We start from the raw sequence: 72,089 nt of genomic DNA, 5'->3' as shown, positions 1-72,089 counted from the left end.
CCTATGGTGGGCAATGTCCATGATCAACTGTACAAATACTAGAAATCGCTTCCATGAACCAGAACAAATGTATGACAATACAATTAGAAGTTAATAATAGAGGGGCATATAGGGAAGAACTATATACCTATTACAAACTATATACTACAGTTAGTAGTATTTCAACATTTTTTAATAAACAGTGACAAATATACTATATCAATACTATGAGTCAACAATTGAGGGGGGTTGGTTAGGAATAGGGGAGGATTAGAATTTCCTTTTCTTTTTTTCTTTTTTCATCTTTCACTTTATTTCTTGTCTGGAGTAATGAAAAGTTTCTAAAAATTGAACAAAAATTAAGTGTGATGGATGCACAGCTGTATGAGGGTACCCAGGGGCAAGTGATTGTACACTTTGGATCTTTGGATAATTGTATGGTATCTGAACAATCTCAATAAAAATGAAAAAAAAAAAAAGAGATTCTGGAAGCTTCCAGGGAAAGGGTTAGGTTAAAAACAAACAAACAAAAAACTTGGAACATATGAGGAATCTGATTTCTCATCTGCTAATAAAAATATCAATCATCTGTGAAAGCTAACTAGATATAAATATTTTCAGTATCTAAGGACTCAGATATTTTACATTTTAGTGCCATAGCCTAGGAAGATCTTTCAGGGTGGGCTTCAGAAACAAACAAAACAAAAACAAGAGCAAAACAAAATGACAAAAAAAAAAACTTGTATGCAAATTAAGCAAAATGAGGCTATAGTAAAATTGAAGAAAATGGAGGAAACCTCTGAATGGGAAATGAAATTCTAGTGCAAACCATTACAGGGATTAATTGAGAAAAACAGAAAGTAGAACAGAATGATAAGCATGAATTAAAATTTGAAAAACTTGAGGGTAAAATCAGTGCAAGTAATTATAAACATGGTCAATACAAACTCCAGGAATGACAGAAACTGAGTGTTTTTTTTTCTCAAATGTGATAAAAAGGAAAATGATTTTTACCAATTGAGGAAATCCCCTTAGCCTAACATTCTCCCTCAAGTGACATTTGGATTGTGACTTTGGAAACCAACCATAGCAGGTGGAATTTCCATTTGTCTCTCATTATACAATATTTATACGATCATGATAATGCAAATGTTGGTCACTAATTTACAATTTTGAGTCAATCAATAGGCCAGTGAAAGAAGACACTGTACATAAAAGATGAATAAAAATCTAAAATCTGTGAAAATGTGATAGTGTGGCTGATAGGAAGTAGAATGAAGAGAAAATTTGGCATAGGAGAAAGGTCATTAATATTTATATTTTAAGTATGGAAACCAAATAAAATGCTAAAAATTAAGTTGAGGTTTAATTGCATTGTTTATGTTAAAGATAACTGATAGAAAAAGCAAAATAATAAATCAATTTTCAGATAAGACATGGAAGGGGATGTGTATGTGCTAAATATATATATTTCATACAGAAGGATCAATAAATGTTACATAAAATTGAAAAATACAAAATGAATTTAAATGATATTATACATTGTCATGGAGGGAAAAAACTAACAAATAAAACATGTGAAAAAAAAATTTCTCCGAAGAGTAGACCTGGAATAGGTAGTGGTATAAAGCTGCTCATTTTCCTTTTAAGTTCTTCTTTATTATGTATTTTTTTATCATGTACATATATTATTGATTAAAACAATATTGAAAAAATTACAATCCTGTCTACTTACAATTCCCAGTGATTTGTAATCTAAAGATGCTTTAACATGAAATACTATGAAAACATTAAGATGAAGCAATTTATCAAACTGGAACCATACATTTAAACTTTTCAAGAAATTTTTGTGGGTAAAATATATTATTTTTCCTTGCTTTATATTGCTGAGTTTACAAATGTTTCTCTCCCAAAGGTCTTTGTTTCCATCTAGAAACTGGGCTAGCAGCTGCATCTATTTGCAAGCTTGCATCATGTGAATTATAAGTATATAAAATAATTGGCCTTCAATTAGACTAATTTCCAACCAAGTAGATTGTTGTGCCTTGATCATGCATTCATAGTCTCAATAACCATACTCCCAAATAAAATTTGCTCTTAATTTAATTAACTATATCTTTTACTTAGAAAAACTTTGTTTTGTTTAAAAAGATGGCTTTACTAAAGTACCATAAAAATACAAATTACATTTCATTGGGAATGCACAATTTACAGTAAGATTTAAATAATTTTATCATCAAAGTATAGTAATGTTCATTTCTAGTAGTTAAAGTTAAGAATCTCAAAGCTTTCTGTACTTACTTCTTCAATAAAAAGTCATCACCAAGTATTAAACATTTATGTTTGTGGAATAAATCACCCAATTACCCTAATTCAATGTTGAAATTCCCAGATCTCCTGGTAGTAGCATTCATTAGAGTCACAATGTCTTTGCAGCTAGTGGAGAATGGCTGGTACCTCCAACTGTATTCTGGAAACACCAGTTATCTTCTGAAATAATTATCTAGGTATTTTTAAATTCACTTCATGGGTCTAACATATATGTGTGATGTCATTTATTTCCACAGCGAGCTACCATATGACAGACCTTTCAATATGCATTTATTACAAATTAAATGTTGTAATTTTCCTTCTGTACATTTGACTAGTTTTCCATAATTTCTTTTTGCCCAATAAGAAGTACAACTACAAATCAATCATTGATCATTTGTTTTAATTTAAGTTAGTAGTAATCGTCATTACCAGAACAGGTATGAAGAAAAACATGGCCAAAAAATCAAAACAATAAAGGACTTAAATGATCGTACTTTCTAAATTGAGATATTTATCATACAACAGAATATAATTCTTAATAAAATATTTAAAATTGCATAGCAATTTCTTCAAATAGTCAATGATATTTTTCAATGAGGGTCATGAAATCTTAAAATATTTGGGTGGGTGACTATATACTTGATTTTCCAAAAGCATATTACTGGGGAAGTCATGGCATAGCAAGAGGCCATCTCCCAGCTTTTGTCTCCACCTTCCTTTTCTATTGTGTGCAGCTGTTTTAATATGTTTCCATTGCTGCCTGGGGGAGACTTTAGGTCTAAAGGAGCAGCCCAACTTTATTTAAATTTTAAACCTGGAATTATTAGTACCAGCTACTTATCAAGGCAGGAATTCTTAGTAGCAGAGCCCCCACTGCCTAGGGCATGTAATTACTTAGCTCTCAGGCAACACAGATATGCTATTCCTATCAAAGGTTGTTCTGGTTTGCTAATGCTACCATTATGCAAAATACCAGAAATGGAATGGCTTTTATGAAGAGGATTTCTTGGGTTACCAGTTTACAGATGATGCCGTCACTGAAGAAAAGCCAATGGTGTACAGAACACCTTTATCAGCTGAGAGGATATGTGGCTGGTGGCTGCTGACCTTTGCTTCTGGGTTGGGTTTCAAAAAGTTTTCCTCCGAAATGTCTCTGGACTTCTGTCTCTACTCCTCTCTCTCAACTTCTGTACATCCTTGCTTCTTAATCCCAGGGCATATCTCTCTAAGCATCTGGGAGTCCTCTCTTAGCCTCTCTCGGGAAAATTCTGGGCTTCACCTCTTAGCTTAGCATCTCTGTTTCAGTTTTCCAATGCTGCCATTTTGCAAAACACCAGAAATGGATTGGCTTTTATAAAGTGGGTTTATTTGGCTACAAAGTTAGAATCTTAAGGCCATAAAGTGTCCAAGGCAGCAACAATCAGGTACCTTCACTGAAGTATGGCCGATGGCATCCAGAAAACCTCTATTATGCGGAAAGGCACATGACTGTCATCCACTTGCTCCCAGATTGCGTTTCAAAATGGCATGCTTCAAAATGTTGCTCTTGGGGTGTTTTGTCCTCTCTTAGCTGCATCTCCTCTTCAAAATGTCACTCTCAGTTGCTCTGAAGTCATTCTGTCTGTGAAGAATTCCTTTATAGGACTCCAGTGATCTAACTGACACCCACCCTGAATGGGTGGTATAACCCCTCCATGGAAATTATCCAATCAAATGTTTCATTCAGTTGATTGAGTCACATCTCCATGGAAACATTTAATCAAAGAATTCCATTCTAATCAATACTAATACATTTTTACCCCCAAGATTGCATCAAAGAATTTGGCATTTTGGGAGACATAATACATCCAAACTGGCACAATCTCCAAACATCTTTCTGTCTGCATCTCCAAGCGTTAGCTTGTGTCAGCTCTTGAGCTCTCTTAAGTAGTGCAGTGAACTAATCAAGACCCATCCTGAATGGGAGGGGTCCACATCTCCATGGGAATAATTCAGAGTTCTCACCCACAGTTGAGTCAGTCACATCTCCATGGAAACATTCAATCAAAATATTCCACCCAACAAGATCAGGTTAAAAATCAGGGCTCTTCTGGTATACAACAGTTTCAAAACAGCATATTCTACCTGCTGAACCCTAGAAAGACATGCTCTTTCCAAATGCAAAAAGACATTCATCCCATCACAATATAGATAAATCCAAAGTCTTATCAAAATAAGTTACAGGTGTGATTTTTCCTAAGGCAACATTCTCCTCTAGCTGTGGACATGTGAAACTCAGAACAAGTTATCTGCTGCCAGTATACAAAGGAAGGACTTTCGTAGGATAAATGTTCCCATTGTGATAGGGAGAAATTGAAAGGAAAACAGGGTTCATGGGACCAAAACAATTCCTAAAACCAGCAGGGCAAACTTCATTAGATTGCAAATCTGACAGTCATTTATAGGATGATGTTTTATCCTTAGGGCTTGAGAGAGCAGGAGTCTAACCCTTTGTAAGGGCCTTCACAGCAGCTCTTTTCTCTCCAAATGCTGGGGTGAGTGTTCCAACTTATTCATGGATAGGAAAGACCATCTTTATCTCATCCTCATCCTCCTCAAGCATCAGGGCACCATCCAGACTCAGCATTTTTCTGGACAAAGGCTCTCCCCTCTCCAAACAGTAAGGTGGTGTCCAGGCTCTCCCCGATCCCTCTCTGAGTGGTGGCAGCACTCTTCCTGTGCATTGAAGCAGAAGGCCCACCCTCTACTTCCAGGGCAAACTCACCCTTTCTGTGTGAATGGGTTGCTCTGCTTCCTTGCCCAAGATTTCTTGGTCTCAGACCTTGGCTTCCATGGTTCTGCATTCTATGAAGAAATTTTCCCTTCAATCTTTCCCTTTTTTGTCATTTTTAGTCCAGACTGGCACTGATTCTGTCTATATAGATCTCACAAAAAGTTTGTTGGCTTGGCATGCAGCATACAGGGGTCAAAACCATCAGACAATAGGACTTTTCACAAATCCTTTCTGGATAACTCCATCTCCAATCCTGGCTTGTCCTGAAATGACTGGATTGTCCCAGGTTTTGTTAAGTCCACATGTGGGGCTGTAACCTTTGTGGTTTCATTTTCTGGAAGCCCGGAGTTTTCCAGACCATCAATTCTGGTTTCTTAGTACCCAAAAGTTCAGTTCTCAGCTTATTTCTTTCCTCTCACATTTTGCTATGAGCTATAAGGAGAAGCCAGGCTGCATTTTCTACACTTAGTTTCAAGATCTCTTCAGCTAAGTATCTCAGCTCATTGCTTTCAAATTCTGCCTCCATCTGACACCAGAACTTGCTTTTGCCAAATTTCCTGTCACTTTAAAACAAGGATTGCCTTTCTTCCATTGGCAATGACCCATTCATCATTTCTGTCTAAGGCCTCATTGGAAATATCTTTAGAGTCCATATGTCTACCAACAATCTCTTCAAAGCAATCTAGGCCTTTCTTATCATTCATCTCATAATTCTTCCAGAATCTTCCCCTTATCCATTTGTAAAGCTGTTCCAGCATTTTTGGTATTTGCAAATCATAGCACCCCTCTTCTCTGGTACCAAAATCTGTTTTAATTTGCTAAAGCTGCTAGAATGCAATATACGAGAAATGGATTGGCTTCTAAAATGGAGATTTATTAGTTAACAAATTTACAGTTCTAAGGCCATGAAAATGTCCCAATTAAGGCATCAATAGGATGATACCATCTCTGAAGAAAGGCCAATGACATCTGGGATTTCTCTGTCACATGGGAAGGCAGATAGCTAGAGTCTGCTTGTCCTTCTCTCTTGGGTTTAGCTTCTGGTTTCTGTAGGTTTCTCCAAAATGTCTCTGGGTTTCTGTCTAAACTCTCTCCAAAATCTCTCTGCCTTTTATCCTCTCATAAAGGATTCCAGCAAAGAGATTAAGACCCACCTTGAATGGGCTAGGTCACATATCCATGGAAACACCTAATCAAAAGATCCCACCCACAATAAGTCTGCCCCAACAAGAATCAACTAAAAGAACATAGTCTTTTCTGGGGTACATAATAGCCTCAAACCAGTACAATGATGAACTTATTAAATATTAAAATATTGCATTGAAATAGGAGTGTGTCAAGTAGGCATGAGTTTGAACTATTTGAAAATCACAGGATTTGACCATTTTTGTCCTACATAAAAATACCTCATATGGTTTAACTTTTAGATAGATTTTCCTTAAACTTGTGATAAGCCTTTTCCCTGTAAATGCCATTATTCTGAATTTTCAGAAAATATCCAAATGCTGCAAGATATTTAAATGTGTTTAAATATCTTTCCTAAGTTTTAAGCTAATATGAAATAATATTCTCTGATATTTATTATTATATTATTTTATACTAAACTTTACCAAAAATATGTGTTAAATTTGTCAACAGATATTTAAAGTGAACAATATTTTTAAAAGCAGAAAATATTTGAAAGCAGAACAGGTCTTACAATGTAGTGAGCATTTTGGATGAATGTTCAAAAATATTCTCTCTCTCTCTGTCCTGTAGATGGTTTATTTTCTGGATTCAACTGATTGCTTTCTTCTTGCATGTGTTTAATTTCTCTTCTAATTCTGATATTTCTATAAATTGAACATTTAATCTAAAAGCTTGACTTGATTCCACTTCAACTATATTTGGCATGGATATGTCATAGGTTATGCTGAAATATTTCATACTGAATCAAGCTATGGAGGCACATGATATTTAGTTACCTGACTTCCAATGTTCAGATTGATTAGTGAGTTCTCTGTGTATAAAACTGATCTCTTCTGTTTTAGTTTCCTGGCTGCTAAAACAAATATGATAAAATGAGTTGGCTTCACAACAAGAATTTATTGGCTTGCAATTTCAGAGACTAGAAGGTTTCCTTCCTCCTGGAGTTGGTATCTTCTGGCTTGCTAGAAATCTCTGGCATTTTCCACTTTTTATGATTTTTTTCCTCATATTTTCTAGCTAGAATTCTTATGTAATGAAGAATTTTACCTTCTTGACTAAAGGTATTTTATTTCTCTGAAGTACAGTTCAGAACAGGAATATAAAATGAATGCAATATTCCTTCACTTTAATTACCAACCTCAGTATTAGCAACATTTTTCAAAAAATGTTTTGCTTTCCTCTCTGGCCTTTCTTTCTTTCTTTCTTTCTTTCTTTCTTTCTTTCTTTCTTTCTTTCTATCTTTCTTTCTTTCTTTGAGTATCTCTAGATATGCAATTCTTTTTAGATCATCAAAAGCACCACAGAATGGCCCAGATAAATTTCTTGCCTCTATGTAGAATCATCTCTAGAACTCCTAAATTCCTTTTATTTAGGAAGGGTATTTAGAAGCCAAAATCTGGTTACGTATTGTGCTCAGTGCTATTGGTTTGGTCATTGCTTCTAGATATGTTGGTGATGATTTAGAAAATATATAATTTTAAAAGGAATCTAAAAAATGAATTTGTCTTGTTATGTCTAGATCATTACATATTACACGTCCATCCCCATCAAGATGGCAGAGTAAAATGCTTCAGAGCTCCATTCCCCACAGGAACTTTGAACAACCAGCAAGCAGGCACAGAATCATCTCTCTAAAAGCTCCAGAAACCCATTAAAGGTTTGCAGTTAGAGGGTGAGCGCCTATTCAAGAAAAAAGTCACTTAACAGTGGTAGGATCTTGTGGCAACCTGGTTGGCTCTTCCCCAACCCCTCACCAGCTTGATGCAGAGCCAACCCATTCTCCCAGTTTGGGTCCCTTATTCCTGTTCCAGAGAGAGCACAGAAACCCTCATGCACATGCTGGGAACATATATGTCTGGACCAATCTGTCTAGTAGTGGCCTGAAGACTTGCTGTCTCAGTCTTCCCTGCATATAAAACTCATCTCACTGAGTCTCCCACAGAAGACTGTGGGAGAGCTGTCATGTTGTTCTGCCTGGGGCAAAGGACTTCTGCCTTAGGACATACAGGGCAATTTCAAGGATTGTGAGAAAGCTATTTCTTAGGGAAAAGGGAACATTCATATCTGGGTAAACAGGGGAATTCCTAAGGCCACACACACATGCCCAAGTAAACAGGCATGTGCAGAAAAGAACCAAAGAGGCCGCTATGCTTTGGGTCAGAGCTATTCCCCAACCTCACTGTATAGATAAGCTCTGATGGAGAGCGCTCACGTAGGTCAATCTACAAAGACTGGGAAAGATGTTTTCTCATGGAAGTTTTTTGTTAGCTCCCAGCATTAAAGGCTAGCACTGTCATAACACTAGTTGGATAAAAGTTCAAGAAACAGACAACTGAGAGTCTAAATTCCTGTGACTAACACACTGAACTATCAAAAGGTCATGGTTTCAACAAAAATTACAAAACCTACAAAGAAACTGGAATCAATAGTCCAGGGGAAGGAGAAGATTAAAATGTTAGAAACCATCATCAGTGATAAGGATCAGACCTGGGACATTCCAGATAAAGGAAAAAAAAATGCTCCTAAATATGCTCAAAGATCAAAAGAAAACATGGACAAATAAATAAAGGAAATTGGGAAAATTGCAGATGAACACAAAGAGGATATCAATAAAGAGACGGAAATTATAAAAAGGAACCAAACAGAACTGACAGCTATGATAACAGAAATTAAAAATACCCTAGAGGGTGTCAAGAGCATATTGCAGTTGGCAGAAGAAAAAAAATCAGTGAACTTGAATATTAGGCAATTGAAATCATCCAGTCTGAGAAGGGGTAAGAGGAAAGATTGAAGAAAAGTGAACAGAGCCTGAGAAATCTATGGGTCACATCAAGTGTTTCAACACATGCATTGTAAGTGTCCCAGAAGAAGAAAGAGAGAAAGAAGCAGAGAGAATAATCAAAGGAATAATTGCTGGAAACTTCCAAAATTTAAAGAAAGACATGAATATTTACATCTAAGATGCTCAATGATCTGTAAACAGCATAAGCCCAAATTGACCTACACCATATTATAATAGAACTGCTGAATGCTAAAGACAAAGAGAAAATTCCAAAAGCCATAAGAAAAGCAATATGTCATATAAAAGGGAGTGTCAATAAGATTAAGTGCCAATTTCTCATCAGAAACCTTGGAGGCCAGAAGGGAGTGGAAAGACAGATTTAAAGGGCTGAAAGCAAAAATTTACTAACCAAGAATTCTGTAAATGACAAAACTGCCTTTCAAAAGTAAGGAAGGAATTAAGGTATTCTCAGGTAATCAAAAGCTGAGGGACTTCATTATTACTAGGCCAGCCCCACAAGAAAGGCTGAAGGTAGTTCTACAGTACTAAAAGAAAGGACACTAGACAGTTGACTGACACACATGAAAACAAAGGTGTCCAGTAACCATAATGACATGGGTAAATATAAATACTGATATTTTATTTTTGATTTGTAACTCCACGTTTTACTTTGTACAGCATCTAAAGGGCAAATGAATAACATTTAATGATAAATCAATGATTTTGGACTCATAATGCATAAATATGTAATATTTTTACAACATAAAGGTGGGAGGAAGGAGAGATGTAGGAACATAGTTTATATATTCTATTGAAGAGGTTTAGTTGGTATGCAAGAAAATGAGATTGTTATAGATTTAGGATATTAAATTTAAGCCCCATGGTTACCATAAAGAAGATATCAGAGAATATGAAAACTGATAGAGACAGAAACTAGAGATATAAATGTTGCATATCTAAAAAGAAAGATAAGTTAAAGAAATAATGACAATTAAATGAAATACATGATACTAGATGCCATCTAAGAATGGACAAGAAAAGGACAAAAGGACATTATTGAGACATAAGAAAATAATGGAATATAGAATGTAAGCTTTAAAACAATATTAAATTTCTTGAACTTGATAATTGCACTTAAGGTGATCATATAAGTGAATATCTTGTTCATAGGAAATACACATGGAAATATTATGTGTTCAAGGATTATGATGTGTGCAGTCTACTCTCAAGTGTTCAGAAGATAGATAGATAGATAGATAGATAGATAGATAGATAGATAGAGACAATTATATGGCAAAAGTGACTAAATGTTAACCTTGTTGAATCTGGGTATCTGAGGTGATGGGTTAAGCTGGAGTTCTCTGTACAGGGTTTCAATTATTTTTGCAACTATCCTGTAATTTAGAAATTATTTCAAAATAAAATGTTAAAAATATTGAACATTACAGTGTTTTGCTTTTTAATATATATCATACTTTCATATGTTGAAAATGTTTATTCAGAATGGTAACACAACTAATTGTTACCTTACTTAGCTTCAAATTCTTGATGACAATATTATTACAATCAAGTAAATACTGAAAATGGCTTAAGATTATTTGCAGTTCTTTAAGTATTAAGATTACAAACTACTGAGCAAGAATTATCAAATTACTATGTGCTACTTCAGTTAATTATTTTCTTTGTATGGTTTAAATCACCTGTGTGAAAAATCTGTTTCAGTTTTCTACAGTATTTAATGTTTGCTTTCTATGTATGTCTTTTTAATTATGTAACAATTTACAAGTTTCCAGAGTCAAGACTGTGTAAGTAGTCACATTTTGTAAAATATGATTTCCATTGACATTTCTTAACGCTATTTCCTCCTTCTCTTTATAGGTAAGCATTTCTACGTGTTTTCCGTGTCTCCTTCCGTTGCTTAAGTTGGCAAATATAAACAATGTGTGCTCACTCAGAGAGAGATTACCCTGCCCTTATTTTACATAAAAGTTAACATACTATATCCATTTTTCTCCCACTTGTTTTTTACCACTTAACAATATTTACTCCAATATATATAATATATACTTCATTACAATGTTTCAAGATCTTCCCCTGCTTTTTACAGTTTGGATATAATATGCCTCCCAAAGCCATATTCTTTAATGCAGTCTTGTGGGGGCAGGCTTATTAATCCTTTTTATTAGGGTGTGACCTCTTGATTGAATGTTTCCATGGAGAATTGACCCCACCTGTTCAGGGTAGGGCTTGATTAGTTCACTGGAGTATTTAAGTAAGAGAGACCCAGATGCTTGGTGACACTTTGAGATGCTAGCCCAGATTCTGCTCCAGAGAAGCTAGGAGAGGACAAAATGCCCCAAGAGCAGCTGAGAGAGAGTTTGGAGAGATGCTCAGGAGATGATACGTAGAGATGCTTGGAGATATTTAGAGTAGCTAGCCCAGAGTTTGCTCCAGAAAAGCAAAGAGAGATGAGCCCAGAGACATTTTGGAGAAAGCCATTTTGGAACACAACCTGGGAGCAAAGGAATAGCAGACACCAGCCATGTGCCTTCCCAGCTGACAGAGGTGTTCTGGATGCCATCGGCCATTCTTCAGGAAAGGTCTCCTCCTGTTGATGCCTTAATTTGGACATTTTTCTGACCTTAGGACTGTATATTTGTAGCCAAATAAACCCCCTTTATAAAAGCCAATCCATTTTTTGGTATTTTGCATCATGGCAGCATTAGCAAACTGGAACAGGTACATAACACTCCATTGTGAAGGTATATTTCAATTTATTCAACCAGAACCATACTGTAGGATTTGGGGTTGATTCAAACTTTCGCTAGTTCAAATGATGTTACATTGAACATCATTTTACATATGCCATTTCAATCTATTGTCATTGTACCTTTGGTCCTTTGGGACAGATTACTGGTAGTGGTATTTCTTCATCAAAGGCTAAATGCGTATGTGATTTTGTTAGATACTGTCAAATTCTCCTCCATGGGGTTTGTCTCATTTTGTGTTCTGAACAAAAAAATGTCAGAGTGCCTCTTTCCCCCGTACCCTCACCAACAGAATGTGGTGCCAAACTTTTGAAATTTTTCCAGTTTTACAAGTGAAAATAAATTATTATTTTAATAACCATTTTCTTATTATGCTGCTCTCAGTATAATGTAAACTATAATCTTATATTTTACAACAAACCTTGATTCATCTACTTTAAGAAATCTGCCTTCTTTGGATCTGATTCCTCCAGGAAGAATACTATGTTCATGATTACTAACATGAGTGGGTGTGTAATCGTAATCAATTTGCTTACTCTTAAATTATCTCTCTATTTTAGCCACTATTGCAATTTATAAACATGCCTGGGGGGAGAAAACAAAGCTCCAATGAAAGATGATAAAATCTGAGAATAAATAGGAAAAATAGCTTAACTCGATGTAATTATCTTTCTTTGCTTGAAGTCTGTGCTATGAAGGGAGTTATTGTGTTGAAGCCACTAAATTCTCTAATTTTGCTCATATTCACATTTCTCATAGATGCAGCAGGAAATACAGCATTCAAAACTTCTATTTAATTTCCAAAGTAAATGATAAATTAGATATGTATATATAGATATAGATATAGATGATAGATATGTATATAAACATGTATATATATAGATATAGATGGTAGATATGTATATATGTGTATGTATGTACATGTATATATGTATGTATGTATTCTCTGAGTTAGGTTGAAGTCAATAGTTAAAACATGTTGTGTCCATTTTATACTAGATAGGAGCCACAGATAATTTTTATCCTCTCATTTTGTTATCAAATTTAACAAAGGACCAGAAGGGATATTAAACACTTAGCAGGTTGTGAAGCCTGTGCTAGCCATTTGATCAAATATGTTTCCTGCAAACTGCCTAGGAACATCAAAACAATTATCTGTACCTGAAATTCAGCATGAGCTAGTATTCATATTCAAAGATTTAAATTCAGAGACCAAGCATTTTATTTTGGTTTGCTTTGAAGTGGCCATCTGCCCATATCAAAAAGCTACTACAACTCTTTGGCAGGCAGATTCAAGAATCAATATCCCTACTTCTGCAGGTCAGGTTCACAGGCATCCTGGTGTTGTTTGGAAAACACAAAATGTAATGTTCACAGCATGTAGTACTTTAACAAGTTGCCATCCAAAAGTATCTATAACTTCTAAATTGTCAACAATTGCAGTTTCATAAGAAGTCTTTAAGGATACTTTATGAATAAATATCAGACTTGAAATATCAGTGGACAATATATTTAAAAACAGCTTTAAAAATTAGAAAAATTCCATGAGACCATAATCCTGATGTTTCTGTAGCATATATTTATCCTGACGCATTTTAAATTCTTCAAAGAAATGACTCCAAAGAAATCAATAGGTTTATTTGTGCTTTCTATAAATATTTATGCCCTGATCAATAGTTTCATTTTTGATTGTTCAAAACAAATACAATGCTACAGAGACTGACTCTAGTCATGCCTTGAAGGATTTCAAATGGAAAAGCCTCTACCCCTAACTTCTCCCGTCACCCACTCCCTTACTCATTTCTACCATCACCCTCCCTCCAAGTCTGCGTCTGGGATCTGGAAGCCTTTGTAGTTCTTGGCCAGAGTGGCCTCTTTTCTCAGAACAGTGGCTACTGCGAAGAGTTGAAGGTGGTGCTAGGGTTGCTAGTTGGGCTTTAGGTCTGTGGGGAGGAGTAGGCTGAGAATGCACTGCCCAGTTAAGAGAGCTTGCAGTATCTAGTGGACCATCGAGTGGACCACTGGTTGAGCATCATGGAGAGCAATCTTCAGATGGGCATTGAGAAGTATAACCTCAAGGAGTGACAGCTATGTGATAGCCTAGAGTATTTAGCTGTGATGCACGTCAAGAAGCAGGTGATAAGTCACTAAGAACACCAGGAGGCTGTTCCTGGCTCTGAAAATGAATGTGTCTGGCCTGGACACCAACACCACGTATTCTGTCCTCCTGGACTTTGTGGCTGCCAACATCCACTGCTGGAAGAACATGAATCAAGAGTGTGTGCTCAGGGTCTAGCCAGATCAGTAGGCACCCATCCGAGTCTACACCCACCTAGACTCTTCCAACTCAGGGTCCACTGGATGAAGGCTCCAGTCTCCCTCAGCAAAGTCAAACTCACCAACAGACTCAACTGGGTGGGTCAGATCATGTTGATCTCCTTAGATAAATATATACATCAAATTCACTTAGAATTGGGGTCTGAAACAGGTGATCACCAGGCATTGCTTTCCTGAGACCCAGTTCATAGCTATAATGGCTGATGAGAATGAGAAGTGACAGCTTCTAAAATTAAATACAATCCACTTACAAAAGCTTTTTTTGATACAAGGAAAAGGCATGGTCAGAAACAACCAGGGAGCAACCAGCAACCTGGGTATTCTCAATGGGGTGGCTTATTCCTGAAACTAATACACTTTGCCCACCTGATAATCACCATAGTCAGGGTGGAGATTCTTTCTCACTTCTCTCCACACGTATCTGCTCTGAGAAAACAGCATTCATCCCTTTATCCCAGCCCATACATTCATTGGAACAATTCGCCAATCTTTTCTGGCATTCATTTATATATATATATATATATCCATGCTCCAATCCCCTGCCAGTTGGTCCAGTCTGCTATATTAGCATGCTACCCATGATTTATAACACCAGTCAAATCTAGTGCTAGTCAGTATCCCAAATTATGGTCTTTGATTAAGGGTGCCATCACTCCAGGGTCTCGAGAGCAAATCTGTTTAACAGACCAGATGCCCAGCCCTTTTGAAGGTTAAATGAATACCATGCATGGCTTACCCACCCAGTCTCTGATTCCTCTTCCTCAGGATCCCCACTAGGGTCATAATCATTCCTGACAGCCAATATGATGCTTCAGCACAAGCTTGCCTCTTAACCTTATGGACACCACTGTCACTACCTAACATGTAAGTCAAAGCCCTTTTCTTAAAAGATGCACTGATTTTTTGTTGTAAAAACCAAGTATTTATTCAGTCTACTAGGTACAAAAATGGTAGTCTTACGGATTAAGGAAAGGAAATAAAACTGTCTTAAATTCATTTTAAAATACAAAGAAGACCATATTCTGCTATCTCTTAGTTAGCCAGGGCTATTATGACAAATACCACACAATCAGTTGGCTTAAACAACAGGAATTTATTGTCTGTTTTGGAAGCTAGAAGTCCAAAATCAGGGTTCCAACAGGCTATGCTTTTTCATGGAGTCTGTAGCATTTTGGTGGTGGCTTCCTGAAATCCCCGGAGTTCTTGACTTGCTCCTCTGTCTCTGCCGTCTTCCGACTTCTGGTTTCCACTGTTTTCTTACTTCCACTGACTGGCTTCACCTGAATTTCCTCAACTTAGGGCCCAGCCTGATTCAATTTGGCTTCTCTAAATAGGACCTTAGAAGATCCTATTCACAAGTAAGTCCAGACTTTAATAGTAACATCTTCAAAAGACCTATTTATGAATTGGTTCATATCAAAGGGCCAGGTTTAGGACTTGAACAGGTCTTTTGTAGGGGACTTGATTCAAACTCCAATGTGCTATTTATCAATCAATCAATCAAATAAATAAATAAATAAAAAGGAAAATAAAGATAAATAGCAACTTCCCCTTACTCCATCATCTGCAATAGCTTTTTAGTACTGAATTGTCTTTATGAGTTACAGATGAATATAATGGAAGCATAACACATTTGGCCTAATTCACAATCATTATTTCATAATAAAAATTATTTTCTAGGGTCCAGAAACATAATTTGGGTAGATGACTTTGGCACACTAAAATTTATAAAGTCCACTGGTTTTTACAATAGCAAGGAAAAAAAGAATACTTTTAATTCTCTTCCTTGTTGCTTTAAAGTCATTTCAAGTCCTTTTTGGGGCATTTATCATAGTAATAGTTGAGTTGCTGAAGATATAAATTCATAGTGGAGGACAACTGATTTTAATTGATATGGATAGTTGACTGTTCTGCCCACCAGAATGTGTTTATGTTGAACATATGTAGTTATCTCATGTATTGTTAAATCTACAATTGTTCATATTTTCCTTTTTACCAGGGCAATCAACAGAGAGCATTTTCTGCAAAATAAAGGCAATATTCAAAAACAAAACAAAACAAAATGCAGTGCTAAAAGTTCTGATAAGAGAATTTAGTGTTAGCAACTGGTAACTCAAACAAAATCCACCAGAATCTACCAAATTTGTATAGCTCAGTCCTCACTCAAGAATGAAGAGACATTTTTAGGACATAAAACTCCATTATACATATGTTAAAAAAAATCTGATGAATGGTTTAAAGGATTTTTCTTTATTATGTCCATCCAAGTTGCCAAAGGCATTGCACAGGCCAATTAAAATGAAGTACATTTTAATAAGCAATCTAATAAAGGAATAAGTATTAAAATCCTAAATGATTGAGAATGTTAAAATGTTCCAATACAACTGATTAAACTAATAACAACCAGATTGAGCAGACCAATGTGAAATTGCAAAAGGTGATTAAATATGATTGTCAACAATATCATGGGCCCAAACTAGGATCTTTAAGGTTTGGTTTGGTGATAGCCGCAGAGCTTGTGATATATTGAAAATTATTTGTGTAGCTCAAAAATTAAAATAATAAAAAATGAACATAAAATAGTAATGGTTGCATTTTATTTATTGCTTGTTAAAAATGGGTACTATTTATCTCACCATTAGCTTCAAAAGAGCCCTAATATATAATTTATTATTATACATTTGAAGAAGATGATTGTGTTAATAATTGAAACTTGCAAGAATAGGAAAATCTTGTTAAGTTTAACACAGAGTAGATTCCTTTACTTAGTCAAACAAATGGTCCAGTTTTCTTGAAATAACATTTTGTCTAGTCAAAGTTTGTTCATGTTTTTTTTCTGATTTCAAATAATTGACAATGGATTCTGTTTGTTTGACTTCATGATGTACTGTGAAATATTTACTAACTCCTTAAACTACTACTTGCTTTATTTCCAGACTGTGTTAGCATTGATGAGATTATTTAAAAGTGTAGGGGGGTTTGGGTAGGAGGCATGTTTCTGGACCTAACACTGCTCAAAATCTTACCGAGGTCAAAAGAGTTCTAGGAGGCCAAAATGTGTTACCACTGTATAAACCAGACAACTGTAAAATTGATAAGTGGTGTTAAGCAAAGTGCCGTTGAGGAGGTTAACATTAGGTGGTCAGCCTCATGCTTCCTGCAGCACCATTTCTTACATCTTTAGGAAATAGCAAGTACATATTTTTTTTTTGTATTTTTTTAACTTTATCCAAAAATTAAACAGCAAACAATAAAAAACATTTCAAACAAACCAAAACAAAGGAATAAGAAAAAAGGAGTAGCCTAAAATAACTACATTGCTTCCAACATGTTTCTACCCTATTCCAAGACAATAAACAGACTATAACCCAACAAAGGTACAAGAAAAACAACCTAAAATAACTGCTTTTCTGTGAACTTGTTCCTACCATACCCCTCAGAGATTAACAAACCATAGTCATTCCTGAGCATTCCCAGAACATTAAGTTTACCCTCCATAACTTATCTGTTGTTATTAGAATCTCATTATCCTTTCACTATTTGCTGTCTATCGCTAGGTCCCCTGCATTCTATAATATAAACCATTTATTTTACGTTTCAGCTCCTCCTAATGTATCTGTAGTTTTATTCCCTGATGAGAAGGTCTGTAATATCCTGTGGACCCCAAGATATCCAGGTGCTGGGAAGCTGGTTTGCCGTATAAATCTTGTAAGAAGTTACACCACCAATCCCAGCAGTCTGTTTATTCCAAGTGACATGGTTGCTTTCACATTTGTACTATTAAAAGAATGAGTAACAGGGGTGTTTCTTTCCACTGAAATGCACACTGACATTAGGAGCCTAGCAGGATCCTGGTCTCGCCACACATTTTTCCATGAAAAAATGGGAAAGGAAAACCTGTTCTTCCTTTTTTCTTGCAGCCCCTTTTCCTGTGTAGGTTTTCATTTTCCCAATAAAGCCTATTTCTTAACCTGTAGTATGCTACGTTGAGGAATTTGTCCCAAAGATGGTGCATGACAGATAGGAATTCAATAGCGACCCATGTTATATAACAGGTGCAAACCAAAGAAAGACTTCCCTCCCACAGACTGGCTGCCAACCTTGCAGGCCACATCACAATTTTCTTATCAATAAAGATGACATATTTAATTGAGACATTATTAAAATGAATTTTTATACAACTATTATATTGCAACAGTGAATGCATAAATTGACAGATTAATTAGTGACATACAAGATTATATATATATATATAAGTGTATATATACACATATATATACACATATATACATGTATTTTCTTCTTTTTTTTTGAGTAAGGTGCCCAGCATTTTATTTCTAAGTAGAAACTGAACCCTACATTTTATATTTCCTTGGTCAGTAAAATTTCTCATTAAATATGAATCATTTAGCTTGATTAATATTCTGTCTGATGTTTCTTGTAATACTATTAACATATCAATTAGCTTTAACACTGAAGCTTTGAAGTCATAAAATAGACAAATTGATCATTACTTTTAAAAGTAAGTAATATTTACCCTCTTTAACAATGTTCAAGTTTGGAAATATAGGGACATTTTGCCTGATTCCATTATTGTTAACTCATCTTTTATACCTCTATACCACCGGAAAACACTCTAGAATATTTTGCAAAATAAATAAACTTCTGTTAAGTTACTATGCATCTGGAATATTTATCTTGCAAAAACTGAGCAAACTTCTTTTGCACAGAATGTAAAACTTTAGGCTTTAATTTAGATTACACAAAGGAACACATGCTTTGTGTCTCAAAGGAGAGTGATTTAAAAAGCTTATAATGACTTAGCAAAGGTTTTTGGAAGATCAAATACTTCTAAAACATCCCTTTCTTTGAGGAGTAACTCCTAAATTAATTGGATGCATATAAAGTGACTCCAAATGAATTTTTTAAAATTGTTAACTGGCACTTTAATGTTTATTTTAATGAATCTCAAGTCATTATATACCTTAAAATATTTGATAAATTATCCAGATTAAGTTCATTCAAAAGAGAAAAACACATTTCTCCAGTCATTTGTGATAACTAGAGCAATGCCTGTATTGGACTTAAAATGATACTTTGTTGGTAATAAGGTGCAAATGCATGTGAAAGTAACATTTTGTCAAAGTTGAGCAGGTATGTTTATATATGATGGGGTTAAATGTTTTAGTGTTTATCATTTTATAAACAAATATGCACATGCAATCTCACAAAAATACGAATATTTTATGTAGAATATGAAAATAAAAAATTTCAAACATATATACATATATATATACACACACACACATATATTTGGCCCTAACCTAAATCCAAGAGTGTGATTCAAATTGTTTTTAACTGCTTTTAAAAATCTTATGTAGAAACCATTATTTATAATCGATACAGTTTTGCAGGAAAGAGCTATATTGTCTAGAGAAAGTAAGGACATCAAGAACCACTACAAAGATTTGCATGCTGTATCTTTTAAAACTCATGAGTGATTCAAGATCATTTAAGCAGTGAAGGAATTTTCAGTCAATGTGAATGGAAGAATAAACTAAAATGGAATCTGAACATGCAATAAAATGTGGATTAATAGAGTGAGGCCACACAAGCTTATAAAAGAGTAGCTGCTACATAGTGTAGAAATTATTTTCACTGGAAAATGTAGATATTGTGTTGTTTTATTTACTTAATTAGAAAGTATTTTTATTGTCTTACAGATGTAAAACTTTGTCCTGAATGCTGTCTACTGAAAATATGATTTTTCCTAGAAAAAAATTATAGAAAAGCTAAGTTTAGAAGAAAAAGGCGATAAAGAATAATAAAAATATTAATTGATATTGACAAATAGACCAGTAAAATGAGTACATGGTTAGCCCCAACTGTTGAATATTATCTAATAATACATGAAAATGAAAAAAAAAAATTTGTTCAAATTCACAGAGAAATTAATGGAAATAGAATAATAGTGGGGAAAAATTAAAAAACAACCAACCTCAGCATCACAGAAACATAATATAAAAAGGAAATAGATGGTCATGGTAATTTAGTTATTAAGCTCAGGCAGATCTTTCCATGTATCTATCACCTCTCTCTCTCTCTCTCTCTACCTATCTATTTCTTAGTTTTCAACCTACCAAGGACATTTTTAAATAAATTACAATACATTTTGAAAATGTGTGACTACTAAAGGTTTAAACCTCATTTTCTTGCCATAATGTTAAAAATGGTAATTAATAACAAAATTTAAGTAAATCTAATAATAATATTATAAAATGTAAGCACTCACATTCATGAATATTTGTGTAAAAGAGAAAATAAAAACTGAGATATAGTTTTCTCATAAATATCAAAGTCAATTACATACCTCAAAACTTAAGAAGAAGGTCAATACAGAAAATGGTTGGGCAGTATCTACAAAAGCTGAAGACACACATTGCTGAAGATCAGACAATTCTACTCCTGTGTGTACGCCTAAACCTAACAGTAGTTTATCCATATGTTCACTAAACTGCATGCACTATGAAATTCATAGCAGCACTATTTATAAGCCCAAACTGAAAATTATCCCAAAGCCTTGCTCAGTAAAATACATAAATAAATTGAGGAATATCTATGCAATGAGAATGAATAATGTACAATGTGCATAATGCATAAGTTAATTTGGATAATTGCATCTATATTAAGTGCAAAAAGAATCCAAGGAAAACTAATGGTTTTAAAAATCAGGAAAGTGTTCCCCGGAGTAGCGATTGAAAAGGGGTGTTGAGGGATGTTGGCATTGTAATGTTTTGTTCTGAGTCTTACATGTTCTGATTGTAAAATCCATTGAGCTGAACCTATATATTCACTATTCTCTACATATTTTGCACTTCAATACACACTTATAAGTAGATAGCAATTAAAAATACAATTCCTATGCATTGATTTTTAATGCATTTTTATTGAGATATATTCACATACCAGATACTCATCCAAACTGTACAATCAGTGGTTCACAGTATCATTATTTTATTGTGTATTCATTGCCACAATCAATTTTTGAACACTTTCATTACTCCAAAAATAAATGTAAAAATAAAAATTAGAATACAAGTAAAACTAAAAACAGAATACCCAAAATATCCCATATGCCTTATCCCCCCTATTATTTATTTATTTATTTTCTTTGTTTTCTTAATCATCTGTCCATACACTGGATAAAGGGAGTGTCATCAGTCACAATGTTTTCATAATTACACAATCATACCTTAAGAGCTATATAGTTTTATGCAATCGTCTTCAAGAATCAAGGCTAATGGATTACAGTTCAACAGTTTCAGGTATTTCATTATAGCTATTCCAATACACTAAAAACTACAAAAGGATATAAAAAAATGCATAAGAATAACCTCCAGAATGACCTCTCAACTCTATTTGAAATCTCTCAGCCACTGAAACTCTATTTTATTTCATTTTGCTTCCCCTTTTTGGTCAAGAAGTCTTTTCTCAATCCCACAATGTCAGGGCCAGGCTTATCCCTGGGAGTAATACCCCATGTTACCAGGGAGACTTACACCCCTGGAAGTCATGTCCCACATAGCAGGGAGGGCAGTGAGTAAACCTGCAGAGTCAGCTTAGAGATATAGGCCACATCTGAGCAACAAACAGGTTTTCTAGGGGTGACTCTTAGGCAAAGTAAGTAGGCTTAGCTTCTCCATTGCAGGAGTATGTTTCATAAGGGCAAGCCCAAGATCAAGGGCTTGGCCTATTAAGTTGGTAGTCTCCAATGCTTGCCAGAATATCAGGAATTCCCCACGTGAAGAAGTTTAATAGTTCCACATTTTTCCCAGTCCCTCAAGGGGGCTTTGAAAATACGTTTTATTCTCTGCTCAAATTACTCTAGGATCCATCAGGGCATCGCACTAACTTGTGGAAACCAACAAGATCTCACTCCCTATTCCAGGTTCCTTGAAATTATGGTGTTCAAATAACTGACCATACAAGTTAAATTAGGTAGTGTGCTAGAGAAGACACAGATTTTGCACCAAATAAACATTTCTTCCTTTGGTTTCACACTGAAGTTGAAGTTTTAAGACACTGTCAATATCCTCCTTTACCCTTTAGTCTGATTTGCCCTAGTCCTAGGTAGACCAGTTTAATTCATATCTTTACTTGAAGTCTGATCTTTTTTCAGTTTTTTAACAGTTGTGGTATGGGGTAACTGACTTTCAAAACTGCAGAACGCTAGCTCTGAGTCTCAGGTGTCACACAGATACCCGAAGTTCCAGCGTACTACCTGGTTGTATTCAAAGAGCCCAGCATCTCAGAATTTAGAAATAACCATTACAACTCAGGAATAGATTTGACTGCTGTAAGAGCTTACAATATAGAAACCTTTACAATAAGCCTTCCCCTGATTACCTATGCTCTCAAATTCAATTCTCAGAGTTTGCACATTACATTTAGTCCATTTTAGTTAGGCATCATAATATTAGCCTTTTGTTTCTGACATTTCTTTCAACATACTGTCCTCAAGGTTCATTCATCTAGTTGCATGCCTGAGAACTCCATTCCTTCTTGCAGCCACTCAAAATTCCATTGTACGCATACACCACAGTTCACCCTTCTGTTCATCAGTCAATGTACCCTTAGGACAACTCCATTCATTGTGAATCCTGAATACTGCCGTCATAAATACCAGTGTGCAAAGATCCATTTTTGTCCGTTTTCAGTTCTTCCAATATACACCTAATTACAGGGTTGCAGGATCAGATGGCAACCCTATACTTGAACTCCTGTGGAACCACCACACTGCACCATTCTGATTCCCCACCAACACTGAATAGTTACATCCATCTCACCACATTTTCTCCAGCACTTGTATATTTCTGTTTATTGTTTAAGCAGTTTTATTCATACACCATTCAATCCATCTATTCTGGGTTGCTAAAGCTGCCCTTATGCAAAATACCAGAAATGGATTGGCTTTTATAAAGGGAATTTATTACATTACAAATTTACAGTTCTAAGGCCATAAAAATGTCCAAACCAAGGCATCAACAAGGGGATACCTTCACTGTAGAAAGGTCAAAAAAGATGTCCAGAACATCTCTGTCAGCTAGGAAGACACACGGCTGGAGTCTGCTAATCCTTTGCTCCCAGGTTGCATTTCCAAAATGTCTCTGGGCTTCTATCTCCCTTAGATTCTCTCAGCTATCTGCTACATTCTCCTGGGGGCATTTCTCTCTAAGCCTCTGAGAATCCTCTCTTAGCTTCTCTGGGTCAAATTCTGGGTTTCATCTCTTCGCATCTTCAAACACCTTCCTATCTGAATCTCCAAGCATCTGGGTCTGTTTTGGCTCTTAGATTTTCCCTCTCTTGATTACATATCTTCGCATGTGTTCTGGCTTGCTAATGCTGCCTTGGGGTCCTATCTTAGCATATTCCAGGGCCAGCTCTGGGATTCATCTCTTAGCTAAACTTCCTTCTGTCTGCATCTCCAAGCATGTCTAAGCATCAGTGTCAGAAAGCATCTGGGACTGTGTGACTCTTTTTAAAGTACTCCAGTAAACTAATTGAGACCCATGCTGTACAGGCAGGGCCACACCTTCATAGAAATAATCCAATCAAAATTATCACCTCAGTTGGATGAGTCACATCTCCATGGCAACAACCTAATCCAAATACCCCACAAGATTGGATTAAAACATGTCTTTTGGAGGGACATAATATATCCAAGCCAGCACAGCATCTCTCCAAAATGCTCTCTCAGCTTCTCTGAGCTCCTTTTTTATGTGAGCTCACTTAAAGCACTCTTCTGGGATCCATAACAGTTTTAAACCAGCACAGTATGCCTCCCAAACCCAGAAAGACACACTCTTTCCAAACACACAAATACATTCATTCCTTCACAACATAGATAAGTACAAAGTCTTATCAAAATCATTTATAGGCATGGTTTGTCCTAAGATAATATTCTCCTCTGGCTGTGTATCTGTGAAACTCAGAACAAGTTTTCTGCTTCCAATATACAAAGGAGGGGCAGTCAGGATAAACATTTCCATTGCCATAGGGAGAAACTGAAAGGAAAACAGGGGTCACAGGAAACCATTTTGAACATCTGCAGGGCGAACTTCATTAGACTTTAAAGACTGAGAATCGTTTATCAAATGACATTTTATCCTTGGGGCTTGAGAGAACAGCCATTCCACACTTCCCAAGGGCCTTCACGGCAGCCTTGTTCTCTCCAAATGCTGGGATGATTGTGCCAACATATCTATGCATTGGAGAGACTACCTTTTTCTTGTCTCTGCCTTCCTCAAGCATTGGGGCACCACCAGGACTCTGCATCTCTCGAGCAAAGGATCTCCCCTCTCTGAACAGGGAAGGATTGGCCAGGCTCTCTCCAATCTCCAGGGAATATGCTTCACCCTCTCTGAGGCTTGGGGTGGCAGTTCTCTTCCTGAGCATTGAGTCGGAAGGCTCACCTTCTGCCTCTGCAACAAACAGATCCTTTCCATGTACATGAGTAAGTCCATTCTCCTGGCCCAAGATTTCTTGGTTCCAGACCTTAGCTTCCATGTTTCTGCCTTTGAAGTCATCCTTCTCTCAATTTGTCCCTTCTCCTTCCCCTCCAGTCCAAACTGGCAGTGGTTCCATTTATACAGATCTCATGAAAAATTTGTTGACTTGGCATGCAGCATACAGGGGTCAAAACCATCAGACAACAGGACTTTCCCACAAATCCTTCCTGGATAATTCCATTTCCAAATCTGGCTTGGACTGAAATGGCTGACTCGTTCCAGGTTTCATTAAATATTCACATGGGGTACTATCATCTGGGATCTCACTTTCTGTAAGCCCAGAATTCTCCAGTTTCTGGTTTCTTTGTACCCAAGTGTTCAGTTCTCAGCTTATCTCTTTCCTCTCACATTTTGCTATAAACTGCAAGGAGAAGTCAGGCTGTTAATTTGGAGATCTCTTCAGCTAAGTATTCCAGCTTGTCACTTTGAATTTCTGCCATCCATCTGACACCAACTCAATTTTGACATATTCTCTGCCACTCTAAAACAAGGATCTCCTTTCTTCCAGTTTGCAATAACACATTCATCATTTCTGTGTAAGGCCTTATCAGAAGTATCTTTAGAGTCCATATATCTATCAACAGTTTCTTCAAAGCAATCAAGGCCTTTTCCATCAAGCTTCTCACAATTCTTCCAGAAACTTCCTCCTTTCCATTTAAAAAGCTGTTCCAGTGTGTTTGGTTTTCACAAATTCAGCAGCATCCCACTTCTCTGGCACCAAAATCTGTTCTGGTTTGCTAAGGCTACCATTATACAAAATAACAGAAATTGACTTTTATAAAGGGAACTTGTTATGTTACAAATTTACAGTTCTAAGTTCATAAAAGTGTTCAAACTAAAGCATCATCAACAAGAGGATATTCTTCTGGTTTGCTAATGTTGCCAGAATTCAAAATACCAGAAATGGATTGGCTTTTATAAAGGGGGTTTATTTTGTTACAAGTTTGAAGTCCTAAGGCCATAAAAGTGTTCAAACTAAGGTATCACCAAGAGGATACCTTCACTGAAGAACAGCTAATGGCATCCAGAACACCTCTGTCAGCTGGGAAGGCACTTGGCTGGTGTCTGCTGTTTCTTTGCTCCTGGGTTGTGTTTCAAAATGGTGTTCTCCAAAATGTCTGTGGGCTTGTCTCTCTTAACCTCTTCAGCTCCTGTTTATCTAACCATCTGGGGGTCCTCTCTTAGTTTCTCTGGAGCAAATTCTAGACTAGCATCTCTTAGCTTTTCATCTCCAAACATCCTTCTCTCTGCATCTCCAAGCATTAACTTTCAATGGCCATCTTCAAAAGTCTCTCTCAGCTGCTCTTATAGGACTCCAGTGATTTAATTAAGACTCATCCTGAATAGGCGGGTTCCACATCTCCATAGAAATAAGTTAATCAAATGTTTCCACCCTAATCAACAGACTAGTAAATCTGCCCACACAAGATTGCATTAAAGAATATGGATAATATATCCAAACCAGCACAGATATCTTTATTGAAGAAAGGCCTTAAGAAAGGCCATTGGCATCCAGAACACCTCTGTCAGCTAGGAAGGTACATGGCTGTCATCTGCTTGTCCTTTGCTCCCAGGTTGCATTTCAAAAATGGCTTTCTCCAAAATGTCTCTGGGCTTCTGTATCTCTTAGATCCTGTCAGCTCTCTGCTTGGTTCTCCTGGGGTGTTTCTCTTTAAGCTTCTGGGAGTTCTATCTTAGCTTCTCTGGGCTTCATCTCTTAGCTTAGCATCTTCAAATGCCTTTCTGTCTGCATCTCTGAGCATCTGGTCTGTGTCAGCCCTTAGCTTCTCCCGGGAGCAATTTCCACATTGCATATCTTAGTTTATCTCCAAAATGCCTCTCTCAGCGTCTCTGAGCTTCTGTTTCCATAAGCTCTCTTAAAGGACTTCTGTGATCTAATTAAGACCCACCCAGAATTTGTGGGGCTCACATCTCCATGAAACAATTTAATCAAAGCTCTCATTCACAGTTGGGTGTGTCACATCTCCATGGAAACACTCAATCAAAAGGTTCTACCCAACAAGATTTGATTAAAAGATCATGGCTTTTCTGGGGTCCATAACAGTTTCAAACCAGCACACCATCCAAGGTAAACTATTACTTGTTTCTGGTATAGTCACAGGTCTATGCATTCACCATCACAGTCTATATGAGATCATTTCCATTTCTTCTGCAAAGAAAGAAGAGGAAATAAAATGAAGAATAAAAAATAAAATAAATAAATACATAAAAGGGAGAAACAACAACAAGAAGAATCCCTTACTCCTCCTTTATATCCCCCTCTTATTGACATTTAGCTTTTGTATGTTGCCTTTGTTACATTTCATAGAATGCTACTGCTAACTATAGATTTTAATTTGCAATGATTGCTTTTTCCATATACCATCCCAATTTTAACACCTTGCAACACTGACATTCATTTGTTTTCCTTCACATAAAAATGTTCTTATATTTGTACATTTAATCATCATCACTGTCCACTCTAGGTTTTCCTAAGTTATACAGTCCCAGTCCTTATCTTTTGGCTTTCCTTCTGGTGTCATACATTTCCCTAGTCTTTGGCTTCCAACCCTACTCACACACAGCTTTTTTCAGTGTATTCACAATATTGTGCTACCATCAACTATTTTGTCTTTTGGATTTTATATATCCTATTTATTTTAGTTCTATTTTTTCCTCTCTCTCTATTTTTACCCTTACTGATAATCTTCATTTCTGTACTCTTCTCCAAACCTCTCTCTTCTGTCTTTTCCTATCTGCCTGTAGTACCCCCCTTAGTATCTCTTGTACAGCACTTATCTTATTCACAAACTCTCCCAGTGTCTGTTTGAAAATATTTTAAACTCTCCCCCACTTTTGAAGGATAGTTTTGCTGGATGTAAAATTGTTGTCTGGCAGCATTTCTCTTTCAGTATCTTAAATATATCGTACCACTGCCTTCTTGCCTCCATGGTTTCTGCTGAGAAATCCACAGTCTTATTTAGCTTGGCTTGTATGTGATGGATAGCTTTTATCTTGCTGCTTTCGGAATTCTCTCTTTGTCTTTGACATTTGACAATCTTATTAGTAATTGCCTTGGATTAGGTCTACTTGAGTCTATTCTGTTTGAGGTACGCTGTACTTCTTGGAGCTGTAATTTTATATCTTTCATAAGCAATGGGAATATTTCAGTGATTATATCCTCCATTATTCTTTCTGTCCCTTTTCCCTCCTTTTCTCCTTCTGGAACACCCACAATTTTTATATTTGTGCACTTCATTTTGTCATTCAATTCCCTGAGACCCTGCTCATATTTTTTCCATTCTTTTCCCTATCTGGTCTTTAGTGTGTAGGATTTTAGATATTCTGTCCTCTAGTTCAGTAATCCTTTCTTCTGCCTTTTGAAATCTGCTGTTGTAGGTCTCCATTGTGTTTTTATCTCTTCTATGTGCCTTTCATTCCCATAAGTACTGCCATTTGTTTTTTCAAACTTTTGAATTCTTCCTTATATCCACCAAATATCCTCTTTATATCCTTCATCACTTTTGTGATATTATCCCTCAACTCTTTGATTTGATTTTTGAATTCATTTTGCATATTTGTATGAACATCCTAAATTAGTTGTTTCAAATCCTGCATCTCATTAGAACTGTCCTTTGACTGGGCCATATCTTCATTTATCCTAGTGTGACTCGTAAATTTTTCTTGGTGTCTAGGCTTCTGGTTTCCTTGATTGGTTTATTCTAGGGGTCAGTTTCACTCATTTACCTGGGGTTTTCTGGTTGGTTGGCTTTTTTCTCTATCTGTTCTTTGCATTCAGTTCAACTTATTCTAAATCTCTAATATAGTTTCAGTTTAACTGATCAGAATTTTTTAGCTCTTGTTATTCTGGTTCTTACCCTGCCTATATGGAACATTTTTAAGGATGTTCTACCCAGATATGATCAACCCCAAATAGATTTTCCAAGATCAGAAAGGCCCAGGTCTCAGGAAGAGGGTCTAATCTGTATCATGTTTCCCTGAGGATGAGACCCAGCAAGTTTTCACATTTTCTTGTGAGGCCTTTAGACTCTGCGCTTTTCCTATCCTGCCCAGCAGGTGGAGCTTATTAACCTTCAGTTCTCCACCAGCATAAAGAGGTGTGGTGCCTTTAATTCTCTGCAGATCCTGTCCCTGCCAGGAGTAGTTAAGGCAAGTGTATGCTGTTTCTGTTTTGTTCTGTTTTGTCTTGTTTTTCCCAGCCCCTGGACGAATTCTCTGAAGGAGGAACTTCACTTGAGCTGGATCCCACCCCCTTTTCTTGAGGAAGATAAGCCCTTAAGGAATTATCTCCTTCATTTGAGTCCTTACTTTGTCTCTAAGACCTATGTTAACTCCACCCGTGCCTGGGTCAACAGTGACAACTGAAAGTGCCTGAGGATTTCTCTAAGGAGCTACTTAGGAAGGTTTAAAAAAAGAGAGAAGAAAAAAAAAATCTCCTTTTCAGAGTCAGTTCTCAGCTCCCCAGTTTCACCAGTTAAGAGCCAGAGTTGGTACCCAGGTCTATATGTCCCTTTTCTTGGGACTCAGTCCTTTTCCAGTGCTCAGCTGACTTCAAAAGCCTCTGTTTTCATTTAGTTTTGTTTTTGTTTTTGTTTTTGTTTTTGTTTTTGTTTTTGTTTTTTTTCCATCAGCCCTGCCTCCTCTCTGCAGAGAGAGACCTCAGGTTTCCTTTCCTACCTGTTCCATGTTTGTCTATGCTTGTAGCTTTTATTCAGTAGTCCAAATTTGTTAATTAAAACTGCGTTTGGAAACTGGTTGAGCTACCTTTCCTTGCTCCCAGCAGAGACCACTTTTTCTCACAGGGAAGTGTTCCAGCTCAGACTGCTGTGTCAGTGGGGGAGGGGCACCAGCTCTGCAATTTGAGGGCTTTACTTACAGTTCTACACTGTGGCCTCAGCCCTTTCACCCATTCCATACTGGTGTACGATGTGTGTTCAATCACGGATGTTCCCTGAATATTTGCTCAAGACTATTTTCTAGTGGTTCCTGGCTGTTTACTAGCTGCTGTAGAGGACTAACTAAATTCCACAAATCCCACTTCCACTGTCTTGCCTTGCCTCTCCCTATGTATTGATTTTAAAAAACCATCCATTAATAACATTTTTTCATTCATGACTTTACAGTACAAAACAAAACAATATACCCGTCTTTAGACTTTTAGAAGCACTCATAAAATTGAACTATTGAGGCAAAGAAGCATCAGTAAAAGAGTTTGAAAAATAAATAAATAATTAAAAAGAAACACAAAGTAAAGGAGGAGAAAAATAGTGGTATTCAGTATATATTAAAACACTTCTTCAAAAAATGGTATGAAATCTCATCAGATAGCTTTAAGAGAAAGACTTGCAATGAAAAGGATTCATGTCTACTGATAATGAAATTAAAAAATAATAAGGGTATGTTGATGATTCCAGTAATGTTCTGCAATGTCTATTTCCTTTAGAGTTTGTTAAAAGATATTGTTTGGGAAGCGCTGCATTTTATTCACATATTTTCCTATTCTAAGTGTAACATTTTATCAATCAAATTTTTCTACACCTACTATGTATATTTGTGACGCTTTCATTTATCTTGTACAGGGAAATGCAATATCAGGTCTCATAAAACATTTATGCAATTCACAACTTGAGCCTTTATTATAAGTTTCAGGTGTGGAGAGTAGTAACTTATTAAATCATTTAAGAGAAGGCAAAATAATACCACTAAAACTCAAACAAGGTCATGATCAAACAAGCACAATATTGCTTTAAAAAAAAGCTTAACATAAGGGGCAAAGGGAAGGAATAGTTAAAAATAAGAAGCAGAAAGCTGTGATGGTCTAGAGCTGTGTTTTGAAAGTTTATAAACATTTAAAAATTGAAAGTTTTCAGCACCAAATACTTGATAGAGTCTTGATTTTTATTCTAATTCAAGACCATATATCATAAGGATTTTTATTCTGACACTTAGAGGCAAAAAAAGACAAATGTGATTTTGAGATGGCAAAGCATTAGTATAGCCATTACATTTTGATGTGAAGGTATGCAACAGGGTTGGAGAATATTTATATACCATTTATCGTAACAACCCCAGAATAAAGATCTTTAGCTACATCTAATCATTCTGAAATTGAGTTTCTCTGTAGTTTGTTTAGTGAAAAAATAACAAGAATGTAAACCTATGTTAATCGAATACTGTAGAATTATATCTCTGGATGGTTATATTTCACATGGTGTTTATAATAGGAAACTGCTGTTCAAATGTATGTTGCAACATATATTTTCTGTTCATGTTCAACATGTGCAATCTATGATAGACACAGTAAATTGAACTCACCAACTTTGTGAAATTACCCCATACTTATCCCAGTGATCACATTTCGATGAATATATACATTATATGTTTATTTTTTATAAAGTATCTTGAATTATAAAAAACATTTTAAGCAATCTTTCCTATAGGTTTTGGATGTAAAACTAAAATTGTATTTAAAGAACGTTCATTTTTAAAACACAAAGCACAATATTGTTTCTCCACATAAGATTTTGAGTGGGTAAAAAACATGTATTTCTTGTTACCATCACACTTAGGGAGATTGGTTGAATCTCTGAATATTAAATAAAATATGCCTAAAATCAGGAATAATTTATTTCTTAATTGTGGGTTTTGAATCCACCACCTTCCTTCAAACACTTATGCTAATGTTTTCTACTTTCATGGTCCTGGAAAAAGATATCTAACCTGTGTTAGCCTCAATTTCCTCATTTGTGAAATGGGCACAAATACAGTTTCTCTTCGTAAATTAATTGCAAAGATTAAATAAGTAACATCAATCATATTACATGTAAAAATAAATGATCAAAGTGTTGGACTATGTTATTATTATTATTGTTATTATGTAAGTGTATTTAATTTGATAATCCTACACTGCCAATCTCTGTCCAATGCTCCTAGCTCCTGAGGTATTATGCAACTTTCCCCAGGAAAGGTAGGAGATGTCTCCACTTCAATAACCTAGTCAATTCCCTGCCCTTGTTTAGCATTCTCTAATGAACACAGAATTCACTAAAGGACACCAATTCTCTTATGCTGCTTTTTGTAAATAGATTTTAATCTCAGTAACTTAGATGACAACAGAGCTTATCTTTTCAGCATTCTATGTGTTTGTGCTTACTCAAAACATTGCTCCAATATCCTAATTTCTATTGTGCTCAGAGAGTTTTATATTAATTATTTCATCATTTCTGGAAATATTTATTTCTTTACCTTTATAGCACCAAATCACCCTAATTATAATTGATTAGTTTTGTTCCTTGGTTATTTGATATCTCAGAGAAACCCATTATTGATTGATTAACTCCAAAACCTACATTTGTGCCTAATCTCAAAGCCCCTCTGAAAATCAGCTAGAGCAGCGGTCAACAGGGCCATGTTTCCATAGGATCATTGATTCAGATTACTTTCTCTACTATCTTCTGAAGCCTTTTCTGATGCTGAATCTTGGAGTTGAATTCTATTATTTTCACTGGTTCTTTCTGCATTGATAGGAGAGAACATATAAATCTTCATAGCATTTTCATTAATCACCTCAAATATTTATTCCCTCTGTATGTCATGCCCTTCAATCATGGTTGCTTTCTCAGGACCTCAGCCTGGGTGGGACTTTCCTTCTCCTCCCCAGTTAGGAGGTGAAATCTGATCCTTGTACTACAGATTGTTTAATTTCTGGTCTTAAATTGGCTTACACTAAATGTGTAAAGGCTATATTGATCACCTACCATTTTCTCTTCCAATTATGTATATGTTTAACTAATTATTTTGAGGATCCGGAGAGGAATCATCACAGTTCTGTTCTCAAAAGGACAAAGAATGCCACTATCCAAGGGAGATTGTTTTGAGTAGATCTGTTTTCCCATTTCTCTGAAAAGATGCGATTAAAATGTAGACTGCAAATGTGTTGTGAGTAGTATAGTGTTTGTGTAAGGAAACAAAGACGGGTAAATAAAAGTAAAACTTTCTTCAAAATTCACAATTCAGTAGATTGCACCATAAAATGTCTTTCTGAAAGATGGTAATTGGTCTATTGTTGGTTTCAAAACAGTTCTGGGAGGGTAAGTGTCTTGAACTGTCACCAAATGTGGCATACATCTTTTCTATTAACAGCTTAGGGAAGATCATTTTCAAAATGCAAAAGTTTAAAACTGAAATTCACTTCTTTGGGTTAGAGCTTTTAATGGACTGGTTGTCACTGATAAGAAAATGATGGAGAGCACAATATGTCTGCAATCTCATTAGTTGGATCTATTGTATGGAGTTGAAGTCCCCAATTTCCAGAATACTAACATATACCAGAACTGAGGAGATAAAAGTCAAGCAATTCAAAGTTTTATTCTTTTTAATACAGAGTTAAAATAACTTCCATGGCATTATATTTTCCTATTTGTACAAAAAAGTTAAATCTCATATTATTTTAGAATTGTATCTATCAAAATAAAATGTATTTGGGATTATGAAATCATCAGAGAACTATTAATTCAAATAAAGTTGATAACTGCACTGCTTTCTTCATTAGAAAGAGGAAAGAGAGAAGATATTTGACCGTCAACATCAAGGAGCACTCTGCACAAGTTTAAAACTTTTAGTGCTATGTGAATGCAACATTCAAGAACTATTTACTTGAGGAAAACCTAAATAATGTACTTATCTTTAGTCATAATAACTGTGAAATATAATTTTCTTTTGATCATTTATATTAACTGTCAATATATGAGACTTGATCTCAAAATGCAGAAACATGGGATACAAATGCAAACTATGGCATTCATGGAAAGTTAACAGGTATCCAGATGTTTGGCACTGTAGCTTAACTGAGAACATTTATTTTGTCTATGAAACCAATTATTTTTCTCTCATTAATTTATCTTTCCCTTTCTATTTTAATGGGGAGAGTCACTGAATTAAGGCATTTTCATATTTATATTTTCAACTGAAATTACTGAAATGCACCCAGATAGACGTGTATAATAAAGAGCCAAACAAACAAAAAACGCTGGATTTTAGTCTTGACTCTTCTACTTCTTCTTATTATTATTATTATTTGTTGTTGTTGTTGCTTGTCCTAGGCAAATCATTTAATCTCCCAGAGTTCCCATGTATCTATTAGTGTTTAATAACTAAATAATCTCCATGCCGCTTATAATAAAATAATTTATGGAATTATATAAAGATTGGCGAGGGAGTAGAGTAATCCTAAAACATTCTATAGATAGAAATGGATAGAAATACTATTTGGCCCCAAGGGGGTGATTACTATGAATTTGTGAGGGTGTAATGGGGAGAAATATTATGTCTTTCTATGCCTATAGAAGTATTTCCATTCAACCAAAAAAATAGAGTGACATTAATGGAAGTGATCTGGATATGATAATAACTAAGATGTATGGAACACTTTTTATTACCCAGTTGTTATCGTGATTAGTGTTAGGGATTTCCTTATAAAATTCTCATAACAAACCTAGCAGTATGTACTCTAATGGCCAATTATTTTATAGATGAGGTACCTGGGACACATGGAAGTTGGTAATACATTCAAGGTGAAATAACTAGTAAACCCTGGAACCTAAGATACAGAACATGAGAGTCAGGTTTCACAGCTGATGTTATTTAACCATGTGTCTATCTTTGATTTAAGAAAAAAAAAAATTCTCAGAATCCCTTTAGAAGTTTTTGGAAGTGATATGGAGAGAGATGATATATTTTAGACAAGCAATATTTTTGAGAGAGAACCTCTCCTTATTTCAGAAAAAAATAGCAATGTTCTTAAAATCTCTTAAATATTCCTCTTCCTTTTCAAATGAGAAACAAATATATTATACTAGGTATATATTAGGCATATAATTAAAGTTTCTGGTCTTCTACACATAGTTTTGTCAGGAAGTATAATTTTCTCTTAACTCTTCCCAAGGAAAAAAATGGCACAAAAAATAGCAACATTTTTTAAAATAATAATTTTAAGGTGTTCAGTTAAAGTAACTAGGGATGGACAGTTCTAAGGTCACGTAATGCCTTTTCTAATGCCACTATTAAAGAAGAGCTTCCCAATTTATTTTGTTTGGTCCACAAGAAGTGTTGTTGTTGTTAACATCAACATTCAAAACTGAGAGGGTTCACATTTAAATATGAATTTCCATCTTTTCCAGAAACATGGGAAAAGCTGCCAAACCTGGTTCTGAATTCCAACATGGCAATAGTCCATATCTGCAGAAAGCTGCCACCTTTAGGTGGTCCATGCATGGGAACTGTGTCCAAGCCACCTGGGGCCTGCTTCATTCATTTGCATTTTCAGACTCATTTAATGTAAGCATTTGAGTAATTCACAATCTTCTCTTTAATGTCACCATTTAATACTTTTTTTTTTCCTTTCCAATACTCATTAGAGTCTTATGAAATGCCCTGAATCCAAAACACTGAAAAAATTTGTTGCCAATAGAAAAGAGAATGGACTAATTTGATTAATTTCCTCATGAAGCTTTGAAGTAAAGCATCAAAGAATCACTATTTACCTCTTGAAATACTCAGAATCAGTGCTTGAAAAAAGAAAATGTGATTCAACTTTCATTCAAAGGGCAACTGTTGAGCATGGGAACTTTGTGCTTAAAGACGTATCAGAGTTCATTTGATTCTTTTCTTGAAAGATATGTATTTAGCATTAATATTATTTACCCTCTGGCTTGTATCAGTAAAATTAGTTTCACTTTAGTGTTATTTTTAGATGTAGATTTCTAATTAAAATATATTTGCACTATAAAAGAAGCTTTCATCCAAGAAGAAGAAAATTTGAAACTATTTTAGTGTACTTGAAATTGTTCTTAAAGAAACTTTCTGATTATTGCATTATAGTTCATTATTATAACAGTATAGTCCATGCATTTCTGAAAATATCCTATCATGTTAAACCCTATAATGATATGTGCATTATATAAGCAATAAAAATAAAAGAAAATTAAATGTATGAAATTAAAATGTATCTTTTAGAACATCATCTAGATGTTTCAGAAAACTGTTTAAGATTTTGATTCTTTACAGTGTTAAAAAGTAAAATTGGGACTATAGTTGTCGGTCTTCATATTCCTTAGTATATCTTTCTGTCTGTCTCTGTGTCTTTCTGTTTCTTACACTCCCAACACTTCCTCCCCTTCCCCATCTGAACTGCAATATCTCTTCCCCTCAAAGTCTGAAAGGTAGTACTTAAATGATGTTTAGGAACAACAGCAACAAATTACCATGGTATGACATCTTCTCCTAGGAATCCTCTGTCATGAACTCATATACGTTGATGGTTAGAATGGAAAATATTTTCCAAATATTTAAATATTATTTTAAGACAACAGTTTATCAAGGTTTTAATAATTCAATCCTTTGACTTGTTCGCTTTAGAGATGCTGTACTGAAAAGAAAAAAGAAACAAACAAACAAAAAAACAGTTCAACAGTTTAGCCCACCTTAATGCATGATGCTATTCATCACAATCCCTGTGCCGGTTTGAATGTATTATGTCCCCCAGAATACCATTATCTTTGATGTAATCTTGTGTGGGCAGATATATTAGAGTTGATTAGATTGTAATACTCTGAGTGTTTCCATGGAGATGCGACCCACCCAACTGTGGGTGATGATTCTGATTGGATAGTTTCTGTGGAGGTGTGGCACTGCCCATTCTGCATGGGCTTTGATTAGTTTATCAGAGCACTATATAAGCTCAGACAGAAGGCACAAGCTTGCTGCAGCCAAGAAGGACATTTGGAAGAATGCACAGAAGCTGAGAGAGGAACTGTAGATGAGAGACAGTTTGAAGATGGCCGTTGAAAGCAGACTTTTGCTCCGGAGACACTAAGAGAGGACAAACGCCCCAAGAGCAACTAAAAGTGACATTTTTGAGGAACTGCAGCCTGGAGAGGAATGTCCTGGGAGAAAGTCATTTTGAACCCAGAACTTTGGAGCAGATGCCAGCCATGTGCCTTCCCAGCTAACAGAGGTTTTCTGGATGCCATTGGCCATCCTCCAGTGAAGGTGGTCAATTGCTGATGTGTTACCTTGGACACTTTATGGCCTTAAGGCTGTAACTGTATAACCAAATAAACCCCCTTTTATAAAAGCCAATCCATCTCTGGTGTTTTACATTCTGGCAGCATTAGCAAACCAGAAAAGTCCCTAACACTGTAATCCTGAAAAAAATTTAAAAATTAGGGGATAAAATTTTGTTTTATATCACAAAATATATTTTTCCAATGCTCTTATAATGATATACATGTAAAGTGTATATAACACAAACAAGGGGTGTTAGCTATTTCCATTTAATGTTGAAAGGATTCAAAATATGCCAAAAGTTTCCCTCAAAACCCAGGAGATTTTTTTGTGGAAATTGACAAGTGGAATCTCAAATTTATATGGAAACTCAAAGAATCAAACACAGCCAAGAAAATCTTATAACAAAAAAGTGGAAGGCCTTACGTACTGGATATTAAGCCAGTAATATAAACATATCCTGTAAAATATAATTTTGTTATACTGTATATAATCTAGGATATACTATACTATACTAGGAACACAATACTATTAATACCTTATACAATTTACTTTCCTATGCTTTTGAGGGCCCCTCATTTGATTTTATTGTTTCCATTTCATTTTTTTTTCCCAATAATGACCTCATATGGCATTTGTAGTCAGAAATGAATAATAAGTGGTCCATATAAATGAATTAGCTGTCCCCAAGGTGATGTCCAAGCTTCTACCAGAGTCTCTACCATCACAATAGTCAGAATCTTTAGAACTTAAGTTTCTGCAATTGCTCATCTCTGTCCTGGCCATTCCACCATATTATGAAAACATTTACCAGTCCTCCACAACTTGCTGCAATTGCTTTACCTATTGCTAGATATATTGTGTTTCTTGACATCTAAATGAATGATTCTATGTATATCACTGCTTCCAAAGTTGAATTATGGCCCTCCAAATTCGAGACTGATACCACTGTACACTCATTTTCTTCTTGATCCCTACCCATTAAAAATAATATGTTTTTAATTGAAATGACATATATGTACAAAGGTATAAACTGAATGAACACACAATAATATCAATAAATAAACTTTCATCAACACCTTAGAAACTTGCTCATATTTCCATCCAGGCATGTCTTCTAACACCAAAGATTAGTTTACCTTGCTTTTGATATCATATACATGGGATTGTACATATGAATAATTAATTTTTCTTTGTCTTATTTTGTTCATTGTTTTCTATTTGAGGCTCATCATACAGTGATATAGGTATAATTTGTTCTTTTTTATTGTTGCATATTTTTCTAGTCTATTGCATGAATATACATAATAGTCATCAATTCTGACTTAGGTATTTGGAATGACTCTATGTTTCATCTTCCAAGAACACTTTTGGTATGTCTGGTTTCTATTTCATTCATTTATACTCCTGTCTTTGTTAGTTTTTTTCCTTCTACTTTGTTTAGCTTTAATCTGCTGATATTTTCATGATTTCTTAAGACTTACATTTGAGCAAAGATTTTTTTGTATCTCTGGTGTTTAAAAATCATGACTTTCTCCCCATTGTCTTCATGATGCTATATAGTCTCTCAAATTGCTTAAGTTGCCATACAGAACATTTTTTGCTCAGCTGGCACAGTGTTAGATTTTGCCAGTAGAGGGCGCGGGAGTGACACTGCAGGAGGACGTTGCCTCTTGTTCTTGTTTGCTTTTCTTTCTGAAAGTTGAGCTGTCAGCTGGTAGTCAAGACTTCCGGCGGGGCTCACCCCAGCCAGCTTCATGGCATCCATGCAGGCAGATTCCCAGCAAGTGCTGCAGGCCTCCGAGTTGAGCAACATCCACTGTGGGTGCCTGAGCCAGTCTTCAAGCAAGTTCAACAGCACCCTACCCATCCTCAAATGCAGCTTCCAAGTGAATTTCCTCTACATTCAAGCGGGCTAAATCCTCCTGTGGAGCCTCAGAGAATTTTTCCACCACGTAGTGGGCTACAGCTACACCCTCTCCAGGGAGGTCCGAGTTCCCAGTTTGGGTACAGGGGAAGAGGTAGCAGTCCCAGATTGGTTCCTTCCTCTTGTACTGTACATCAGCCCTAGGAGTAGCAGCTAGTTTCTATATTTCATATTCCTGTATTCCTAGAAGTTCTATTGACCTCCTAATAGTCAATTTCCTGTCACTTCAGTTCCCTATTATTAGTTAATAATTCTTTTGATAAACTGGCCTTGTTCCAATCATCATGTGGTTTATATCCTCACTGATGCAACTGCATTATTTAGAAGACAGGTTGAAAGAAGCCAACTGACAAAATATAAAGCAATATATTTGGGCTAAATTTAGACTCAGTGCAACTTGAAAACACTGATTGTAGATAAACCCCTCATTTCAGAAGGAATACAAGAAAAAAATGTTACTGTGGACCTAATTATTCTTTTGAGAGTGAGAAAAAAATTGTTTACCTAAATAATTTTACAAAGTGCGTCAGTCAGCATAAAGGCAGTTTTGAAAACTGTATTACAACAACACTAATGCAAAATGTTCATAATAGGGAAAATGTATGTGAGGGGTTGGGAATTCTGTACTTTCTTCACAATTTCGCTGTAAACCTACAATACTCTGATAAGAAAAATAAAACAAAACCATATTGTGTCTTTGATAAGCTCGTCTTGCATGAAAAAAGTCATAAATTCTTAAGAATGGAACTGACGGATGCAGAAAGAAACAAGATGGGATTAAAAGAAGGTGATTGGAATAATGAAGGGAAATTATAATATCTGAATTAGTAGTTACAATCTGGAAGCCATCATAAGAAATCAAAATGTTGAAAATATGGTTGAAAACATGTCTGTGAGTTTATCAAGACCCAAAGATAATAAAAAGAGAAAGAGAAGGCCCAGCTAGTTCTTGAAGAAGCGATTTTGTTAATTCACCACTTTCAAAATTCATAGAAGAGTCCTTCAGAGTCAATAAAATAAGCAAGCAGAATTATTGTGGTTCTGTCTCTTGTGAAATATTTTCCTTAGAAGGTTGAAATAATGAATTCATTCATTTAATTCATCCCCAAAGCAAAGTCATGGTTTTCTTTAAAAATTGCTTAAGCAGACCTTAAATATAAAAAATTCTCTGGATCTCTATGAAATAAAGAGAATTGTTTTGAGTCAAAACAACTCTAGAGCTATATACTAGTCATTGTGTAATGCTTTAGTTGTTTGTATACAGTTTCCTATGTCAGCATCAGTAAAGACAATTTGAAATTAATCGTGGCTTCCATATTTCTCTTGTGTTATTTTATCCTTAAAAACAATTAGTTTCACTTGTTTTTCCTCACTTCTTGAAACTGCAATTCTACATGTTATATAAATTTCCCTGAAAAATTATTTAAAAGTAATTTAGAACGAATCTATTAATGCATCTTTGCATTTCTTTGTACAAAGAAATTGTTTTTTTCTCTTTATTTGATTTCAAGTAACAGAATAACTATTTTTAAATGTTCTTTTCTTATAAATTCTGTGGTGGCTTGGATTTATGCACACCAGAAAAAAAAAATATGTTTTTAATCTTAAACCACTCCTGTGGGTGTGCCCACATGTACATAAAACCTTTGATGAGGTTACTTCAGTTAAGGTGTGGATGACACGAATCAGGATGGATCTTAATCCTATTACCGGAGGCCTTATTGAGAAGGCCACAGAGAGAGTAGCCACTATGAGCAGCAAGAAGCTGGAAGTCAGCAAACCTGGAAGAGAAAGAAGAAGACAATGCCATGTGCATTGCCACGTGACAGAAAAGCCAAGAAACCCCAAAGATCGACCGCCAGCCATAAGATACCGAACTTGGTTGGAAGCAGACCTTCTAGCCTCTTAAACCATGAGTCAATAAACTCCTGTCAAGCCAACCCATTGTATGGTATTTGCTTTAGAAGCCAAGACATTAAAATGCATTCCTTATGTAAATTTAAGCCCATACATATTTCCAAAATAACCAATATGTTTGAAAGATATGAACTTCCTTTACATTTCTAAAACATATTATTTTCTGCATGCTTTTTTCTCAGTAGGGATTTGGAGTTAGTACCCTTGATCATTTAAAAACAATATATAAACCTCAACATTTTTATTCAAAAAAGTGTTCAGACAAAAACCTGCCACTCAACTAGATGACAGTTTTATAAGTCTCTTCTTTCTTCTTTTGACAGCCTATTTGTCCAACTATATAAAAATCTTGAAGAAGGACTTGAGGTAAATGATAGTATATTTCACAGGTCATGTAATTTGCAATTTGTCACTCTTCATTTTGCAGGAAATGGTACAAGATGTCAACAACACATAAGCAATATATTAACATGTTTGCTGCCTTTCAGTATGAATAGATTTTTTTTTTTAATTTATGGCAGTCAACGCAAATTGTTCTGGCCTGTATAAAATAAGCCATGTGTTAAGCTGTATATGATGTTATTCCTCTGGAATGTCCCTAACTGATGTGCCTGCTTCTCTGGTGTAGTGTTCTATAAGTTTCTAAATAGGGACAGTTGTTTCATTATTCCTGTATTCGTTTAGTATTTGTAACTTTTTTCAAACTTCCTATATCAAATGCCTAATAATTCAAGTACAAATAATTTACTTATCAAACATTTCTATGGAATAGTGTGCTTTTGTGGATCTCATGGAAGAGTGAGAGAAACAAACAAGCAACATAATTAAACCCTGAAATATCATGGGCTTTTATTGTTAGGGTGTATGTGTATTGCCTGACAACACTTCTGCTTGCCCAAACCCTTCTCTGTTGCCAAGTACATGTATTGACAGGAGGATTCCCGTGCCCCTGACGAACTCCTCACTGTAATACTTATAGAAGTGAAGGGGACCATCTACTTCATTGGGCATTCTGATCAGAAATGTGACCCAAGCCTAACTAGTAATGCACTCACCTTAGGGGCTTCCAGTGTGGACATTCCACTGAAGAATGTGGGAAATATTTTGGTTGTTGAGTCATCATAGTGGAGGTAGCAGTAGTAGCTGTGGTATCTCTAGCCGTGGCAGCTGTGCTGGTGGCCTTGGTAGAGGTACTAGTGATGACACTTTGAATGGATTAAACTTGCTATGCATGCTTAGCCATAGTTTCTGCTTTACAGCATCCACTGATACGGATCTGAATCCAGAAAGTTCAGCTAAAATGACCTTCCCAGTGAAAATACAACTTATTGGATGTCAGCTTATGCCCTCAAACAGTGAAATTATCAGTAAAAACATAGGATTCCTTTCCATGTGGAGATAACATAATTGTCCTGATGTGCTTTTAGTTTTGGTCTTTTCATTTATTCCTTGATTCATTTAGTCTTGTTTTATTTTTCTCATTCATTAAAATGTGTAAACCAAATGGAACAGGGCTTGTTGGGTGGTAATTGCATGGTCAATGTGGGCTTTTGCATTATGTGCTGAGGTAGAGCACAGAGCTTAAGAGCTCCATAGGGACCCTGAAGGTGTGAGTCCAGAAACTAGCTCTCTCATTTACTCAGCTGTGTAACCTTGGACCAGTTACTTAATATCTGTGTGTCTAGGTTTCCTCCCAGGTGAAATGAGGTAACAATTATATCATTCAGTGAGGACTGAAATCAGTAAGTCAAGTACTATTCTCAGAAAAGTATTGGCATATAGCAAGCATCCATATAATGTTACCTATATCTACTTTCATCTAATTTTTGTCTACTATTTCCGATAAGTGAATTGAAATTTTATGATTATGTGATATATTTTCAACCTCTCTTGTTAATAAAAGAAAGAATTTATAATTCTCATGTATCCTTGGAGTAAAGCTCTAAGCATATTTTATATACTTTGCTATATTGTGTTCTTTAAGTCCTTAATTTCTAAATAGTTGTTCTAATTTTGATTTCCTTTCAAAGCAATTAGAGTTATTTAGATGAGTTTTCTATTATAGGTTCTGACTGGTTATTGTAGTCAGCATATTAATTTCTTGAGTTACTGCACTAAGGTCAAATATTGCTCTCTTTCCAGTTTAGATGACTAATTACAGTGAATTTATTGCTTGAGAACATCATTTTTAAATTTCTGGACATCTGGAAAGTCTTTGCATATATTTTATATTTCCAAATAAGCCTATTAATTCAGTCTTGTTAATTATGTTCTTCAAAATATATAAAATTTCTGATTTTTCTGGGGATTTGTGTGATATAATTTGAGTGATGAGTTACAAATCCACTTAGATTCTGAAGCTCTTTATTAATCATGTTTTCATATTTCTCAAAGTGTTTGCTATTCATAATAATACTTTGTTGATAGTGTATTTATCATTACAAAATAATACTCTTTGTACTCTTAATGTAATTTCTCCTTGAATTTTCCTAACTTAATATTGATATTACTCCTCTTCCTATTTTGTTTGTTTGTTTGCCTTTGTTGATTCAGGAAGGGCCTCTTCACTACTGTGCGCATAGAAATATCCTCAGCATAGCCACACTCTATTAGAAAGGAATGAAACCCACGCTATGTACTTCTTCATAGTTTCAGAAAATGGTCATGTTGTCTCTAAGTATTACTGAAATGGAGGTTCATTTTAGCCAAATGGTCAGCAATCATGCCCAGTCAGTTTCTCCCTAGAACTAGAAAGGGCAGCTTTCCTCATAGATGTCACGTACACGGCCTACTCAATTTATGATTGTATGTTCTCAGGTCTGACTATAGAATTTACAAGGCACAGTTAAAAATGAAAAACTCAACAGCAGAACATTAAACCAAGCATGGGGCCCTTCTAATTGTGAGTCCTTCTGTGGCTGCCTGCAGATCCATGAAGCTGGCTCTGTTTGGACTTTCTGGTTTTCAATAGTGAGTTTCCCATTTCTTAGTTGAGGCACTTCAACAGGAACATGGAGAAAAAGAGGAATTATCCTTCTTGTCAGCCGTTGATGTTCACTTTTAACATACAATGAAGTAAAATCCATGGAACCAAAGACATAGTCGGCATATCACGATCATAATAACCCACAAAATCATTACACACTTCTGATTTTATAGTGGACAGGAGGATTCCATTTTATAGCACATATCAAGAAAAAGGAATTTAAAGAAGTTAACAATTACAAATTATGTTCTGGGAGCTAAATGAGGTAGAATTGAGAAAGTGTGAAGTTTGCATTCCATTTTTAATGCTACTGTGCTTCTACTTTCAATGTTATTGTATTCATTTTTTTCTTAGTTATATATGATGGGCTTTTATAGTGATGTGATATTCCTTAATGTTATTGAGTTTCATTCTTCAACTCTTTGTTGCATTGATTATAATTGTGATAATAATTGATGATGGAGAACTAAATATACATTATCCATGAATTATTTGTATTAAGATATCTTCATGTAAGAATCATTGGACTCTAAGTCTCAGATAGTTATAAATTTCATAAATTAATCATGTTCCCATTTACACATTCTTTTATTTTTGTTGATATAATTTTATTTTAAATAACTGATTGATAAATGAGTCTTGCAGTTTTAAGGTTAGAGACAATTTATTGCCACTTCTTCTCACTTTAGATATATTACTTATTTGAAAAACCTAAATGCACCATAATTCAAAGTTAATTGTGGAGGTTTTTGTTAATTTATTTCAACTTATCATGGTCTTTGTGTTTATAAACACAAATATATTTCCTTGCATGTATTTAAGATATCAAAGTAGCCTTAAAAGCTTATAACAAATGATAGCTGTTTCACTTAGATTAATGCTCAACTATGACACAAAGAGTGTTTTATTAAATATTCATTTTTTTTAACAGTACTGATATTAGTGATTTAAGTTTGACCATTGAGTAATCAATTAAAGTAAAGCATGCTGGGTGAATGCTAAACCTAACACATTAATTTAATCTATCTTGGCTACTCCTGCTGTTTTAGAAATCATTTTTATGGTTACAAGGCATTTGTCAAAATTTCTAATAGAAAAACACCCCATGATGGGAAGGCCTTTACTAAATAAAGCTAAGATTTATAGATGATAAAAGTATTTATATTTAACTTTTACAAATTAAGTGAAATTTTTTCTAATGTCACAGAATGCATATTATAAAAATGAATTAAATACACTAAAATCTTTGTTTTTAATTATAGCAGAAAAAAGAATGTAGGAGGTTAATCATAAAAGATTATTATTATATGAGAAAAGCACAACATTTAATAAACTCTGTGACACACCAAGGATATTGGACAGGCAAGCCACACCCCACAGCCAGATAAGGTGGATTCTATCTGAATATCATATTTTCCTTTAGGGCTGGATCTTTTTGTATATTCCTGGCAAGTATTTGTTAGTATTTTAGCAGAAATAGAACAAGAGACTTCATAAACAATACAGTCTGAAACCTTAGGAAGCACTATTGCAAATCCTTGAAATAGTAACATAAATAAGAACTGTGGTAAAAATGTGCTGCACATTGCATAGATTAAAAAATGTATAAAATGTTCTTTCTCTGGCCCTTGTCAAGTAAAGAAGCTTAAATCTATTAATAAAATAAAAAAATCCTTGAAAAAGTTGACAGAGAATTAAATGCCTAAAAATAAGTTGTTTATAAAAGTAAATATAATAAATATTTCCAGTGATTTTAATTCTGTATAAGTTATTTACCCCAGCATTTCTGCATCTGGAAAGTGGAAGGATTGATTTTCAAAACTACTGTTGTCTTATTGGAGATTTTAATGTCTCTGTCATGACAGTTATAATGCTCTTGGCTCATAGTTCTTGATTTCCTTTGTAACTCTCATTATTTTGTAAACTTTAGCTGAACTCTCCATGGCCATCTCATGAAAATACTCCAGAATTTCATATATTTCATGGTCAACTACAGCCAAGAGTCTTTCAACATCACTGTACACTCACTGTTTTTTGATCTGGTTGGAAGTTATAGCCATCAAGCAGCTTACAACAAGTTTTATTTCCTTCCAAAATTACTTGAAGTATATAGTTAATGATTTAAATAGCCTTTTCAGTAGGACTCTGAATTCTCCCTCTTCTTTATCGTTTGTGTCAGCATAGCTTTCTCTAATAACTGAATATATATTTCCAGCAATCTGCTTCTGCTTTCTTGTATCAAGACTATTGTTCTTTAAACTGGAGGGGCTAATTGTTCACCGTTGTGCCGGTTTGAGTGTATTGTGTCCCCCAAATGCCATTATCTTTGTAGTCTTGTGTGGGGCAGAAGTTTTGGTGCTGGTTAGATTTGCTTGGAGTGTGCCCCACCCAGCTGTGGGAGATAATTTTGATGAGATGTTCCCATGGAGGTGTGGCCCCACCCATTCGGGGTGGGCCTTGATTGGTGGAGCTATATAAATGAGCTGACTCAAAGAGAGAAAAGAGAGTGCAGCTGGGAGTGATGTTTTGAAGAGAAGCAAGCTTGCTAGAAAGGAACGTCCTGGGAGAAAGCCGTTTTGAGGCCGGAGCTTTGGAGCAGACGCCGGCTGCCTTCCTAGCTAACAGAGGTTTTCCGGACACCACTGGCCGTCCTCCGGTGAAGGTACCCGATTGCTGAGGTGTTACCTTGGATGCTTTGTGGCCTTAAGACTGTAACTGTGTAGTGAAATAAACCCCCGTTTTATAAAAGCCTGTCCATCTCTGGTGTTTTGCATTCTGCAGCATTAGCAAACTAGAACAACCGTCTTTGTCTTGAGTGCTGTGTTAGCCACTGGAGTTTCATTCCTGAACATGGAGGGCACAATTTCTGCCTTCAGTAAAAGTCATTTGGGGAAGATAAATAAACATGCAATTGCAGAGGATTGTGAAAAGTTCTATGACGGGTTAAGTAAATAGAACAAATCAGAATGATCTAGCCAAGTCCAGGAAACTGGAAAGGTCAATTACAGCTTCCCACAAAAGGTGTTATGTGAGCAATATTCACTGGCAGCTCATAAAATCAAGTTATAAAACACAGCCCTAGTCAATTAGGCAAGCTTTGAGTAAAATTTCTCTCTTCCGTTATTTCTATGATTCCCTGATTCCATATTTCCATTTTGATAGTATCCCTAATAACTTATATCAACTTTAAACCCCCATTCATTTCTCAAATATTTGCTGTCTTGCGTCCTCTTTCCAGTGTACCACTGAAACTATTTTGGCAAAGATAAAAGTGTTCTTATAATTCTTGGATTATACAAATTATTGGAAGTGTTTTAGGTATGAATTTATTCATTCACAGATTGTTTACCTAAAAATAAATATCTAATATTTTAATGACAAGGACTTAAATTTGACCCAGAATTTTCCTAATTCTTCTTTTAATTCACTGATTATTCTTTCCTGATCCCCTTAACTTCCTTCCTTTCTTTTTACTTCTAAATACCCAATGCTTTCCACTACTTATTTTATAAAATTGACCCTTTAATCAATACCTATAACCCAGACTTTGTTCTAAATTTCCAGGCCTTTATTTCCAACAGCTGTCTGCTGGATCTCTCTACTTTGATGTCTACTAGATATCACACAGTTGGCATGATTGAAACTAAATATATATGTAAGTGTGCTATATGATATATAGTATTGTATAAGCTATACATATATATGCTTGTGTATTTATTCATTTATCACTTATTTATTATCTTTTCCCACCATAACAGCAATAAGATTAGAGAAGTTTGTCTATTTTATTTTTTTAACTGATATAACCCCAGGGTCCTTAGTGAATAGTTTGTAAGGTAAAATTGTGTGTTTCTGCTTTGAAAGAGATAGAAGGTTGAGAGGATAAGGTAAGCAATACATAGGATATACTTTCTTTGTCTATCACCTTATATTTGGAAGTCTGATTAAAAAAAACCTGAGAAAATAAAAAGGAAATATTTTTTTAACACCATAGCAAGGAATTTCCTAAATTGAAGGATGTTCATTTTCATAATAGAAAAGTCTCCCTGCTTCAAAGAATAATAAAATAGACTCAGTCCTAAACAAGTCTTCATGAATTATCATTGCACTATTTGTAAAGGAAAACATCTTAAGAACATCTGGGGTGGGAGTAGGTTATGGTAAAAAGTTTCCAGATATTGCTGAATGTTTTCCAGGGCAGGGGATGGTCAAGTGGGGCAAAATCAGCCCCATTTGATAACTACTGATTTTAAAATAAATATGTGAAATATAGTATATATACATATGGGAGTATATAACCATATTGATATTTTAATATTCTAATTCCTCTTATTTAATGGGATATTTTAAAACAATTCTTTACTGAATAATACTTTCTCTTCTGACTTGGTCTTTATTTAATTTCTCTTTCCAATATTACAGTATTGCTGATCTTCTCTGTGTCTCCTGTGTGCCTTGCTCCTTCTTCCACCCCATCTGCCAGAGCTGTGTTTGGTGGTTTTCTTCATTAGGACTCTGGTGACTATGTTCAGAAAGTCACTTATAATAGAACTGCTTTGTTCAAGTCATATTTTACCTACCAGGTCCTACTCAAGGATAGATGAAGAAGCTTTGCTTTGCGCAAAAAACATCAATTTCTCTTCCTTTGATTTAACAGTGATAAAATGCTCAAGGAACAAGCATAAATTCTAAATTTAGATTATAGGTTATTTAATGCTTATTCAAAGCCTGTTATGATGAAACTGCAGAATCTTTGATTACACATGATCTTTTGAAGGCTCAGATTTCAGTATAAATATTGAAATAAAGCCCAAAGCTAGCATCTCTTTTAAATGCACATTTATATCACTTTTTACAGCAATTCAGTGGAGTGATTGGATGATTGAATCATTTACCATTCATGTGAAATGAAAATGTAAGACTATAGTGTGGCCCACACATTTGCACAGCAAAATGTATATTTTGACATCTGAATATCTAAGGCATATATATTCATTTTAATTCGATGACATAAACATGCAAGCTTCAAGTACTCAGCAGAAAAGTCTATGTCTTTATTGCTATTTAGCATATTCCAGAAGTTCATCTATCTCTAATAATAAAAAAAGATACTTTCCTTAAGTTCTCTAAATTTCTTCTCTGTGTTCCTAGATTTTGTCCATATATGCTTTAGAATTAGTTTAAAAATTTATGCAGAAATGCCTACTGAGATTTTTGCTGGGATGGGATTGCATCTACAGATCACTTCCTCCTATGTCCTGACCTGCTGCCCATTAGCAACTCCAACCTAGAAGTGTGATAGCAATACTAAGGCTACATATTTCCACAGACATTCTTCAGCCTCCTCTTCGTGCAGCAGGATGTATATGGCTTCCCAGATTCCCCTTCAATTTCTGACTCATCTACTTATACCAGGGTAATGGAAGACTTGCTACTTTTTTTTTTTTTTTTTAATTCTTCAACTTTTTGGGCCTGTACTTGCCCAGGTTCTGCCAAATTTGGGTAAGTTTTATAAATTCTATTCCATAATATTCACACTTATCAGATTCCCTGAATAAACCTTGCCTGATATAGTTATTAGTACTAGAGCTGTAATGTTGCTGTGCAAAATCTACAGTATTTTACATTGCATTGGCTGTGGAGTAACAGTTAGTGGAGGTTGGAAAGCTAATAAGAATATCGTTATTGGAGGCTGAAAACAAGGTGCACCATATTAGTCTGGAAGAATTTTTTGCAACACTGTGTCTATTTACGTGGAAGGTGGAAAATGTATTTAACCCACTACTTGTTGGTTGGAAAATAAACCTATGCGTCATTCTCAGCTTCTCCACCAGTAAAAGAATTCTCAAGTAAAGAAGGGCCTCAAAGAGAAAAGATAAAAATCTAAGGCACTACCAGCAAACTTCAAGGTCAAATCAAAGTTACAGATTGAAGATTCTTTATTAAACATGAAAAAAAAATAAGGTGCTGCCTAATAGATTCCCATAGCTATTCAAAAGAGTATAAATAATATTTAGCATAGTATTTTGACTCACAGCCCAGAGAAGATAGCGGTCTATTTCAAAAATTTTTGTGGTGTGATTTTTGTCTAATGAAAAGAATCCCAGTAAGATTCATAAGAAATCCACAAAAATTTTTAGGAGAATTGTATGGCTATTAGTATCACTAGTCTGGACTAAAGGGAACAAAGACACTTCAACATGAAAAGAAGCCTCTGGGCCCCAGAAGGTTTAATAGGTGTGAAGCAGACTGAGGAAACTACCCAGCTGGATCATAAGCCTTTTCTTTACGGGGAAGAGGAAAAAAAAAAAAAAAAAAGCAAAAACAAAGGGATGGATAAGAAGGTAGAACCAAGAACACAGAGTTTGGAGTCAAGTATCTAAGATAACTATACCCAAGGATCAGAACTTGACCCTATTCAATGTTCATTACCTTCCTTGAAACAACAGCAACAGGAAACAGGTGCCTGGCTCAGTTTCAAAGTTGCTATGGAGTATACCCACTATGTGCCTTCTGATTCACAATTTCTAAAACTTCAGGAGTACTTTCTGCAGATATCTCTTCCTTATTTGTATTTGGCTGAATGGTAGCCCCCCAAAAGATACGTCTTCACTCAAATCCCTGTGTCTTCTTATTATTATCTTATTATGTTAAAAGAGTGAATATTACTTTATGTGGTAAAAACTGGGAATAAGTTAAGGATCTTGAGAGGAGAGGCTTATCCTGAATTTCCAGGTGGGTCCCAAATCCAATCACCTGTATTCTTACAACAGAGAGGCAAAGGGAAGTAAGAGAAAGATACCTAAAGGAGAAGGCAATGTAAAGACAGGGAAGAAAAAGAAGCACTCACAAGCCAAGGAAGCGTGACAGCCACCAGAAGCTGGAAAAGACAAAGAACAGATTTTTCTCAAAAGCTCCAGAAGGAATATGGCTCTGCTGTATTTGGAAATTCTAGCCTCCAGAACTATGAGAGAATAAATTTCTGTTGTTTTAAGCCATCAAATTTGTGGTGTTTGTTACAGAAGTCCCAGAAAACTAATACCCTCTCTCACATTAATATTGAAGTTGGGGAGGTTTTACATAACCTATCTTTTTTTAGGACACTGAGGAAATGTATCCAAAGATCCACACACAAAGGCTTGATTTAAATGATTACATCTGGTACCTCATGCCTAAGCTTGTGTCATAGTTGAATGGGAGTTTTGATGTCTTGAGTATATTTTACAAATGGAAATTATGTAAATTTTTTTTAGTCAGAGGGATGGCTATAGTGAATTAAAGATGGCCCCAAATTCTTGGTCACTCTTACCAACTGGAGTTGGAATCCATTTCTCCTCCTTTTGAATCAGACCTAGCTCTGGGACTGCTTTGATAAAGTGAATGGAGTAGATGTGTTAACATATCACTTCCAAAACTGGATCTCAAGAGGCATGCAACTTCTGTTTTCATTAGCCTAGAATACTCCTTTTTGGAAGCCAGTTGCCACACGGGAAACCCAAATTCATGTTAGAAAGAGTGGGAGACCACTTGACAAAAGGACTACAACCTTCCTGGACATCACAGTGCCTTCCAAGCTTGTTACTGAATAAATCCCCATGAAAGCCATCTTGGACATAGGAGCAAAAAGCAAGTTCTTGTCAGAAGAATGACCCCAGCTGAGCTCTAGCTAACCCATGGAAGTAAGAGGAACACATTGCTGTACATTTAAACTGTTTTGAGATAGTCTGCAATGAAACATTCAATTATTGATGCTAATAAATCACATAAATACTATTTAAATTTTCTTTGCACACAGTCAGGTTATCTGTGAAGAATGACAGTTTTATGCCTACCGTTAAAATTCTAGTACCCATTAATATTTTATCATCGTCCAGGAACCCTAGCACAAGCCCATAGTGGGAGTCCTTCTCTCATTCCCAACCTCAAGAACAATATTTTCATTATTTAAGCATTATGTATGATATTTGCTAAAGAGATTTTACAATTATTTCCTTTTCTTGATTCTATTGATACAATCATAAATTCAGCTATTGTATTGTTCTTGTTGCTTTGAAGATAATATGCCTTTGTTTCTGTTTCTGCTTTTATTTTTCCTTTCTCTGATTTCTGGCAGTTGCTATTAAATATCCTGATGTTGTATTATTTGCATTTATTCTGCTACAGATTATAGCACTTCATGAATCTATGCCTTGTTATCTTTTGTAGGTTATGGCAAGTTCTTTTTATTTTCTAGGATAACATTTTCACATGTTAGAATTTTTTTCATGCCCCTTATGTCTTTGACACTGTTTTATGTATTTTTCACCTTTTTTCTTCTCTGTGATTATTTATATTTGCCTCTGACCCCCCTTCAAATTTACTAATCCTGTCATTTGAGTACAATGCTATGAAAATTATCTATGAAGTTCTCAATTTTTCATTTATTCTAGAGTTGTCAGTTGATTATTTTTATACTTCCCATGTGTCCATTGAAATTGTCCATCTTTAATGAAATTTCTTGTGTATATTAATCACATACATATTAAAATCCATGGCTTGGAAGTTCTACTTGTGGTAATGGATGAGTAGTTTGTATTGGGCCAATTACTCTGCCATTAACAACTATAAACTCTGGACAAGAAAAAAATAATAAATATTTCTAAAGCCCTGGTTAACACAAAATGAGGCAGGAACTGCAGAAGAGTCTAATTTGGAAAAAATATAACTACCATTGAATTATGTTTTGCTTTGATTTTTTTTTTTTTTAGTTGTTGTTTTACTGAAAATTTGTATAAAAAATATAGGTTCCCATATACACCTTCCCCATTATTAACACTTTGCCTTAATGTGAAAACTTAATTACAACTGATAAAATAATATTATTGTAATTGTACTAATATCTGTCTTCCATTTTTTTACATTATACTGTGTTATAAAGACCTATGTTTTTTTAAAATGTTTATTCTAGTAAATATATACAACCTAAAATTTTACCTTTTAACTACTTTCAGGTATAAAATTCAATGATGTTAATTACACTCACAATTTGTGCCACCATCACCACCATTCATTACCCAAACTTTTCCATTATCCCTTCCTATTCAACTTCTCTTTTAAGGAAACAAAGGTAAGGGGACATCAGATAAGGATGTGTTCCCTACAAGCTTGCAGTTGAGTCAGGGAGACAGTAGCATACAATCACACACACACACACAAACACATACACAATGTGAAATGACAAATGTAATATGTTAAAGAGGGTACTGGATGCAATAAAATCATAGAATAAGAGACTGAACCTTGTTATGGAAATAGGATGCTTTTTACTGAGTATGTGTGTGGCGGATTGAACTGTGTACCCCAGTTTGGAAATATTATTGTTCTCATTCTGCATTCTGGCAGATGAGCATCCATTGTAAATGGGATTTCTTCAAGATGTTATTTCAGTTAACTTGTGGCACAACTGAATTGGGTTGGGTTTAAATTCAATTATTGGAGTCCTTTATAAGCAGAATGAAAGTCAAATGGAGGAAGGCCATAGAGAGCCTTTCCTGGAGTAGAAAGGAGAAGACATTGCCCAGTGCATTGCCATGTGAGGAAAAAGCAAAGGATCTCCAAAGATTGCCCACCTCCTTACCAATGCCAAGAGGAAGCAAGCCTTCTAACCTCTGATCCGTGAGCCAATAGCTTCCTGTTGTTAAGTTAACCCCTTTTATTGTATTTCTTTTAGCAGCTAGAAAACTAAAACAATGTGAATGACTTGTATGATCTATGATTCAAATTTAACCAAGTTGAGACAAGAGAAATCACCTATCTAAATAGAAGTATGTATAAAAGCCACTGGGAGAATGGATCCAAGAATTTGAAAGAGGACCAATGGAGCCAGAGTGAGAAAGCAAGGGAAAAGGCAGGAGGAGTATGTAGGGCCCAGACCCAGAGACCCTGGAGGACAGGTTAAGAATCTTTCTTTTTAGCCCAAGGGCAGCTTTAACTTAACTTAGAATGACATTTGTTTTGTGAAATGATTTTTTTTTTTCTTCAGTGAAAATAATGTTAAAAGGGACCAAAATAGATGGGTTTAGAAAGTTCTTTCAATTAGATTAGGTGGAAGCTGATGACAATTTAGACTATTGTGATGGATACAGAGATAAGTGCAGATACTATAAATATTTACAAGTTAGAAAGCCCTGTCTTGGTCATATAATTCTAATAAAGTTTGAGGAAGATTAAGATCATAAGAATATGTCCTACATTTTATATCCTGACAAAACCAATACCCTTTAACTGAAACAACCAGAATATTTTACCATTACTTATGATTTGAAATTGGGCTTTTAACTTAGCTGTCCCCTAATTAGAATATGTGTGTGAATGTGTGTGTAATTGTATCATAAATGTTTAAAGCACTAAACCAACTAATATTTTATATTTTAAAAATATGAGTAATCCAATAATTTAAAAGTATACATTAAAAAATTGAACATTTATCCCAGGGGAAAACATTAAAAATACATTATTAAATTGAAAATATTCTTGAATTTGACAAAACTAATGCTATTTCACCAGTGATCAGAATAAATTTTTAAATAACTAAAATTTTGGAAAATGTTACTGTCTATTTTGAGTGTTTGAAAAATGAATACATTCATGATTACACTATAAATTCTAGTGATGTTTCAAGCATATTTATGATAATAAGTGAGTCAGTCTCGAGTTTCTTTTACTTTAGAGATGACATAAATTTAGTTTTCTAGGTTTCCTAAGGACAAAATTATTAAACAAGCAGAGACTATTTATATTCCAATATTCTCAAATTTTAACTGCAAATGTTGTTTATAAATGACCTTTTTTCTCTAATTGGGGGACAGTGAGCTTAAATATCAAACTCCTTATTTTAAATTTTAAAGTCTATTTAAATGACTGAATATAGTGATGTCCACAGAGAATCTTCATGTAAAATACTTATTTCTTGATGTTAAGTTCTGCCCTCAAATTGTTGTTTTACATCATATTCATGGAAAAGACCAGAAGGAATTACTGCAAAAATGATTGTGTGGCTGAATTGTTTTTTTTTAATTAAAAATTGGAGAAGTTCTACAAAAACCTGTAGTCCAGGCTGTATTTAAAAGTCCCAGTCTTTGAGTCCACATAATTGCCATATTTAAACAGGAATTTCCTTCAGTGTATTTTTGGCTACACTATGTGTGCATCTCATGGTGGGTGAATTCATAATGCTAGTTTTTGTTACATGAAGAATGAGGCCAAGGTTTAGCCAAGTTTCATTTATTGTTATATTTGTATTAAAAAAAGCAGTACATATTTATATAAAAAACTAATCATATTTTTTCACATAGACACACAATCACCACATAACACACAGCAAACAAACCTATTGCTAGTAAAAGGTTCAGTTTTCAAATTAAAAACCAGAATTAGTTGGCCCATAAAAAATATCTAATTATATATTATATATGAAAACCATAAAACATACTTTATCTTGAAGGATTGTATATATATATATAATTTGGTTGATTAAATTTGTCTTAATTTTAAAATCTTGGGATACAATTGTGGGATTAATTTGCTATCACAATTAATTCAATTATTTTTTTCTTTCCAATTATTTGATATATGAAAGATATGGCTTGACTACTAGATTATGTGATTACACTGTGCATGAAACATTTGGGAAGTTTTTCACATCATTTTAACTTTGGAAACTTTAAAAATCAGAAAAAAAAAATCTGATACCATACCATGATTTAAAATATGTGATTTCTCTGTAATAGAATGTATTGTCATTTTGATAGAACTTTATCTAATCTAATGATATATAAGTAATCAGTGTGGGAAGATAGAGAAATATCTATTGGTCCATTTAACAATTTTCATAACATCAAATTCAAAATATACTGTCCCACTGTCCTTAATACATAGAAAATTAAAATGTAACGTTAAACAACATAGAAAATTTATGTCAGAGTCATTTGTATGTAGCATATTTATGAAAAATAAATATTATTAGCATTTATATAAGTATATTTATTATTTTATAATAGAACATTTTAACTTTTGTATTCTGATTTCATAAGATATTGGTCCATTTTTTAATGAGGGAAACACCAGTCTCTTGGCTCTCCCTTATTTGTGTGTCAGAGTCAGCATGAGTTACAGTCATTGCAATCAACCCAATTTACACAGAAGAGTAAGTTTCTCATTGGTAATTGTGTCTCCACTGGATCTGCAGCCAGACATGTGGATTGGGTGGCCTATGCTTGTTTGCTGGTTTCCAGTTATTTGCCAGATCACTGGAAATTTGGTGGGGGGGTGGGGTGGGGTTCTTGATTGTTTTCTTCCTTTCCTGGGGTGGTGATGTTTTATTTATTCTCAGTTAATGCTCTTGCCCTACTATTCTTGAAATTAAGAGTTAATTCTAATTCAGACAAAAGGAAAGCTTCTCTGGAAGCATTTCAATTATTTCCAAGTGCCTCTCTAGCATATAAATGCTAAACTGTGACTTTCCCATTTATGGGCTGTGAGAAATAAACAGCTGGGATAAACAGCAGGTGTTTCAAGATATTTTATTTCTCAGAAGTTTAAGCATATGTCATAATGATGGCATTTACATCATAATATATGTTGCTTCATACAGCTCTGCAGACACATCAGAATCTGCACAAATAGCTGTAAAATTTCAGAATAGGAAGAGTTTATTAAACATAATCCCATTTCCTTCATATTCCAGAATTTCAACTTTTATTATTAACTATGCAACTAAAGAAATTAAAGTCCCGAAAACTTAATTGCTTTCCTTAAATTTTAGTTTTATTTTAACTTTTAGAATGATCTAATATGCCATGACATAAGCATTTACATTTTCTGTTGTATTTTCCTTTCCTCAAAATCTTGTCTTTTGGCTTCCTAATATTTAATCAATGACATGTATCAATTCATAGACAGAAGACATACTGCTTAAAGTCACACAAGGTATTAGATGGGGTTCCAAAAGCAGAGGGGCTTTGCATTTTCACTTGGACCCCTAGAAGTTTGCCACGCAGGACGGTACTGAGGGATTCTGTAGTACAGAAGAAATGGTGAAATGCAGTAGTGATTCTGAGCTGTCTTTCTGTCTTTCAACAATCTATACGTATTTGGGAAAAAATCCAGTTTTCACAAGCCCTGAAGCTGGAGAACAGGAAAACCAGGTAAATGTCTGGTTGGGAGTTTGCTAGTGGGGTCACGGTAGTGGGGTGAGTGACCCACATAAATTTGCCTGGATGAGGACCAAATGAGAGTAACAGCCTGAGCTCTGGGTTAGATAGATAATTTTAGGGGAAGCCAGAATGGGTTCAAGTCACTAAGAGTGGAGTTAGAAGGTCGTGGAATTGTCAAAACTGCAGACCATGACTTTCTAGGCCATAGCATTCATCAGTAGATGACAAGACAAAGCCATACCAACCGTTTGCAGTAAATGAGCAGCAGCTCCCCACTAGTGCAAGGACTGCTGTTCTGGAGCAAACACAAATGCATGGCTAAGGAAACCAGCCTAAAAACATTTCCTATCATATTCTGAGACACTAAATGTTTCCCTTTAAGAAGCCATTATTGGAATGAGAAGGAAAACCAGGGGAAACTGCTCTCGTAGGGTTTCTTATCTGCTCTGTTGGCAGATCTATAAACTTGGAAATGAAAAAAATATCTTAATCACTTGTGCTGTTTTGGATCTGTTATGTACCCTGTGAATGACTATGTTCTTTTAATCCACCCTCATGGGGTCAGACCTATTGTGGGTGGGATCTTTTGACTCGGTTGTTTCCATGAAGATGCGACCCACTGCATTGTGGATGGGACCTATTGATTAGATTATTTCCATGGATATGTAACTCCATCCATTCAAGGTAGGTCTTAATTTGTTTACTGGAATCTGTAAGAGAGCTCAGGGTGAGAGATAGAACAAATGCATTTTTCTCAAGCAAAAATATAAATGTTCACAAATGTGAGCACTGTACATTTCTTGAAAGGGTGGACTATATCCCCTTCTAGTTAGTGAGTCCTGCAACACTCTACACCTATACTGAATTCCCAGGGTCACTGTAAATACGCAAAACTCACTCTGATAAGATTATATAGCCTTTCCCAGGAGCAGCAGTTGTACAGTAAGAATTGAAGACTTAAGTGAAGATCGTAAAGGAACATATACAATAGAAGCTAAACATTCACAATCCTGCAAGCTATTGTGAGTGGAAAATCACCCATTGAAGTGGCAATTTTTAAACTAATCCTCTAATCACATTTGTAATATTTGGAATAGAGAATTCTCTAATATGCTGAATAGAGAATAGTATTATTAAGCATTATAAACTTTATTCCAAAATGATTTTTGTCTAAAAAGGGGAAGTGCATGCAATTTGTTAGCTATTTTTACTGATTAAAAATGTGCACTGCAAGAAATTTGACTTCTGTAAGCAACATCTGAATATATTAATAAATGCTAATTATATTCAAAACTAATCCACACATTTGTCCCAGATATTAATGATTATATGCATATAACTAACATGAAGTACAACAAAATATTTTTATTGGACTTATCCAACGTGAACCTGTCATCGAGGGCCCTTCACTAATATTTTCAGTCATTATATAATAACTCTTTACATGAAAAACATTGATCTCAAAGACAGAATTTATAAAAATGAAGGTATTCAAATCCATACTTAATTTTTATAAAGCTGAAATTTCTAGAGGACATTGTATCAATACCACCAACTTTTGCTCATGGTTGTCCACTCTCTATTCATTTATCTCTCCTATATTGGATCTTCTAAAGCTAGTACTGTAATAAAAGTGTTTCTTTTTCCTAGCTACAGGCACCTATTTACTAATGATATTCTTTATTTCATGTGTTGACTTATCTTTAATGAAGAATTTTTTTAGTGATCAGAGTCAATTGAAAGGGTAATCACTGGACAGTTTCTTCCTTGAAATATCAGACTTGTGGTAATATATGTATTGGGAATACCAGCAAGTAAATACGGAGATTTTCACAATCTATTAGAAGTTTGGAAAATAAGGAATCAGTGAAATCTTGCATAAGTAGTGTATTTGGTATAGAATTTGCAACTATTAAAAAATTATTTAAGCTTGACTAAGTAACCTTAGACTCCTGTTCTGCTCATAACTAGCTGTGTCATTTTGGAAAATTACTTAAGCCCTCTATCTCTATTTCTCATTTGTCTCTGCTATAACATGGAGATGACAGGTGTACCATTCATGATAATGAGATTTTAAAGAATGGAGTCTGGCATATTGTAAATGTTAGCTAAATTTAAGCACAAGAAAATAAGCTCCATGACAGCTGGAATTTTGTTTTTGTTGTTCACTAATATTTCCCTAGTACCTAGAACATGACTGACATATAAGTATTCACTGATTGTATGAACTGATGAAATGTGGAGTAAAAGCAAATTTTATTCTAGTTATGTATTATATTATTTCTCAAATGTTTAATTTCATGAAACAAGCATCTTAAAAAAATAATGAACATGTGATTTGACTAAAAAAGCAGACTTCCTGGAATAAAATGATATAAGGAAAACATATTTGTCACTACCATTTAGCACCCTTTAATGTATTCCCTGAACATGGTATCCAAATACAGTCTAGAGGTAGCGTCTTACACTTGGAGCACCATGGAGATATGTCATTGTCCTACACAAAAATCAAATCCTTTAATCACATAGCAAATATCTGCTCATTCTCATTAGATTAATTTGCTACATCTTACATATCATGTACTATTTTCATCTTATAATCTTCTTTACATAACTTGAGGATATTCATTAGCATGGAAAATTCTACAAAGATTTTGGGGGCTGAGCAACATGGGAAGTTAAAGGGTTGAATTAGGAGAAGATGTGTAGAACACTGGACAATTCCATGAAAAAGCCCGTTATTTCCTCTATATCTGAGTATGCTCCTAGTGAGTAATAAATACTCAATTTAGTTAAATACTTAATAAACGGAATAGCAGAATACACTTTATTTCTATCAAAAGAATCTAAGTGTGGACTTTATAGACTTATTTTGCATGACATGGAACCAAATATTGATTATCAGTAACATATTTTCTGAGAAAAAATGTTAAAATATTAATAAACAAAATTAACTTCAGCTCTCAAGGTCCTCAAGGTTACTTTTAGCATGTGTATCCAGATAACATTACAATAAATCAATTATATAGTAATTTACTAAAATTCCTCTCAAAAATTGTAAAATCTAAATTATTTCAAATCTGTTAGCATTATTTCCATCAATTCCATGCTAATATTTATATACAATGAATAGTCCCGTTTAACCTCAAAATGACAATAAGGAATGGGTAACAGACTTATTACTATTACCCAGGTGACCCTGGAGTAGAAGAGGATTTGATATTTGCATGTCCTTAATAATTAATAAAGTTACAATATTTTTTAGGTAAATTTATTGATGCTGTACTTAAGGAAATCACCTTTGTAGGATATACTTTTAGTTAACATCCTAATATGACATATTTTTGTTACCATCTACATGTTCACCATATTTTAAAACATTTTCTCAAACTGTAATGAGTATAAGAATCCCTTATTAAAACACAGATTATGATATGTATGCCTTGCTTGAAAACTGAGATTCTATATTTCCAGTAAGATTCCAGGTGCTACTTAAGCTGGGCTGAGGACTACACTAGAAGTGGCAAAATGCTGGAACATTATATTAAACACTGAGATGCTACCAGATTTGATAAATCATGTTTTCTAATTTCAGATAGTTCAGAAACTAGAAGGAAATTATATGTAAATAGTCATTTTAATTCCTCTGAAATAAAGTAGTAACTATCATGTTAAATAAAAAAAAAAAAAAAAAAAACTCAACGATGAGGAGCACACTACAAAAGTCTAACTGGAATTAAATTTCTTCCCAGTTCAAGAACCTGGGTATAGTTTTTAAAACTTAAAATATCTGTTAAATAAACTGTTTGTATCTGTTTAAGTAAAGCATCCATTTAACTATTAAACCCAAAGAAAATAACCCTTCTCTTTCTTGGGAGGTGATGGGAGAATGGTCATGGTATGCATGAAAATAGAAAAGGAGTCTGCAATCTAATCTACCCAATCCATCACATGTTTCTGTAAGGCTTCTGAGCTGAAAAAGTTTTTAAAATTTTTTTTATGTATTTTAATATCCATCTATAATTTAAAAAGAACAATATTTCATGACACCTGAAAATTTTATGAAATTCAAAATTCAGTGTCAATAAGGTTTTACTGGAGCACAGCTACACTCATTTAGTACTGCCTATGGCTGTTTTCATGCTAGAGCAGCAGAGTAGAATAGTAGCAGTGGAAACCAGATAGCCACAAAGCAGGGTACTCTTACTCTCTGGCCCTTTGCAAAAAGTTTGCTGACCCCTGAAACAGAGCACATAAATAACACTGAATTAGCCAGTAAACTATGTAGATTTAAATAGTTTATGTTTTTTATGAAATATTTTTCTCCTGTGGTAGTCATGTGAAAGTGCATCATGTGTTTCAAAATAAGGCAGACTTGCATTAGAGAAAGAGCCCTGGACTCGAAGCCAGGAGCCGTAGTTTTAAGGTGCTGACGAGACCTCTCAACCTCATTATATCAGCCTCCCCAGATCTGCTGAATGAAAGGCTTATATAACAAGGCTTCTAGGGTCCTTTCTGGGTCATGTTATTGATTTTATTTGCTTCTTTGTTTTAATTTGTCAACTCTGTGATGTTTTAACAAAACGGAATATTGATACTACTTGTTTTAGTTTCGTAGGCTGCTTTAATGAATACCATGAAACAGTCAGGTAAAACAATGGGAATTGATTTGTTCATGGTTTGGGGGTCTGGAAAATGTCCAAATCAAGGTGATGCTTTCTCCCCAAGTGCTGTGATTTGTGGGTCTGGTAGGTGATCCTTGGTTCTGCTGTCACATGGCAAGGCACATGGCAGCATCTCCTGGTCTCTTCATTCTCCTCCAGAGTCAAAGTCAGCTTCTTGCTTCCTGTGAATCTCTTTCATATCTCAAATCATTTTGTTTATAAAGGACTCCAGTAAGAGGATTAAGACCCATCCTGATTGGGCTTGGCCTCATACACCTTAACTGAATTAACCTCATCCTAAGGTCCTGCTTACAGTGAGTTTGTACCCACAGGAATGCATCAAATTTAAGAACATGCTTTTCTGGGGTACATGCAGCTTCAAACCACTACACTATTTAAACTCTCCTTTGTATGAATCTTGAATTTTTTTGTGTTGTATAGTGTTTGATATTCTTAACTTTGTAAGTTTGTTCTCTGGCATACTTGGGGAGTTCCAAAATAGGTTATTTGTGCAGTCATCTGATCAAAGCTAATGAAATTTTATGGCTGTAATAAAATAATGCTTAACACAAACTCCAAATTTTAATAAAAAATCCATTTTTATCTGGATTAAAATATATTATATAGCTGATGTGTAATTTTTTCCCTGAAATGTATGCTAAAGATTCATGAAGAGAATATAAATATTTGAAGTATGTAAATAGCCAGCTTACAGACAGAATTACTTATGCTTAAGGTTACTCTAACTTTCTCCAGAAAAGTAAAATAAATGAAAAGGTTTAGAAGATCTACAAACTTCATTTGTCATATAATATAAAGAAGACAAAGTGATATAAATCCAACAACAACTAAAAGTTTCTATATGTTATTCCATAGTGGAGTAATTAAAAATCCAATGGACAAAAGGATTCTCCAATAATTCCTAATCATTATGTAGGTGTTATAAACTTCTCCATAGGCTGTAATTCCTTGTTCTTACTAGCTGAGTGATTTAGTCCAAGGGTTTTATTGCTTTAAGCCTCAGTCTCTCTTTCTCTCTCTCTATATATATATCATGTGCTTTTATATTTTGTAATGTATACTCAAGTATACAGAAATAATTCTACAAAGAATACTTCTTATCTGCTTTTGATAAATTCTGGGTACCAGGTCTTTACTCAGATAGTCATAAAGTATCCCCATTTAAATAACTAAAATGCTACTGTGCTATAATAAGTTTTGACAAGTAACCAAAGAATTCATTAGCGGATTTTTCATTCTGTTTTCAACAAAAATTTACAAAGCAAATCATATGCACTGGTAATTTTTATGGAGACTAGGAGCACAATTAATTAAACAGAAATCTCTCTGTTTTCATGTAATTTATATTCTGGTAGAAGAAATTAAGTAAATAAACTGGATATTAAAGAGTAAGATAATTTCATAGCATTATATGTACTATGAACACCATAAACTAGAATAAGAGGAGAGTAACTGGATGAGAAGAAATGATTTATGAACTGTCTCTGAGAAAACTGAGATGTAGAGAAAACAGTTGCCTACAGGAGTTTGGAGAACAGAAGAAATATCTGGCCCCAAGATATCACCAAGGGAATCATTATCACACAGAAGATTATAAAACCATTGTATTAGATGAGATCACCCAGAGAGAAGAGATGGGGCACTTCACCAATCATGTCAGCTTTGGGCATGTAGAAGAGAAAGGGCCAGAAAAGCTGTTAGTGAGGGTTCTATAGAAGGAGTGATAACTTCCTCACTATTTCTGAGAAGTAGAGAAAGATAAGAACAGATAATTTGGTTTGGGATTTGAAAGGTTGGAGGTTTGGGGGAACTTCTAATGGCCATTTGAGGAGAAACGTAGAGTAAGTCAGACCCTGAATGTTTTGTGAAGAGAATTAGATGTGAAGATATGTGAAAACAAATATAAATAATTCTTAAGCATTTTTACTGTGATGGAACAAAGAAATGACCATTATTTGTGAAGAAATGTGGGTTAAGCGAGGGTATCTCATGATGAGAAAGACCACAATTATATGCTAATGAAGTGATTCTTTAGAGAAGAATGTATTGATAACTCATGAATGAGAGAAAGAATGATAAAGAATGAAAGAGACACACTTCAGCAGTGAAGCCTTTGAGAAAATATGAAATATGAGCCACTGAATACAGGATCAGAGACTGGTGTTTGTTAATGTAACAAAATATAAAAAAAGAGTATGGGTTGATATACAGAAAGATGGATATATTTGTTCATGGAAATCATTCCTAAGTTCTTCTGTTGTATAAAAAATATTAAAGTCTGTGGGGCAATAGTATCCTCAAGAAGGGGTACTGGCAAAACTGGTACCCACAAGGGGGCAGGCCATTTTGTGGCAGGCCTGCATGCAGCTCAGACTCGGTTTGAAAAACTGGAAAGGACTTCCTTCTCCCCTTCTCCCACTTTCCAGTCTTCCAACCAGTGCTACCAACTAACTGGCCAGTAGTTGACAAGGAGTTTAGTAAATGTAGTTGGCCCAAACTGCTAGCCCCAGTATCATAAGACAGAAAATATGGACAGGTATTAACTGGTACTTTCTGGCATTTCTTGTGTGTTTAAGCAGGAAATAGCCCGAGTATAATTATGTACACACATCAAAGAATTTGATAATATCTTCTCCTAAGACATCTGAAAAAGTAAAGACTACAGTATCAAATACAATTTTTGGCCTACCCTAAGGAAGCTGAGCTCTTATTCCAAGGCTTCATTCACCTTCAAATTAAACCTTCTTGAACATCCTTGATGTTCAAGGCAGAACCTAAGCTTCCCAAATTATAGTTTTTTTTTTTTTTAATCAGTCATGATGCTACTGCAACTTAAGTCGATGTGGGCACATTTAGCATCATGTCTCCCAAAAGGCATGTTCAAATCTAAATCCATGTTCCTGTCAATGTGAACGAACTTGTAAATAAGGACTTTTGAAGAAGCTATTAGTTAAGTTAGGGACTCCTTTGTGAATAGAATCTTCAAGATCAAATTCAATCAGGTATGGGACCTTTAACCCACATGCCTGGAGTCCTTAAAGCAAAGGAAATTTGGATACATTTAGTAGAAGCCAGAAGTCAGAAGAAGCCAGAAGTCAGTGGAAATCAGAGGTGCAGATCTACAATGAGAGAGATCACCAAGTGAAGGAGGATTGTGGAACTTAACAGACTCTGGGGGAAAGCAAGTCCTGCCAATAACCTGATGTTAGACTTTTAGCCTCCAAAACTGTGAGTCATTAAATCCCTGCTATTGAAGCCAATTCATTGTACGGTGTTCATCATAGCAGCTCTGGCAAATCAAGACACCGTGACAAAGGAGTCTATTTATCCTGGTAACAATTTTTATTCTTTATCCTTTGTTGGCATATTGCCTGCCCTTGAAAAATCTTCAGTTGATTCAGTAGTGTTTATAATTTAATGAAAAACAAAGTATCATAGGAAGAGTCCAATAAAGCTGAAAGAGAAAAATGCAGCAATAAATTATTCTATAATAATGCTAATGGAAATTTTGCAGCGTTTAGGTGACTTGTGATCTATTCTTTATACTAGGTTAAAATGACCTACTCCTTAATGTATAATGTATACTCATATATTTGGTCTAAAGAAAGCATATTAAGGTAACAATTTTTGACTAATTCTAGTTATGTAAAAAAATAATAAACATATTTTTTCAGAAAAAAATGAAAAATAAGCAATTACCAGGTAAATATATGTATAAACCAAAACTATGAAAAGGTAAGGCATTGATTCATAAATGAACCAGGAAGAGGTTTAAAAAACAAAGCATTTAATTTTCTCTTATTTCTCCCAGCCAAATAATATTATTTATTAATAAGTTGAATCAGTTTTTCCCTCAATGGTTAGAAATGAAGCTGAGAAAAGCTCTTTTACAAGAGCTGAAAATTATGGTAAAATTTATTCTCAATGTTTCTATCAACTTTTGCTTCATTTTCTTGCTTTCAGATTTCCCAAATTATTTACTTGGGTCCCCTGAAACTTCTGACCCACTCCACTTTGTAAACAAATCAAACTCCTATTAAACAGTATTTAAACAGGTTCTGATTTGTACCCTGTCAGGATCATATCATCCCATTTTGCTACCAAATACTTTGAAGGTAAACAATCCTAATATTGAAACTCCAATTAACACTACTTCGCAATCCAAATATTGAGTTCCATCATTCGTTTATGTAATTATGTGCTTGATGTCCCCATTCCAAACAATGGGACAATTGCTTTTAATCTTTGTTTGGAAGCTTTTCACCAACAAACTTGCAGGCAGTTATCCAGCTTACTTTCCCATTTACTGGACTTTCAATCACTACCACCTTAGATTACCTGACTCCTTATTCTACATATTCACTGAGAAAATTCTCTCCTTTTTTGGGTCTTGTTGCTTATCACTGAATATGACATCAAGACTGCCTTACTTCCCCAGCTGAAACTTAACTGCAATAGAGAGATTACCTGTAACTTTTCTTTCTTCCTTAGTGGGTGGCTTATGCCAGGCCCTGAACCCATTCCCCTTAATTAAGCTTTTATGAGTAGATGACAAGTCTTAGAGGTATACTGCAACTTGCAACGACTTTGGCATACAGGTCCACTGAATAACCTGAGAGAGATAAATAGCATATTTCAACAAAGTGCTCTATATTCCAGAAGAAAATGAAGGCCATTTTTTTTTTCTTTTTAGTAAAGCATTCATTTAGCTCTAAGACACATGTAGTTCTCAACCCATAAGAGGATTCTTATACTGTCACCAGCAGAATTGAAATTTGAACAAATGATGAAGATTAAAAGTAGAAATAAGCTTTGGAAGAAGTTTATTCAAAACAAAGTGCCTTGATACAATAATATATTCTTTTAAAACAAAGATAATGATTCAATTGTTATTCAGCCTCTTACCTGGTCAAGGCCAGATGGTTACCCACAAAGGTGTGCATAAGATGGTATCACCTTGGTAAAATCACCTCTGAGTAAGTTTGTTTCCTCAGCCCAAGCACTGAGTGTACTAAGAGTCCAGATTTGAACAGTTTCAGGGTGTGTACTCATGATGTTATTTAGAGAGAGAAATCTATAAAATTATAGAAAAGCATATCAATTTGCAGTAAAAATATGTGTATAGTATAATCAGCATATCATCTTCCTATATATTAAAAAAATTACATGGAATCACAAATGATCAAAAATGTGATTGGTGAATGTACAGTTGTGATGACATTTGTTATCTAGCACAAGAAAAATGACATACCTGCCAAGTGGACCAGCACTGAATGGTGCTGGGATAGGTCCCGTCCACAACTGCCTCTCTTCCTTGCTCCTTTCCCACTAATAGTGTCATCATACCATCATCCTGATGATTCACCCCCATCCACCGTGTTTGAACTCCAATAAACGTTTTATTTTACTTTTTCCCTCTGGCAAAGACTCTTCTGCTTTGTCCCACCATCTTCTCCAGGACTGTTCAATTCATACTTCTGGTCAGTCCTTGGGAATTCTCTCTAACCCTGCCCTCCATACCCAAAGCAAAGTTCAGATTTGCCAGTGTTTGCTTCTGTGACAACTTGTACTTCTGCCTGTCATTGTACCAATCACACTGCTTCTGGCTAAATTTAAGTATCTTCCAGTAAACATAGCAAGTATTCAAACTACTGTCTAAATCGCATTGCATTTAAAGTGCATTTAAATTGATTTTGCCCATTTAAGTTTTGATGTATCATTTTCACTTTTAAATAGCACTTGTTTTTCTTCTTTTAACTTTGTTATGATTCTTTTATGGTATACTTGCAAAATAAAACTTATGTTATACTAAATCTACACCTAAGAATTTTCTAATTAGAAATATACTAATTATTAGTATACTATTTACAACCCAAATTGTTTATTTTTTTACTCATTTAATACTCAGCTTTAAATCTGTGTTTTAATACCTTATTCAGATATATCACTAATATTGTGGTTGAATATCACTTTTTGATAACTGCAAAAATGAATACCTATAATTTCCTGAACTTGTATATCATAGATATTTTCCATATTCAGCACAGTCATAACATACAAAAGTATAAACCTCCAATAATTTTGTGTTGGGGACAATTAAGGTAGCATATATAATATTCACCTTCAGCGATACCGGTAACATGCAACATGGCCGCCAGGGCTGATGCAAGAACAGCTTAAGCTATAATTAGCCTTCTTCAAGGAAGTAACAGTAGTTCCTGCCTAAGCAGTAGCTAGTTCGCGCCTCAACAGTAGCCACCCATTGGCCATCCACCCTAGCAACAGCAATCACCAATCCCAGACCGCTACCTGTCCTTATTAGCCACCCCCTCTCCCTCCAGGGCATATATACCCTGCCTCTTCAATAAAGTTTTGCAGCTTGATCAGGATACTTGTCTTGCTGTCGTTCTTCGTGTCTCTTGTCCCATACCATTCCTCCCTTACAGGTATCAGAGCCTCCGTTGATCGTCCCGCGGGACGGGACAATTTTGCATTCAACAGACATAGTATTAACAAAGTTTACCCTGGGTTTTTAAAATTCTTTTCAATCCTTTTCCTTTTTTCTGTTTGAAATTCTCAAGGGACTTCATCTGTAAAAACGAAGCTCATTTTCAATTAGGAAGAAGAACATATGTATGCTCTTCATTAAAATCCCCAGGTATCAAGAGTAGCAGTTCATTTTGGGTTTTCAGATAATTAAAGCTTCAAACATGTTTTCTGATACTCCATCTGGCATTAGAGTGTATTCAACTCTAGACCATTTGAGTCACCAGACTGCTGAAAATCTTAATAACAAACATTAATATTGGGTACACTCCTACTTCACTATTGTTCAGATGAGTACACTATTATAACTTCGAATAGTCTCAAGAAAAAGCAGAAAATTGAAACATGGTGGAAAAGTTAACCTTCTTCTCTGGTAACCCTGTTAGATGCTAACAATTAGAAATCTCTTGAAATTTTCAGCTTAAACAGATCTTAAATGATCACCAAAGTGGTAATGGAAGTACAAAATAAGTGTTGAATATTTATTTCAGGAAATATTGTTTCTATTCCACTCCCCAGTTGAATTCTCCTCTCCCTCACAGCCATTGAAATATAAATGTCATAAAAGCAATAATCTTGTAAGACTTGTTCACTGAGTAGAGTCTACATATAAATAAATATTTGTAAGTCTATAAATATTTGCTCAAAGTATGTCTATTTTTAAAGTTTAAAGTTTTAAGGTAATGTTTGTTATTCAACCCATTTTTTAATCCATATTATTAAATATATTATGAAAGGTCCCTTATAATTAAAAATGTACTTTATAATTGCAAAGTACCCCCAAGAAATAGGAATTCTTGATTTTTAAGCAGTAAGAATTTTCCATTATAGTTTCATATAATAAATATTTGTTATATAATTACCTAATCATAAACATCTCTGAAAAAAGCTACTTAGTATTGAGTAATTATCTATCCAGTTTTAAGTGCAAACATCTGATGAATCATTATAAACCTCCCGTGAAGTGTCCTCCATTTATGTGGAAGATGGCAAATTTAGCAGAAATCCGTGTCAAAGTACAGTCTCAAGGGATGATGGCAGACTTTCATTTCACTATATGCTGATCTTAAGACAACACCTGGATGTGTTTGTATGACATAGCCCGTTTGACTCAATGTCTCAGAGGTCAATTCTAGGTCATTTTTGTGAATGGTGGTCTGCAAGTTTCTCCAGCTCACGCCCTATAATTTAGCAGGGACATGGATATCAGGGCTGACCTCTTCATACTCTTCCCCTTCCATCACTTCTCTTGGTGCATATGGACTTACCGTGGGAAATTGAAAAGAACTAAGCATTACAGGGGAGAATTACTCAGGTTAACAGTGAAGTCAAATATAATCGCATAACAGAGGTTTTTGCTTAGATCAAAATTGGTATAGTTATTTTAGTTACTGAAAGGATCTATTCTGTTGCTGCTGTTTTTAGAAGTCAGCATTTTGAAATAAGGGGAAATAGAGTAACTTTTGCCTCCCTGTAAAGAAAGTTAGGGCTGATATCCACAGTTGTCATAAAGACCATCCATACTTCTGATCCAAAATAGCAACTTCAAGAAATAGGAAAACAGCATTTGTAACTGGTGAATGCAACTTGTGTTTGGTTATTGAAAACTGGCAGGATGGTATGTAAATATGAAGAATTCTGAACCGTGTGTGGAAGAATGAGGTAGTATAGGGATAAGACACTAAACGAATGATGAAAGAAACAGGTAACTGGATTTCCTACCAGAGTGTTTTAGGGTTTTCCAGAGAAACAGAATCACCAGGATATATCTATGTCTGTGTCTGTGTCTGTGTCTATGTCTGTGTCTATGTCTGTGTCTATCTATATGAATATCTATATGTATATATGTATATCTATCTGTATCTATACTTATATCTTTATCTACATCTGTACCTATGTCTATATCTATTTATATCTATATCTATATTATGTTAATATTGTCAGATTTAATATAGAAATTGGCTCACGTGATTGTGGGTATGGGCAAGTCTGTACTCCCTAGGGCAGGCCACAACCTGGGAACCCTGATGCAAGTTTTTCATGAACTTGCCAGAAAGTGGCTAGCTGAAGTAGAGATGGAAATTCCCCCTTCTGGCTGGTGCAGTCACCTTGAAGTCTTTTAACTAATTGGATGAGACTTCTCTCATTGCTGAAGGTGATCTCCTTAGTTGATTGTAGATGTAAACAGTCATGGACGCAATCAACTTACTGACGACTTAAATCCATGAAATATCCTACAGTAATAATCAAACCAATGCTTGCTTGACCATACAACAGGATACCATAATGTAGCCAATTTGACACATGAACTTAACAATCACACAAAGTGAGCAGGCTGATTGGAAAGACAGCAAACACTGAGGTGAACTCCAACTATGGTTTCATGGAGTGATACAACTGTTACATGAAATTGTCAGGTTAATAAAGGCAATCTGATTAACAATTTTATGAGAATAAACAGTAGTGTGACTCTGAAGGGCAAAATTATCCTGAGCCTGTTACAGATAAAAGGGAATGTCAAGAAAGGAGAGTGGCTTTTGGACTTGAAAACATGAGCGATCTAGGGAGAATTTTTCTTCAGAAATTTTGTACTTAAAGTTACAAATAAATCATTATTTGTCTTAACTTTAAGCCATTCTTAATTTACAGAAATAACTACATGTGCATATTTTCCTTACTTCCGATTATATTCTTTTGTATTAAAATTTCATGGTAAAGTTGTGAGTGCTTACTTTTTAGAGGCTACTACAGAAGAATGTTAAATTTAAATTATTACTAAATGTAAATGCCTGCATATGTAAAGGTTTATATTTAATATAAAATAAAATTCATGTTTACAATTTTATCAGCAAAGGAGAACTGCATGGAAAAGATGGGTCCTGAATTTTGATTTTTAAGAAAAATACAATTTGCAAGCAGTGAAATTGCCAAAAAATATTTAACAGAAGGGAGATTATAATGCCGTTTAAAATAATTTCCATTTTCTAATAAAAATAGATATAAATATCTCTTTTAAATACTTAACAAAAATGCATATTTTGGATATGTATTTAATAAGGAATATTAAAATGAAGTAAAAGTTGAAATATGTTCATTTCAATAGTTTAGCTGTATGTGCATACATACATCAATGATATTTATCTTTTATTGATTACTTTTAATGAATTAAATGCTAACGTAAATTGTATATACTCCTTTATTTATTATTTCACAATCTTACAAGAATGTGTCATCTCCATTTTCAGATGACACCATAAAGGCTTTGAGCATTTAAATAGACAGGGGATTGAATAAGGATTTAAACAAAATTCTTTTTGACACTAAGGACTGTGCATTTACTCAACCATTTATACACAGACTAGAGTAGGACAAGTGTAGTGGTGTGTATGTATGTGTGCAGGTATAAGCATGCGTGTGTGCATGTTTTCTGCTGTGCTCCTAGGTTTCCTGATCAGTATACATTGCCCAGAAATGTGTCACTTAAAAAGTTTTGTTCTCTGGAATGAATCAAGCCATGTCTAGCACACCATAGTTCATTTTATCAGCTTCGTGTAGCAGGTTTAGTGTTTAATTCTTGTTCTTCCCTCTTTCCCATATGTCTTTTGAACCACAAGATCCTCAGTAGTGGAATTTAACTTTATCTTGTGCTGCAAACCTTGAGGGTTTGGTGAAAAATTGGTTCTTTCTCTGTTGCCTGATTGAAATGGGTATGAATTCAAATCACTTCCTAGTTTAAATGGGCTTTTCATTTATGGAGTCTTTCTTTACATATTTGTCCTAGCTGATGGCTGAGATTTTTCATTGCTAAGTGCTTCAGCATTCTTCAAAGGAATAGCACTATCTAAGTGCAAAATGTCACAATTAATATTTAAATGAGATTCCACTGGGTTTAAAAGGACTCCATTTAAAAGAAGCACAAGGAATAGCAGAAGAAAGGCAGCATGTGGCTCTTTGTATTTTACTGATATGACTTTTCACAAGGTGGACATGGTTTTTCAATATGTACAAGTTTTAGAAGAAAAACATTAATAACCACACATGCA

At 34.9% G+C, this 72,089-nt stretch overlaps 1 pseudogene; it reads left to right on the top strand.

Annotated features, from left to right (window-relative positions):
• The first annotated feature begins 13,921 nt into the window (after positions 1–13,921).
• LOC119506021 lies at positions 13,922–38,863 on the top strand (annotated as a pseudogene).
• Positions 38,864–72,089: the final 33,226 nt, after the last annotated feature.

This window comes from Choloepus didactylus, chromosome 11 (genome assembly GCF_015220235.1).
Source record: "Choloepus didactylus isolate mChoDid1 chromosome 11, mChoDid1.pri, whole genome shotgun sequence".
Classification (NCBI taxonomy): Eukaryota; Metazoa; Chordata; class Mammalia; order Pilosa; family Megalonychidae; genus Choloepus; species Choloepus didactylus.
Note: the sequence above shows the minus strand (reverse complement) of the source record. Positions and strands in the feature narration are given on the sequence as shown.